General features: G+C 42.0%; 5 protein-coding genes and 1 long non-coding RNA gene across 7 annotated transcripts; 4 read left to right on the top strand and 2 right to left on the bottom strand.

The window, feature by feature from the left end:
• The first annotated feature begins 7,829 nt into the window (after positions 1-7,829).
• On the top strand, positions 7,830-15,294 carry LOC120439017. Its single transcript, XR_005612324.1, has 3 exons — positions 7,830-7,977; positions 8,086-8,156; positions 8,291-15,294. It is a non-coding gene; the product is annotated as an uncharacterized LOC120439017 (long non-coding RNA).
• A 452-nt stretch (positions 15,295-15,746) lies between these two features.
• Positions 15,747-17,635, bottom strand: smim20 (small integral membrane protein 20). Its single transcript, XM_031749336.2, has 3 exons — positions 17,493-17,635; positions 16,595-16,651; positions 15,747-15,939 (listed from the first exon to the last, which is right to left on the bottom strand). The coding sequence occupies exons 1-3, from the start codon at positions 17,599-17,601 to the stop codon at positions 15,896-15,898; spliced, it is 210 nt and encodes a 69-aa protein (XP_031605196.1). The 5' UTR covers positions 17,602-17,635; the 3' UTR covers positions 15,747-15,895.
• Positions 17,619-24,929, top strand: man2b2 (mannosidase, alpha, class 2B, member 2). Of its 2 annotated transcripts, none has more exons than XM_031749335.2 (19): positions 17,619-17,964; positions 18,059-18,205; positions 18,341-18,446; positions 19,120-19,292; positions 19,384-19,499; positions 19,603-19,780; positions 20,328-20,526; positions 20,648-20,838; positions 20,989-21,160; positions 21,316-21,455; positions 22,360-22,613; positions 22,718-22,909; positions 23,048-23,291; positions 23,371-23,481; positions 23,569-23,761; positions 23,981-24,127; positions 24,217-24,329; positions 24,431-24,548; positions 24,640-24,929. In XM_031749335.2, exons 1-19 carry the CDS (start codon positions 17,641-17,643, stop codon positions 24,738-24,740), a joined length of 3,219 nt encoding a protein of 1,072 aa, XP_031605195.1. In that variant the 5' UTR covers positions 17,619-17,640; the 3' UTR covers positions 24,741-24,929. The 2 variants fall into 2 exon arrangements, with proteins under 2 accessions (XP_031605195.1, XP_031605194.1); XM_031749334.2 differs by having other exon boundaries at positions 21,319-21,455.
• A 499-nt stretch (positions 24,930-25,428) lies between these two features.
• On the top strand, positions 25,429-30,928 carry si:dkey-19b23.7. The gene is made up of 8 exons (XM_031749364.2): positions 25,429-25,717; positions 26,038-26,109; positions 26,188-26,259; positions 27,331-27,524; positions 27,780-27,849; positions 27,965-28,130; positions 28,396-28,593; positions 28,772-30,928. Exons 1-8 carry the CDS (start codon positions 25,703-25,705, stop codon positions 28,885-28,887), a joined length of 903 nt encoding a protein of 300 aa, XP_031605224.1. The 5' UTR covers positions 25,429-25,702; the 3' UTR covers positions 28,888-30,928.
• Positions 29,720-34,398, bottom strand: si:dkey-19b23.8. Its single transcript, XM_031749365.2, has 3 exons — positions 34,138-34,398; positions 31,750-32,460; positions 29,720-31,551 (listed from the first exon to the last, which is right to left on the bottom strand). The coding sequence occupies exons 1-3, from the start codon at positions 34,151-34,153 to the stop codon at positions 31,466-31,468; spliced, it is 813 nt and encodes a 270-aa protein (XP_031605225.1). The 5' UTR covers positions 34,154-34,398; the 3' UTR covers positions 29,720-31,465.
• Positions 34,399-52,379: 17,981 nt separating this feature from the next.
• LOC116327723 (thialysine N-epsilon-acetyltransferase-like) lies at positions 52,380-59,021 on the top strand. Its single transcript, XM_031749373.2, has 6 exons — positions 52,380-52,763; positions 53,062-53,113; positions 55,800-55,883; positions 57,061-57,162; positions 57,254-57,294; positions 57,467-59,021. The coding sequence occupies exons 1-6, from the start codon at positions 52,701-52,703 to the stop codon at positions 57,632-57,634; spliced, it is 510 nt and encodes a 169-aa protein (XP_031605233.1). The 5' UTR covers positions 52,380-52,700; the 3' UTR covers positions 57,635-59,021.
• The last annotated feature ends 263 nt before the right edge of the window (positions 59,022-59,284 follow it).

The raw sequence follows: 59,284 nt of genomic DNA on the forward strand, positions 1-59,284 counted from the left end.
TTTCACTGTCAGACATGAATACAAGGCTTGTTGGACATCCATATGCCAGTTTTTTAGCAACTATGCACACCTACTGCTACTATTCTTCAAGTAAAGTTGAATAAAGCATAAGAAGGATGACTGCTTATCCATCACGTGTCCATATGATCTCTACCTTATGCTACGTTGGGAATTATCTCATGTTTTGATTGTACTTTTATTTTTCTTCTTCCCGAAGACTCCATATGGATGTAAGAAAAAGTAAAGAGCAAAAGAAAAAGCTGACACGTGACAAAGGTTTCAACAGCACCAAGTGTCAAATATTTGTTGTCTCTCTGCTGTTGCTCTCACCCTGCTTTCCTGTAGTGCAGAAAATGGCAGAGAAGAGGTTCAGCAAGACAGGCAGGCTGACGGAGAGACAGAAAGAACGCGTGAGACAGAGAGAGAGAGAAAGAAAGAACGTCTGTGTCGGTGCCAGAGTGCAGTATAAGGTTTCCTGAGGCTTGTTTTCCTGACTTAGCCGTTCCGTAAGCCCTCCATCCACCTCCCCTGTTACACATGCATGCACACACACACACACTGCTCGCTTCTCCTCAAATCACGCTACATATCGCAGGAGATAGAGGCTTTTGGAAAAGTGAGCCTAGTTCCCTTGGGCTATTCCCAAACCAGTGCTCGGGTTACACCACCACGTTCCAGAGCGCAGTTCCTCAGTGTTGGGCTGAGTTTACTTAGGCAGACGCCTCTCTCCTCAAAAACGCTGCACAATCACCCCCAGAGCACTTAATCTCTGTTATTGGAACTCTGCTCCTATCAGTCCCCTTCCATCTAAATATTATTGGAGGCAGAGATAATAAAAAGTTGCAATAAATATGTGAAATAACACTGAAAGTGCACAGCAAGTCCACTTCCTTAGCAGTTTACATTTGAAATGAATGTGCTAATACGAGAGGGGTGCATATGTAACCGCTGGCTCAGTGGAGCGGCTTAAAGATGTTCGTGTAAAAGTGAAGTTCCTGGTTCAAAAGCCACAGTTGGCTGTGAGTACCGGTAAAGCTGGCCAACGAAAGTGCGCTTCACAGTAAGGATGTGTTTCATCTCTAGGCCATTAAAAGAGCCATCAAGTTGGCCTTGACGTTAAATTGTCTGTGCTCCATTTACGGTTGATCTGATTGCTCGCTCTGAAAGATGGCTCAGAGTCAAAAGATGCATCATCTTTATGCAGCAATGACGTGGTTTCCCTGCAAAAGCAACTTACAACTGTAGCAACAATAAAGGTGAACAGATAAGTCTACTGCTGGGGAAAAGAGGATAGTCATTTGATTTAATTCACAGAAAAACTAGCCAGCAGGGGATTAACGTGTTTAGCAAAACTTATTTGCAAACAATGTACACGTAACATACATGTAATGTTAACAACATGCACGTAATGTAGACGTATTGCAGGTAACGTTCACAATGTACATATACATGTAAGGTAGACGCCACGTCAACAAAGTACACTTATGATACACATAATGTCAACAACATTCGCATATGTAATGTAGATAAATCCATTTTCAGATCTGTTTCTACATTAAATATATGAATATAGAGCCTAAAAGCTATAAAGATGTTAATAATCCTTGTACCCTAGGCAGTTTATATACTGAGTTTCATCAACACTGATTAATGCGTTTAGGAAGAGTTAGGAAACACACATCCAGAGAATTTCGGCTTACTAAGAAATATTTTGCAATTTTGAATAAAAATATTTAAAATAACTTGAAATTTGGATTTATTTTTCCAGTGGTGGAACTACGCTTCCATATTTATCTGCATTTATAATGGCGGATAAATTAAAACAACAAATAACAGTGCTATATGTATAGATAGTAGACCTTAGTCATGGACCAATATTAGCTATGTGCAAGTCCATTGATATTGTATAAATAAACATAAGGCTTTCAGACAAAAGTCTGAAAGGTACTGGCCTTACATTTTTTAAATGGGTTACAGTCGTATTAACAGTGTGCCCGCGGATTCAGACCAAACAGAAAGAGGCTGATTGAGCTGTTGCATCCATGGATGTTGCAATGCCACTTGAATGAAACACTTTCCTGGGGGATGGGGCATGACTCAAACTGTTTTTGGCCCACAGACTTTACTCTAAAATAATCAAATTCAGAGTTCTTGGCCTGGCAAAAGATGAATTCAAAATTTATAATCGAAAAGTAAAAACTGACTGTGCTCAGAGTTGGAGGTCGCCTAGAGAAAAAAAATGGTTTTGCTATTTTTTTTGTGGTGGATATGCAAGGCAAAGTGTTAGCACTATATCAAGAGTTTTGGTAGAATAGTAAAAAAAAACAAAAACAAAAAAGAATAGAAAAAGAACTTACATCCCTGTTGTTCATGTTTGAATAGATGTTAGCCTAAAAACATTTGTACTTTTTCATTCCAGGGTAATATTAAATGTCCATCAGTGCCTGTCAGGTGAAATTTTGAAGCTATGCCTATTGAGAAGTGGACTGATGCCAGTGCTACAGCTCGAAAATATAATTGACTAGATTTTAGTTCTATTAAGGCCTTAGCTGCACAGGCCTGGTTAGCAACCATCATGCCACCATTGGTCACAAGGGAAAAATGTGTATTCCCCAAGCCGTTGTGAGTGATCACTGGCTGACTCTCGATTAAATTGGTGGCAAAGAGGGTGCTGTACCAAAAACCTCCTTGTGATTGCTTAACTCGCTAGCAGATTGTTGCATGGAAGGCGCCGACTTGTCTTCAAACACTCTGCATTTGATCTCTTTGCAGTAGTCAAACTTGGGGGGAAAAAAAGCAAAACGTGTCATGCAAACCAGAAACGTACAACATTTGAGGTCAAAGTAAAAGTTTTGCTTTACTGCTACAACCAACACATTTCAAAAAGCGGAGCTTTTACTTTGAAGGCGAGGAGTCTTGCTTGCGGTCTGAATCTGCAGTTCTTTAGAAATGGGCCATTAAACCGCTGGAATGGTCTTCCCAAAGCCCCAACCTAAAACCTATTAAAGAAATTGTGGATTACGCTTAAAATCTTGATCTGTGCCAGAAAACCAACCAATTAAAATGAACTCTACCAATTCTGCCAGGAAGAGTGGTCAAACATCCGGCCAGAATTATTCCCGAAGCTTGTCGATGACTACCGAAAGTGGAACAAATATTAGTGGGGGTGTATGTATATACTTGAGCCTGTATGCATAATCTTGAGCCTGTGTGGATTAGAGAAAATCCAGAATATATTCAAATTTGTGCACTCAATTCTTGTTTTGTAAAGTCATTAAAGATGTATGTCGTACAATCATTCCACCCTGGAAAAAGAACAATTCAAAAAATCTTTAAAAGCCCCAACTTACCACCCACGATGGGTGGGTGTAAACTTCTCACCTTAACTGTAACTAACATATGATGGCTAACTAGATAAGAGACGTTCATTTTTGTTAATTAAAAAAGTACTCTACTAAGGTACTTCTCCCAGTAACGCACTAACGCAATAGATTACCTCTAACGTAACAAGTTTCATATAAAGTTAACATTGGCCAACACTGCTAACCATTATACTTGCACAGAAATGCTTTGCATAATTAGTTTCAGTCTTTGCTGTCTGTGGTTTGTGTGATACGTTCCACACGACATGCAGTAGGTAGCAGGAGGCAGACACACATCACTGTGCAGTAGTGCACATTAGGACTCCAGAAGCCACAAGTACAAGTTGGTTTTCCTTCTCTCTTGTCTCCCCCTTTCTCCCCCAGAGCCAAACCACACTTTCTGATACCTCAGCCTCTGTCCAAATGATTCATTCAACCATCCGCCCACTAAAGAAACACTGAAACAAAGAACGAACGCAACATAAAACAGCCTATACTTTTCCAACCACATGCTTTTGCACACACAGAGTAGCAAAAACACACACACAGGCACACAACTTGCACACACTTGCGTGCCCGCAATACAGAAAAAGACACACATTCACTCAGATACAGATCAAATACACACATATCAAATTACACAGTCTTGCCCTCCATATTCCACATCATTCCATCTCCATCCACGCAGACAAATGCGGCATCTTTTCCTGCAATGGAGCCCAAAGACAACACTGATCCTGCCGCCGCAGGTCTCGACCCACTTCCAGCCCCGACCTGAGGTGACATCATTCCTCTGTTCCCCCTCTCTGCACCCATCCTGCTCTAATAAAGGGCTGCGTTCCAACACAAATCATCCAGCCTTGTCCTTAATGACAGGGTAGAACTAAGTGATGCCAGGGGGCAGGAGAACTGGAGGTACTTTGGCCTGGGATGCTGCCCGTTGAGGATTCCTCCCTGAAACATGTGGTTTGCTTCTCTCTCTGAATGGAGCTCAGACGGAGGCATGGATGGATGAAGAGAACAGGGAGCAGGGAAATGGGAGACCACAAAGTAAGCTCATAGCCCAAAGGGAGAGATCATTTGTAGCTCAGGTGGGATATGATTCTGCTTTCATGTCAGGGTGGCTTTCTTCTGTGGATGGCATTAAATAGCAGAAGTATACCCTTTGGACAGAATATGAGGATGAGGTTTACACATGCAATTCAATCGTTTTTGCAAATTTCCTACTGACATCAGGACATATGGGTGCTATTTAATCCTGTGGTTGGGTTTAGGGTTATGCACATGACATGACCATGGTTTATTTTTGACCCTCCGTTGCACGTACAGGCGAACAAATGAAGGAAATAATGAAGTTCTTCGGCAGTTGTGGAAAGTGAAGCCTTTCCAAGGCTTTAAAGTGATTTGAAAGGATCCAATAATAGGATTTCCACAGGCTTGAATTAAAATTTATGAACCTGTCCTTGGTGGCTTGACTATTGGGAAAACATAACATGCAGAGTCTCTCTGAAGGTCTCTTCTAATAGCACATCCTAAGAGAACTCTTTATTAAAAAAAGCCTTCAAGTACTGTCTGGATTCATCTGAGATAATTCCAAGTGAGGTGTCTAGTTTTGTGAAGCCAGTCTTAAGTAGAAGACTGACTTCACAAAACTAAAATCGAAGTCCGAGACAAGCCTCAAGTCATATCTACGTTATGAATCACTTCTTTGCAGTCTCAAATTCGTATGAACCGCATCAAGTCATAGCTGGTTGCGGCCAAGAGCAAGTCTTATTCAATTTAGAAACGATTTGGGACGAGCTGAAGCTAAAGTTACTCATGAAGAGTTTGAGACGAGCGTCAAGCCTAGCAATAATCTTTCTGCTTTTACATCGCGAATCCCCGATGACAAAATCATTCAAGCTGCAGCTCTTGCAATGGCAACACTCAAGTCAAGTTTCAAGGCTTTCAAGTCCCGACAGATGCGTTCACATCAAGTCACCGCAATTAAAGACGGGTCCGAGATGAGTCTCATCTTCCTCTTTTCTAGAAAATCTGTAGCGCTGCCGAACCTGAAAGCTGTTAAATGCCTTTCCACTGAAGACGCCGATGCCAAAACGCCAGCACACGCCGCAAATTTGCTGGAAACTGATGACATCAGTGGCTCCGGGAGGGGCTACGACGGGACAGCCGAAGAGTATTCGCAGATGCAGCCCACAGATTATGATTATGATGCATAATATCTCTTATGATGCATAATATCTCACCAATAACACAGAATCATACTGGGATCAATAGATAACACATGACTCTCTAAACCTGACAAAAAACTAGGCTGGTTCTTAAGGCATAGAGTTCCTGGGAAAGACATATTAATGCAAGACATAGTCTCCAGCCTTTGGGCTTTAAGGACAATAGAAGGACTTTCGCAGCACTCAGCTGAAATGTCCTTAGTTTGTAACTTCAGTTTGACTTCTCAAATGAACTTTCAGGTCTAAAGCCCTACAAGCACAGATGTGAAACTTAAAGTCACACTTTATTTTTAGTTGTGAAGTGAAAGATGCAAAAGGAGGTGCTACAGAAGTTTCCGTGTCATCGCATGGCAGAATGTGCAACAATGACATTTAGAAACTTATTTCATGGCGTGCCAGAATGACAACTGGGCACAAATTAGGACACGCACTCAGTGGATTGACGACTTTAAAACAGCTCTAAGGACCTAACTGCATTCAGCGATCTCCTCTGTGGTTTACAGGTTTGACACCTCAGTATCTATCAATAAAGGTGTTGGTTGACAAGCATAGGACTAGTTTCCAGGTGTTCCCAAGTATAGCTGCATAGGCAGAGACCACTCTCATTAACTAGTGATGCAAACACATTGACTTTGTTCTGACAGCAGGACTGAAATATGACAGAAACCACTCATGTCAGTACAGAGATTCAAGAGTTATTCCTAGTAGGCTTTCAAGAGGTAAAGAGTTAAGTCTGAGGTCCCTCGTGGTTCGATTGTTTTCTAATCATTATTAGACTTTAGTTGTGCTTTTATTTTTATATCTTTTCAAATGTTATTTTTATTATGTTGTCTCTTTATGTGAGTCCCATATTTGTAATTGGGTTCTTGGTGACCTGGATTTACAAATGAGTGTCCCTGTAAACCACTCTGTTAAAATGCACCATATAAATAAAATGTGACTTGACTTGGAAAACTGAAGTAGTTAAAAATCTAAATCATGGTTGTTCCAAAATTTAAGAGACTGAGTGAATCCTTAGAGATGGAAGATTGTCTTTTTAAGAGGCTTGCAGATTTTTGTGACTAAAGGAAGATAAATGCATTAAACAGATACAGTAGATCCTCTACCTGGGCAGAAACACAGATCACCGGCCTTTCTAATCATCATCGGGATGATCGACTTGGTTGCGTCAGCGCGTTCCTGCTCTTTGTTTGATATCAGCCACATGTGGGCCTGCTGCTTGGTGCTGTGCTGTAAACCTGTCATTATTCTGGGTCAGCTCCATAAGGATCTCCTTAAGGGCCACCGTATATGCGCACAAGGACGCAAACGCACACTGCAGAAGGATTCCTCCTCTTTCCTCCATCTCCACGGGGGAATGGGCCAAGACCGGAGTGCCTGTGTTCCGTCAAGGCGTCCAAAATTCCATGACTTTCCCAGAATTCCCGTACGAAGCCAAGTCATATATTCTGTTGTCATCCACAAGGCCCTAATGAAAACCCACGGGGAGCACAGCGGCAGGATCTTGTCTGCTCACCCACACGCCATTTACACTAAAATGAAAATACACTCCAAATATGACTCACCGCACGCCCCTGCGGTTATTTAATATCCATTAAAACGATTTAATTCACTTTAATACAGTGACTCGTATGCATAGAAGTTTGACTCCTTGAATTAATTAACATTGTGTGTAAACCACTAATAATAAGACCCAGTTCCCGTAGCTGAATATTAAGAAAAAATAAGAGGGTAATGTGAATATTTTCAGCACTATGAATCACTCGGTCCCTTTGCACGGCATCTCCAACTAAAACAAGACTCAGTGTGTCATATTAGATCATAATATTACACATTTTTAATCGAGCTTTATTGCATTACATGCTGTTAAGCGGGCTCTGTGAAACGGCATACCTTCTGTATTGTTCACAATATAATTTTTAAATGCCGTCTCGGGGTTAAGCTGTTTATTTTGATATAGTCCCGCAGATGGAGAGGGAGTAAAGTGCCGTGCCAGGAAATATGAATGAAAACTGGCCTGCCCAGTTAAAAAAAAACAAAAGTAGTTTCGAAAGAGCTTTCCATGGGTTTTTTAATGTAAGCGATGGCTTTGATAGGCTGCAGACTTATTTTCACAAATGAGTGTGTCAAATATTGAGGTTCCTTATAAATCACCCTCCCTCTTTTCTCTTTTCCGAACCTTTCCAAGAGGCTTGGAAGAACAGCGTGATTGCTTACAGCTCTGGCCCTCTTTCTCAGTAACCTTGCCTAAGTCAACAGTGGCCCCGCTGCTTTACTGCATAAGAAATTCTGAAGATCATATTTGGGCCTCGAAGACGGAAACCTGCTATATGCCTTGATTGACGGCCGAGCCTCGCACGGGCTCAGACTGCGATGCCGTAATGGTGTGTGTTTAGGATGGGTGACAGTAACATTTCAAGCGGTGTGTGCGTGTGTGCGGTTTTCTGTTAATCAGACAGTTTGACTGATTTAAATGTAATTGTGGTTTTCAGCGTTTTGCTTCCACATCAACAGACGGAACATGGGGGCTACAAAAGAGGAAAAGATGGCCTGCGATGATGAGGTCTGTCCATAACAAAGATTTTCCTCTCCTCTGAAAAAAAAGAGATGTTATAAAAGAAATTTGCTTATTTTTTCCAACCTTAAACTTATAATTAATTGCTTAAACATTTCCTCCACGGATCCATATGTTAACAGGAGCCAAAGCGGCGGGCTTTTGGCACTCTTCGAGCCGCATTTGAGAATTTCCTACTTACCTCATTTCAGAGGTGTTGCTTAATCACATTCACTGCCTGTCTGAAGAGCCATGAAGAAAGAAGACCCAAATGAGTTAAACTATGAGGATTACGAAGTTCAACTGGTGTTTCTTTAACCCCCGGAGACCCACAGTAAGTCAGCAATCTTTGCAGGCTTTTGTGTTTTGTCATTTTTACAGTTTTACACATCCAAGAACAAGCAAAACATCAGCTAATTGTATATTACTGGACTTGCATACACTTGCAACAGGGGATATTAGCCAATAAAACAAAACTGTACATTCACAGTCACTTTATTAAGTACATCTGTTCAACTGCTTGTTTATGCAACTATCTAATCAGCCAATCACATGACAGCAACTCAGGGCAGGCAGGGAGACGTGGTCAAGAAAACCTGCTGAAGTTCAAATTGAACATGAGAATGGGGAAGAAGCATAATTTAAGTGAACTTAAACGTAGCATGGTTGTTACTGTAAGTATTTCAGAAACTGCTGATCTGCAGGGATTTTTCCATATGTACATATTTACACAGAATGGTCTGAAAAAGAGAAAATATCCAGTGCGTGGCAGTTAAAATGCTGATCAAAGGAGAATGGAAAGACTAAGAATAGGAAGGCAGCAGTAACTAAATAACCACTCATTGCAATCAAGACATGCAGAAGAGCATCTCTGAACGCACAGCACATTGAACCTTGAGGCAGATGAGCTACAGCAGCAGAGGACCACACTGGGTGCGAGTCCTGTCAGCTCAGAACAGGAAACTAAGGCTACAGTTCAAACAGGATCATCAACACTGGACAATGGAATATTGGAAAAAACGTTGCCTGGTCTGATGAGTCTCGATTTCTGCTGCAACATTCAGATGGTAGAGTCAGACTTTGGGATAAACAACATGAAAACTTGGATCCATGCTGCCTTGCATCAACAGTTCAGGCTGCTGGTAGTGCGATGGTGTGGGGGATATTTTCTTGGCACACTTTAGACCTCTTAGTGCCAACTGAGCGTATAAACAACACGGCCTCCCTCAGTATCGCTGCTGACCATGTTACATTAAATTACAGCAGTAAAGCAGCCTTTATTACCACCATATTACCATCTTCATGAGCTTGTTTAATGTAACATGTGGTATAAAAGTGCCATGAATATAATTCACAGTAATGTCAGATTATGTTTGCAAATTCTTTGTGAGCCCTAAATCTCATAAGCAGTTAAGAAAATAAATGGATGGATGGATCACAGGTTTATGCAGATTCATACTCTGGGGAGCACTAATGTTTACACTAAATTGGACTTGACTAAAGTTTTGTTGGGTAATTTTACAAAAAGTCAGAAAAAAAAGAAAGAAAAAAACTTCCTCCTGGGCCTTAGGAAATTACATTTATACAAAAGAAATCACATCCACACTGGCCTGGTATCAAAAGATAACATAGGCAATGAGACGTTTCATATGCTATCACTTGTTTAGAGTCAGCTATCCCCACATGGTGAAACGTACCCTCGAAGCTTTGCTCCAAAATGCTTATTGAAGTTTTCACTGGTAAATTATTGGATAAGAGATCATCCCAGATATTGAATTAGTGCAGTTTTGCCATTGAAACTGTTATTCATCCAATGATACTGATGCTCAAAGCTGGTCCATCCATCCATGGAGCCAGTTTCTTCCACTTATACAATGGGCCGAGAAGCGGGGGTACACCCTGGAGAGGTCACCAGTCTGTTGCAGGACTAACACATAACACATTCACACCTATTGGCAATTTAGAATCACAAATTAACCTAACCCTACTCACTGTACTGTGAGAGGAAGCTGTGACTGTGACAGTTAAAGTGGATGTAAAATTGATTTGGTTGCAGTTTGTAGCAGAGCTGAGAAACTGTGAGCTCTGAAAATGTCATGCCTCAACACTCATGTACTTTACGAGGCCTCAAAAACTGCTGGAAACAATAAGACGAATCAAAAGCACCAGATTTCCACCAACCCTTGTGTGCTTTTCAGGCCTGTCACTGGTACAAAGATTAAATTGTGCATGGCTTCATTAAATATGTTAAAGTTAAAAATGGTGTCTTTCTAAGGAGGGGTCAGGTTGGAGGCGCACACTGTTTTTAAACATGGCTAAAACTCGTCATTACACTTAAAAAAAAAAGCTCAGGATGACTGAAGTGCCGTTTAAGTTAAAAACATGAATTGTGCTAATGACTACTCTGAATAATGTGAAAATTACCATGCCACAAAATGTAACTGTTACTAATTACTACATGAATGTTTGTAATGAGTTCGACTAATAACAGACTGCAAGTGGCAAAAACCGCAGAACATGTTTTCACACGTGCACTGCTGGGTGGCCAAACGGCCATGCAGTCTGTTTATAACCAGTTCCTGTAAGATTGCATCAGGAAACAAGAAGCACACATGATGCAAAGACAATGCATCTTTGCATCATCTCTATTTTACCATTGGCTCTCCGTGCACAACCCCACCATCCCCTTTTAACTAAGAACTGACACACCGCAGCAATGAACTGCAATGCCTTCACGACTGGGCAAAGGGGATGCAACCTAAAACAAACCATAATTATCTATTTGTGGTTCTGCTTGGGGCAAAAAAGAACATAATACAAAAGCACACACACGATGTTTGGAGTTCCAGTAAGTTCCACAACCACAGTTTAGTCTCAGGGGGATTCTGGGTTCCTCTTAGCTGAACTTCTTCGCTTTCTTTCTTGAACGATGCATGCACACACATATACACTCCTGCATGCAATAAACATAACACTAGCTCACAGGTCTTGGTGTCCACGGGACAGTTTGCTCTGCCGACCTGCTGTGAGCCGGGCCTGTGTCTTTTCTCCTAGACATTGCTTCAGACTTACTATCTGTTTCCACAGCCGTGCGCCTGCTGACCCGAGAATGCGGACGGCACTCGGGTACATTGTTTTACGAGGCTGAGCGGCGTATGTGAGATGTAAAATGTAGATGCTGCTTATTTTTCTGGATAAAGCTAACTGTGGGCGGATTTTTGCACCAGTGTGTGTTACATTTATTCTTAAGTGATAATCTGACAAGGAGATTCTTGTCGTTTCACATTTGGTGTCATCTTTGGTGAAATTTAGTAACTGCTCAAGTGATTTGGGTGCAGTGTACCCCACCATTACTTACATATGGAAAGTGCCACATTTCTGTCCTCGAGGGATTTGGGCAATTAAGGAAAACTTCATGGATTTTAAATCTGTTTGTTTACAGGTCTTATGGAGCCTACACTGCATAAACGATGGACATAGCCCTAAATGTGATGTCACACTTGTTCCTGAACTATCATTTTGATGCCTTGAATTTAACGTTATAATTATAACTACCTTATTGTGGAGGAGGGGTTTGTGTGTGGATGCGTGCCAGCGGCTATGCTGTTGGGGAGCTTCTTGGCCCCAGGTAATTGGTCCTGGGTGATGGACCAGTTTGCCATGGGAGATAGCAGTCACGTAAGAATTAGCAGACTGGGGTGGTGGTTCCCGTCTTCAAGAAGAGGGACCGGAGGGTGTGCTCCAACTATAGGGAGATCAGACTCTTAAGCCTCTCTGGGAAAGTCTATGCCAGGGTGCTGGAAAAGAGAGTCTGTTCGTTAGTCAAACCCCATAGACATGAGTATCTAAGGTTACAGAACACTGAACCAGCTCTTTACCCTCTGAAGGATATTTGAGGGTGCATGGGAGTTTTCCCAACCAGTCTATATGTGTTTTGTAGACTTAGAGAAGGCACTGCCTTGGAGTGTTCTGTAGGAGGTGTTTCGGGAGTATGAGGTGTCTGGCCTGTTGCTATGACCCATTTGATCCTTATACAACTGTTTCAAGAGCTTGGTCCGCATAGCTGGCAATAGATCGGACTCATTCCCTGTGGGTGTTGGATGAAAAGATGGAGCACTGTGGCTAACGCTAGCTTGCTAAAACTTAGCAAACAAAGTAATTTTTTTATTTTTTGGACTCAAACAAAAATAGCTAGCGAGTCAAAACCAATATTTCCACCAGGCTGTGAATACGCTTGTTTCTAATAGAAATTTGGGGCATTTAACATGGACGTCCATAGAGAACCCTTTACTTTCAGAGGCAGCCTCAAGCCATTATTATATCTTGCCTGAAGTTCTAGTCTGGGTGTACAACTGTATGCGTTAGTTTGTTAGCTGCTCATTAAATGCTTTGTGTAATGCAGCTGCAGCTGAAGGCATTTTTTTGTAAATTTATCAGACCTCTGTAGCCTGCTAATCATCCCTGCTTGAGTTTTTGAAGCTACATTAGCACCACCAAAAGTCACCAAATTCTCAACACCCTGGTGAAGATCACTCATCTGTTTATTCAATATGGCTGGTTTTCGTTTTTGTTCACAATAAATTGTGAATGCAACAAAAGGAGTGCAATGCTAACTTGGTGTGACTGTAACTGAATGGGTCTTAAATGAAAGAAATAACTTGCCATAAGTTTAGTTACTGTGTTAATACGGAAAACAGTTGATATATTCCAGCCTGAGCTGTATAGCAGCACTTCAACTCAGAATTTGCTCACAATAATTAATAAGAACATAGTTTGCAAAAGCTATCAAAGGGTACTCAAAGGAAATCCATGGTACAGTTTCACAGAAGGTGTAAGTAGGCAAATCAGGGAGTGGACACCTTGGTACGACCAAAATTACTGCGACCATGTGCAATGAACTTGAGAGTTGCCAATGAAATAGTTGCTTTGAAGATGCCAACCAGGTCTGCGACCACTCGCAGTCAGCTGCCATCTTCAAAGTGACCCGTGTCAAAATGGTGATACAGATGGAGTCAGTCTGCCTTCAGTGTGAGACTGAATCAAGTTGGCAATTACATGCGATCTGTTTGTGATAATAAAACAATTAACTGAGGAAAATAGGTGAAAACCACAAATCTGTTGTTGTCTACTTACATTCAGATTCCAACCAGAACCTCATAGAACTGAAACAGTCGTTAAGCAGTTCCTCCTCAGATAGTGATGTTGTTGCTCCAAACATGCTTTCATATAGGAATATAATCAGAATATAACCAGTTGCTAACTAATCGAGTCAAGTCCCCTGTTGTAGAGAGACTTGTTGCAGACAAACTCAGGCTGATCGCAATGTGTTGGCAATCTGTATTTATGAATTAAAAAGCAATTACTGGCAAACATTTACCAGTCTGTCTGAGAGTGATAGCGGTCAGTCCAACTTGAACTCCAACTGTTTGGAGACAGGTTGCCTCCCACCAGTTGACCTCTTCCAAAAATGGTCATGCAGAGGTTGAGGCTGTTGCATGCTCAACCTTTGGGCAGTCAGTTGGGTGCTGCAGCTACTTGCAATTTGCTGAATCCGAACAAATTCAAGCAATCACTGTGCAACCATCGATTTTTCCTAGTTGCAAGGAGGTTTGACTGAGTTGTAAGCGTCTTTGTTCACGCGTGTATTGCATAAACTGAGAAACATTTAACAGGAGTGGTCTTCCCAAAATGTCACACTTCCTGAAAGAGAAACAAATACCACAGTTGTGTCGTCATATGTGCCATCGCAAGGCTCTGAGAGCTTTCTGATGTTCTCGCTCCGGTTTTCCACACTCGATATAGTACGAGGTGTTCGCTGCTCGTATTTTACATACTTCTCCACCCTTTCCCGAACACTGCTGCTGCTGCTGCAACCCCTTGACCTGTCTGTCGACCCTTGTTCCCATGACAATTAGTTTGAAACCTTGGCCAATTATCGGCCGCTCTCAAACTCGGGCTTAACAAAGTGCTCAGAGCGGCCGACGGCGTGCCACCACTTTCCTAAACCCCCTCAATAGCCGAGAGAGATTTGTGTGCTGGGTTAATAGCGGGATAGTAAAAGCACTGCAGAGGCGACATTGTTGAGTTCATGTTGGTTTATAGTGCGCTGTGACCCTGCTGAACGTTTTATAGAGAAGGGTGTCTATCATGGGATAAGGGCAGCATAAAGAGGACTCCACAACAAGCAGCCATAAAAGCCTGGTACAGACTTTGAGGGCCTCTACAGAAAAAAAGGAGACCTCAGGAGCAACTGAAATGAAATCTGATTCATGGAAAGGCAAGACTGAAAGAGCTGAGGGCCATGCTGCACAACCTGTTACACACTGCCAGGCGAGAAACAGAGATCGAGTGTCTTTCTATTCTGCGTGTAGGTGACGCGTCCCCTCAAGAATGTGGTTCTCTTCCTCTCGCCGTTTGCTTCAGTTTCCCCCTCTGCCTGCTTACTTCACTCGCACAGCCGAGGAGCTGTCGCTTGAGGAATCTGGAAAACACCAGCGGGGAATGAGAGGAATTTCTGCTTTTCGTTTTTCCTTAACCACCCCCTCACTCCTTTTGCTCTCTTTACTTTGGACGCCTCTGCACAGCCGGGCTCTTGAGTTTTCTCTTGTTTCTGAATGCAGCCCAACAATAACAACCTCTCATAAACAATGGGGCTTGTTGATTTGGGGGTTGTGAAGGAGAGTGGCCGTTGCTGGCCTGCGCTGTCAGTTTTGCTGGCAGCGGGCCTCGCGAATGGCCCTAAAAGCTCGAAAGTACAGGCTACATCGAGGACTGTGAAAGATTTAAGGGCAACTTTAAATATGCCCCATCTCTGAAGGACCATAAACACATGCTTTAGTTCTTTCTTAATCTATCTTTCTTCCAGAAGGACTTTGATGGACCAAACTCTGAAAGGGGGATGCTGGTCAATGTCAGGAAACCACAAAAGTACAGGGGGGAAAAAATGGTAGTTTTGGAATTCTCTGCTTTTACAGCACCCGTGGACTCGTAAAGAGAGTCTGGATCACATCGAGTAGGATTTGAACAAGACGATCGTGGAGCCGTGCCCCATCCTTTCAGCCTATGGGCAAAACATAGCCGGTCACATGTCATTTAAACAGCAACAGTTAAACCCTGCCTGCGTGACAGGGAAATGATAATACAGAGTGATGTGTCCTGGAATAACTCTGTCTCTACTGTTTCCATTTTGGAAGATGATACCGCACATTGCTGGACATTGTCCCTCATCTGCTGAACCGATTTAATGACTCTCGCATCAACTAAATCAAAATAAAATGTCAAAAGGGATTCCTGTGAATGAGATGGGTAAACAAACCACTGCATTTTATTATAATTTCCTACAGGCTGCATACCAGAGCAAAGCTTTTTTGGAAATACAATGGTTTTTCCAAAATATCTCAGATGCACAAACAAGACATTACACAGTCCACTGCCTTTAGCGGGAACACACAGGAGTGGTGCGCCCTCATGTGGGCAACAGGAGACCAGCAGGTGGCTTTAGGTTGAATTTAGGGTAAAAACAAAACAGTCATTGTTTTGTATCTGTGCTTCTGTGTAGCTAGCCGTCCTCCATCCAAACACAAGAAAAAGATATCCACGTTTGGGTTCTTAAGTAGTTGATTATAGTTTATTTAACAGGTAACTTATCACTCAACAGTCATTCACTCACGCACACCAAGCACATATCAAAAAGACACTCTGTACTCAGAGTCTGCAGCAGCGTCTCAGTGAAGGGGTCACTGTGGTCATCATTTGCTTGCAGGCTTGAATGGATCAGACCATATCTTCATACCTTCAGACAAAAAAAAAAAGAGACACAGAGACAGAGAGCTCTCATTAATAATAATCACACACATATATAGACTGTATCAGTCTATCGGTCATGGATTGGCCTCTCCAGATGCTGGACCTCAACATTGCTGAAGCAGTGTGAGATCGTCTTAACAGAGAACAGAACAAAAGGCAGAAACATCCAAAGAGGGGGTTTAAATGTCCTTCAAGAAGCCTGAAGAACTATTCCTGAAGACTACTTAAAGAAATGACAAGAAAGCTAACTTGAGGCAACTGCTGTTGTGATTTAGTGCTATATAAATAAAATTGAATTGCGTAAGAGTGTTCAGGCTGTGATGAAGAATAAAGGTGGTCATACTAAATACTGACTTTCAAACTCATTAGGATTGTACAAACTCTGTTTTTGCCTTTATATACTGTAATTCCATGTATGTTTGCACAATAACTTACTGAAGCCGTTTCCCATTTTCGTTGCAAAATATAAAGAAATGAGGAGTGTTTTAAGACCTTTGCACAGTACTGTACTTGAGAGAAAATATAACAATAGCGATCCCCTTTACTCTTAAGATATATGTTGTAATTCATGAATTTTTATGTACAGTATGCAAGCTGTACAAACAAGCTGATAACAGATCAAATCTACTAAGCACACTTACCCGCCGGCTGCACATCTGCCTGGTTGATCCCTGCCCGGTTCACCTTTTGGACTTCTCCTAGCAAGGACAGAACAACATAGCAATTTAGGTAAATGTATGGAGAGAAAAAAACAACAACTTGCAGCTAAAGTCACTGATATAAACAATTTCCTTTCCTACAGCTGATTATTACCAGTTTCTACTGTCTTCATGTCCCATGTATGTCAGGACGACAGCTCTCCATGTACCTGATAATGACTATATTTGTCTTAGCTCAGCGGTCCCCAACCTTTTTTGCGCCACGGACCGGTTCATGCCCGACAATATTTTCACGGACCGGCAATGAGGTGTCGCGGATGAATACAACAAAATAAAACTAGTGCCGGTACCGAAAAAAAGAAGATTTATTCATAACACACGGGAAAAGACCCAGGAAAACCGAGTTAACGATAAAAACGATAACAAAATAACGTTGAAAACCGATAAAAACCCTGAAAACCATACATTTCACACCTGAGCCTCAACTCTCGCGGCCCGGTACCAAACGACTCACGGACCGGTACCGGTCCGAGGCCCGGGGGTTGGGGACCGCTGTCTTAGCTGACATAACTCCCTTTAAAACAGGGAAGAAATGTAGTAGTAATAAACGTATTAGCTGGATTTATTCAAGTCAAATAATGTTCATGATCACCTTTGACTCCAACAGGCGCTCTAACTGAATGTATGGGTTTGTTAAATGAGTTACCTCAATGGCACTCTTTAAGCTAGCTAAGCTAAACAAGCCTACACGGACTGCTTATCATTTGTGTAGTAAAGTGACATTTAGCTCAGCCGTAACTAAGGAGAATTATAAACGACATTAGGCCAGGCTTTATAAACTAATTGTGTAACTAAATGAAAGCAAAGAAAGCGTACTCACTGTACTCGTCTTTGTGTGTGAGGGGGTAAAAAAATATGGGGTAAAACGCGGCAGCAACGGCCGTCACAAACCCTCCAAACACCAACATTATTCTCGTGTTTTTAGACATTTTCTCTGCTGGGTAGAAAAATATCGCTCTCACCTCCAAATGTGCGCACTGTTTACATTGACTGCTTCCGGTGAAAAGGTCACCGTAGCCTTTAAAAAAAGGCGACACGACAAGTCGGCGGTTTGGTGTGTCTGGGCTTCCGTCGTCAGAGTCACATGCCGCAGCACAACAATAATAAGGAAGTCGGCGAAGTTATCTAAGCCGTCTTCTCTCGTATGGGATTCAAAGATGGGATTTGTAGCGGCTGTCGTGTTTGCTGTTTGCTGCTGGTTCTCGCATGGAGTGGCAGGGCAAGAAGAGCCGATTCAGACATTTGTGATCCCCCACAGTCACATGGATGTTGGCTGGGTGTACACTATCCAGGTAGGTGTCTTTAACCCGGCTTTAAACTTGAGATGCATTTAACGCGCAGGTTGGGCTTTAATCTGGGTAAATGTGTTTATAAATGTGAGTGCAGGAGAGTATGCACGCCTATGCAGCTAATGTGTACAGCAGTGTGACTGAGGAGCTGTCAAAGGTTAAAGAGCGCAGGTTCATCGCTGTGGAGCAGGAGTTTTTCCGTCTCTGGTGGGACACCGTGGCCTCGGACACACAAAAGAAACAGGTGAGGACATGTATTCACGGCTACCTGACTGTGGAGGGCACACGATAATGCCCCCAAAATGAAACATCCAAGCTGTTTTCTCTCAGATTAACCCTGCCGTGTTTTTTGTGCACATGCCTCTCTCTTTCTCTCCAGGTACGACAGCTTATCAAAGAAGGTCGTCTTGAGTTCATCATCGGAGGTCAAGTGATGCACGATGAGGCTGTAACTGACCTGGACGATGACATCTTGCAGATGATGGGTAACGCCACACACGTCCTGCTCCTTCAGTCCACAGCTGCAGCAATAACTTACAGTGGTTCTAAAAATGTGAACAATTCCTGTTAAAATGTCAGGTTTTTGTTGTTAAAACAAAAATAAGACCACAATAAACCATCACAAAACCCCGAGATTTTAACAGGAGTGTGTACAGTTTAGTTTTATTTATATAGCACCACAGTCACAACAACAGTCCCCTCAAGGTGCCTTATATTGTAAGGTAAAGACCCTAGAGCAGGGGTCCCCAATCCCAGTCCACGAGGGCCGGTGTCCCTGCAGGTTTTAGATGCGTTCTTGATCCATCACAGCTGATTTAAATGGATAAATTACCTTCTCAACATGTCTTGAAGTTCTCCAGAGGCCTGGTAATGAACTAATCATGTGATTCAGGTGTGTTGACCCAGGGTGAGATCTAAAACCTGCAGGGACACCAGCCCCTGTGGACTGGGATTGGGGACCCCTGCTCTAGAGTAATAGTGAGAAAACCCCAATGATCAAGTGACAGCATATAAGTAAGCGCCTGGTGACAGCGGGAAGGAAAAACTCCCCTTTGGCAGGAAGAAACCTCCAGCAGAACCAGGCTCAGGGAGGAACACGCACTGTGCATTTGTTATATCCACAGTATATAGTAACCAAGAACCTCCCTGCTGTTTCAGAGGGTCATGGCTTCCTGTATGAGACGTTTGGGGTGCGTCCTCAGTTCTCATGGCATGTGGATCCTTTCGGAGCCTCTGCCACCACCCCTGTACTGTTTGCCCTGGCTGGATTCAATGCACATCTCATCTCTCGCATTGATTATGACCTTAAGGATATCATGCAGAAAAACAAGGTAACTCAACATAAAAATAAAAGTCGCATGGTTGTCTCAATCTGTGGTCCAAATATTTATAGCTAATCTAGTTTTATGTTTCCTAACACAGAAACTTCAGTTTGTATGGCGAGGCTCTCCCTCGTTGAAATCACAGCAAGAGATCTTCACTCACACCATGGACCAGTTCAGCTATTGCACTCCATCCTACCTGCCGTTCTCCAACCGGTGCTTCATTTTTAGCTTCTCTGCTGCTTTATGTTACATTTGTGGTCGTCATTAATAAGATATATCTTTAATAACCCTTCTTGTTCTTCCTCATATGTCTCAGTTCCGGGTTCTATTGGAATGGAGTTGCCTTGTTTCCGGACCCACCTAAAGATGGAGTTTACCCCAACATGAGCCTACCCGTGACCAAGGAAACAGTCCATGCTTACGCCAAGACCATGGTGGAGAACATCAAGCAGAGAGCAGCGTGGTTTAGAACTAATCATGTACTTTGGCCATGGGTAAGTCAAAAGGAACTGTAAAACCATCCAGCCACCTTGTATCAAATCCAAGTAACAGCCTCAAGGTATTAAAAATGCAGTTCCCGAAAAGGCCCTAAAAAAGGCGAGCTCCAAAAAGTGAGTAAATCCTCACAAACCCCTGTGTAGAAGTGTCAAACTTCAGGTTAAAAGCATGTTTAAAGCTTGTAAAGCAAAACAAAAGAACTTTTGTTGTTTTTGAACTACTTTTAAAGATGTTATCTGACAAATAATATTGCTTGGTGTGGGTAACGGCACCAATAAACCATAAAAGAAGCTATCTTTTATTTGACCCTAATCAAGCTAGATTGTAAGCTGATGACTTACCACTTCGCTCTCTTTTCCAATTAATGATCTGTTACAAAGAAAAAATGGGAAACTTCAAAATGAAGTTTCAAAGTAGGACTCTACTGTGGAAGTGTCCATCTTTTATATACAGTCTATGGTAAACGTATCTAAGGTTTGGGACAAAATGTGGGAGTTATTTTTGTGAAACAGCCCACTCACATGTGCGATCGTCATGTTGTAGGGCTGTGACAAACAGTTCTACAACTCATCAGTACAGTTCAACAACATGGACCCTCTGATGAAGTACATCAACCAGAACAGCAAAGAGTTTGGGGTAACAGTCCAGTACGCCACTCTGAGTGAATACTTCCAGACCATCTACCAATCAAATCTAACCTGGGAGGTACGTGGGAGTGAAGACTTCCTGCCATATTCAACCGGTAAGAAATCGATATCAAAACAGTGAGGAGTGCTCTTTATATAGAGTACTGTGTATTTGAAAACCGGAAACGCTGTCTCGTACAAACTTCATGTAAATTGGAAATGTGTCGCACTTTTTAGAGCCCTACCAGGCATGGACGGGGTTTTACGCCTCCAGAAACGTCCTGAAAGGCGTGGCGCGACAGGCCAGCTCCAGGCTGTACGCAGCAGAGACCCTCTTCACCCGCTACCGAATCAGCTTCCCAGATGGACCTGTGGCCAAGGACTGGGCCCTGGACAAACTCAGAGTGCTGCGCTGGGCGGTTTCTGAGGTATTCCTGAAACATAGTGAGATAACAAATACTGCAAAACATTGAAGGTGCAATAAATATATATGGATTAGAAGGCAACGCAATCATCATGCTAAATACTTCTCTGTAATTAAGTTCAAACATTCAGTTGGTAGTGGTTTGGTATTCCAGGTGCAGCATCATGATGGCATCACTGGCACGGAGTCTCCCAAAGTGGCTGACATGTACCTGCAGCATCTCCTGCAGGCCATGATGGGAGCAGAGGAGCTCCTAGCTGCTCTCTTTCTGCTGCCCCACAACCTCCAGAGTCCCAGCATCCTTGGCGAGCGCTACCCTACAAAAGGTTTCAATAATCTGATATTTCTGCAGTGCTTCCACTTTAAAAAAAAAACTGTTTTTATAATAATTAACTGAGCTAAACAGAGCATGTTAGCCAGTGCATGTCTTTGCATGTAAAAGTAAAAAAGGAAGTAAACTGGTCATCGATTTGCTCTGTAGCAGATGTTGATCAGACTTTGGAGCAGCATGTCATCGTTTATAACCCTTTGGCGTGGAACATCACCACGATCGTCAACGTAACCGTGACGCAGCCAAGCGCAGCCGTGTTTGATGATGATGGACAGCCTGTCCCTGCTCAGGTACTGTTGTTTTGATGCTGGTAACCATTGTGTAATGCTTTTTTTTGTTTTTGTTTTTTTTTTAATATGTTGATAGGTGAATGGGAAATATGTGCAGAGATTTACAGAAATGTGCAAACATGCATGAAAATGCAGTATTGGATGGGGGGTATCATCACTTTTATAATAGATGGAGTACCTGCTGGTCCTGATGCATCTCTCAGGTGCTCTAAAAGGTCTTTACTGGGGTTTTTGCATATTTCTTAAGGTTATGATTTTCAGATACTCTTCATCTGCTGAAAGCTTTTAAGGCCTTTGTCCTGCATTTATTCAGTTTCCTTAAATTCTTTAAGGATGTACTGAGATATCATGTTGAGATATGCCACGTTTTCAGCTAATATCTCTTTGGGGATCATCTTGTTGGTGCAAAAAACTATTTTATGTGTTATCTTTGACATTTATCATGGATTCAACTAAATAAATGGGAAAAAATTATGTGTTTTTTCTGATAGGCTGCTGGTTCTGTGCTAAATTGTCTGTTATGTGCAGACAAAACACTGTTTCATTCTCTGAGTTAGATGTCTTTTATGCTCAAATGATTTATAGGTCAGTGTCTTAATAAACAAGCATTGATCTGAAAATGGTCAGATACTATTTTATTTATTTATTTATTTTTTTTTAAAGAGGAGTGACTCAACACTTTTGCACAGTACCGTATATTGACAGTAAACAATGCTAAAGCGCAGTGTATCAGCAAGTATAGAAGCATCTACATAGATAAAGTTGGTAGCATTAGCCATCAAGTCTTTTTTAATTATATTAGAACAACTAAGAGTCAAAGAGTCAAGTGATTCATTTTTCCTGAATGAGCAATTTTATCTGCATTTGTATGTATTAATCTCAACTCTTCCCCTGTCTGTTTCAGATCCAGGGGTCAGCACACTCCAATGCGACCTACGACCTTTTCATCGTGGTGGAACTTGGAGGCCTTCAGTACAGGAAATACTTAATTAAGTTCCCCGAGAATTCCAAGGCTTATGAAGCTAAGGCCGTTTCGTTCGAGAGACGCAGCGTGAAGGACCGGGCGAAAGCAGGGAGGCGACTACTTCCTGTTCTCAGCGAATGTTACGAACTCTTGTTCGACCAGGACACCAATCTACTGCACAGCATCACCTATCTGTAAGAGTTTAAGCCTCCATCAGGCCATTCCTCTTGTTCAGGTGTCATACTTTAATGAATGGAAGTGGTTTTCATGCATGTCTGCAACTTTTCATCCACGGCAGTGAGGAGAAAAGGAGAGTAATGATCACACAGGATTTCTGGGAATATGATGCCAATGGAGACGTAAAAGCGGGGCCCATTTCTGATAACTACATCTTCAGCGCTAATGGTTCAGCTGTGCGGGCCTACAAGGCTGTGGAAATGGAGATAATCCCAGGGAAGATTGTCACTGAGATCAGGCAGTACTTCTACAGGTGAGCAACAGTGACAAGTAGTCACATCTATTTGGGTTATATTTTTTGTTATGGGAGTCATCTTGCTCTTCCCTTACTGCTAAAGCTACCACTAGTTTTTATGATCACGCTCACATTTTGAAATCTTCCATGTTCTAGAGAGGAGAGCGATAAAGACTACGCCTACTCCATTACCACTCGTGTCCCAGAATGCTTTGGGACCAAGCTGCCGTGTCACAGGCTGGAGCAGACCTACTCTCTGGGCCCACTCAGCCTCAACACAGAGGTCGTACTCAGGACCAGCACCTCAGTGAAGAACAACAGGACCCTGTACTCGGACGACAATGGCTATCAGATGATGAAGAGGACATACAGGAAATTCACAAACAACACTTTAGCACGAGTAGGTGTTTTCAGGAATGCCTTTCTTGAGACATTTTAGTGCAACATGTCGAATAATCTATATATGACACGTTTTGCAGAACTACTTCCCTATGGTGCGCACGGCTTACATTGAGGATGACCTCAGCAGGCTGGTGCTCGTCAGCGACAGAGCTCACGGTGTGTCGAGCCAAACTGATGGACAACTGGAGGTATAGAAAACAAAAAGACGTGCAAACAAGCTGGCTGGGCAGCCCCTTCACCCAGAAGGCTACCTAACATCTCGTCTCCTGCTCCAGGTCATGCTCCATCGCCGGCTTTGGAACAACTTGCAGTGGAACCTCGGGTACAACCTGACTCTAAATGACAGCTCTGTTGTGAGGCCCACGCTGTGGATGATGCTGGGCTCTGTGAGCGCAACCTCGAAGCTGTACCAAAGGGAGGCGGTGCAGCTGCAGCACAGACCTGTCGTCATGCCCATAGACCAGCCTCGTAAGTGCTTACCACATACAGTGGTGGGCCTGATGTCATGCTAATCCGCAAATTACCATGACATTCATGCCCATGAGTGGATATAAACTTGTGACCACTACTACAACCCTGCGAGTCATCATCCTCATCTGTGGTTTTCATTGTCACCTCAGTAAAATGTCCATACAAGCAGCTTAATTTCAACCTTTCACATCACTTCTCAAACTCTTGTACACTCAGAGAAGCCCTGGCAGGTGAAGGAGCCCAAGCGTGGTTCTCCTTTGCGTTCGGTTGTTCTGCCGCCCAACCTCCACCTGCTCAGCCTCAGCATCCCCGGGTGGAACTACTGCTCCAATCACAGCGTTCACCTCAGCCACATACAGTCAGGTCAGCTGTGAGAAACAGTGGGCTAGTTTTTATTTACTATTTTGCAGATTTCCACTGTTTGAGTTAATTTCCATGTGGCATACATCCAGGTAAAGATTTGCACTCGCAGCCAGACTATGATCGGATCCTGTTGAGAATTATGCATCTCTTCGAAGAGGGAGAGGACCCCGAGCTTTCGAAGCCAGTCACCATAAACTTAAAGGTGCAGATAAAAGGAAAACTTGATACTGATAAATGAAAAAAGTTGGGATTTTCATTTTTTTGACTTGTTTATTTTGTTGTTTTTTTTACAACGGTGAACAGGAAGCTCTGCAAGGCATGGGCGAAGTGAAGGGCGTGGAGGAGCGTTCTCTGACAGGGACCTGGGATATCGCCAGTCTGCAGAGGTGGAAATGGAAAACTGCAGATAACTTGGAAAAAGGTGAGAGAAACAGATCTGAACTGATTCAGTTTTTATGAAAAACAAAACAAAAATCATCCCTTTACCCATTTTTACTTTCTCTCTCCTTTAGACAACAAACAGCAGCGGAGACAGGACGACGATTTCACTGTGACCATCTCCCCTAAAGAGATCAGGACCTTCTTTGTTCACTTTGTCTCCAGGAACTTTTAGGCTGAGCCTTCCTTTGTCTTCTGTGAAGATCACTCTGCTTTACATTAAACACAGCAGCACATTATAAAGCCTCTTTATCCTTTGCTGCACTGTTCACTAATGCTCTTTTTGCACATGTGTTGATTTGTTGATCAGATGTGAATTTGCTGTGCCTGTTGAATCAGAATAAAATGATTGTTTTTCTTCAAATGTCTGACTTCACTCTTACATAAAGTCACCTGATGGTGTACTTCGGTCAGCTGCTAATCACCAATTCAGCTTCTTCGTCTCCCAGTCCCATTATATACTCTAATTCATTCATTCATTCATTGTAGGCACACACATTAAGTCCTGTAGCCCATGATGTGTAGTGCTGTTGTGCATTTTCCTCTGACTTCTGGCATCAACAAAACATTTCCTCCCAGAGAAAATGTCCAGCTCTGCTCACTGGACATTTTCTGTTTTTCAGACCTCTGAAGATCATCAGTTCTGACCAACAACCGTGGCATGTTTAGAGTCCCTTAAATCCCCTTTAGATTTTCAGTTTGAACTTCAGCAGCTCACCATGACCATAACTGCATGTCTAAATGTATTCTATTGCTGCCATGTGATTGGCTAATTAGATACTTATATATTAACAAGAGGTCGAAAGGGTGTACCTAATGAACTGACCAGTGAGTTAAGTTAAAAACATTTTCTTCATTTCAAATGGTCCTCCAAGCATCAGTTCTATAGCTTACTTGCAGTACGCCGATGCGGCCGCTAGGGGCTTCCGTTGCCCCCAACTTGATGCTACTGACAGACCACAAAAGGCAACACCCGCTGAAAGCCGAGGCTCGTTGTGCAAATCTGTAAGCGTTCATCCAGAAACGAAGTGGCGTTAAGCGGCAGAATACACGGCTCAATGCTGACATGCAGCAGCTTATAGAAGCACAGCATGCCCGCCTGTGAGGGAGACGACGACGTCCGCAGTTTGGCCTAAGATGAGCAGCTCCGGTGTGAGTACCGTTTACCTCATGATGAGCTGTGAGGGGTTTGTGAATCAGTGCGATTTTAGAGCAGCCCGATCCGTTTTTATATCAGTATTTCCCTCTTTGTTCCCAGAATGTGTCCGTGCTTTGACTCATTTCACAAACGGAGGGTTTATTGTCACTGTTATTGATGGGGATGCGGGGTGCTCCTGCGGGATGAGGAGGAGGCGTTGCAAGTGTTGCTATGATACTAGGCAGGGAGAGGGTGCTGATGCCCGCTGGAGTGGTGCCGTCATTTTTAGCGTTATGTCCAGATCGCTGTGCTGTCTGTGTGCATGTGTGAGCAGAAACGAGAGAGGGAGCAGAAGAGGAAACTGCAGCACTTCCTCGGTGACCTTGCTTTGCTCGGATCCTTGCAGGTTTGGCCACACCAACATGTGCGTGCACGCTCTGCTCATCTCTCCCAAAATCACAAAATCACGTTGCTTCCTTTGCAGGGTTTTAAATACTTCCAGCCATGGCTCAGGGGGAAAGAGGAGTTGCTGCTGACAGTTGTTAATGAGGATCTGGTGAGTTTGTGTAGAGAAACTGGGTGATTATATACACTATACTGCCAAAAGATATTTGCTCATCTGTCTTCACACGCATATGAGCTTGAGTGACATCCCATGTCGAACCACCCTTTGCAGCTATAACACCTTCAACTCTTCTGGTAAGGCTTTCCATAAGGTTCAGGAGTGTTTATGGGAATTTCTGACTGTTCTTCCACATGCACATTTGTTAGGTCAGACACTGATGTTGGAGGAAAAGGCCTGGCTCACAGTCTCCGCTCTGATTAACCCCAACGGTATTCTGTCGGGTTAAGGTCAGGACTCTGTGCAGGCCAGTCAAGTTCTTCCACATCAAACTCTCTCATCCATGTCTTTATGGTCCTTGCACCATGCACTGGTGTGCAGTCATGTTGGGACAGGAAGGGACCATCCCCAAACTGTTCCCACAAAGTTGGAAGCATGAAATTGTCCAAAATATCTTGGTATGCTGAAGCATTAAGAGTTCCTTTCACTGGAGCTAAGAGGCCGAGCACAACTCCTGAAAATCAGCCCCACTCCATAATCCCCTCCACCAAACTTTACATTTGGCACAGTGGAGTCAGACACCATCGAGTATCATCTCCTGGCAATTGCCAAACCCAGACTCTTCCATCAGATTGCCAGATGGAGAAGTGTGATTCGCTACTCCACAGAACACGTCTTAACTCTGCAGAAAGTTGTTGACTATGTGCGGAGGTCATTCGTTGAACCCGCTCTTCCACTTCCACTTTGTTATATTACCACTAAAACTTGACTGTGGAATATTTAGCAGTGTGGAAATATCACAACTGGCCTGGTGACATCCTATCACAGTACCAAGCTGGAATTCACTGATCTGAGAGTGACCCATTCTTTCACAGATGTTTGCAGAAGCAGTCTGCATGTCTAGGTGCTCGATTTTTACACAATTCAATGGTTTGGATGGTTGAGTGAATACTTTTGGCAGTACAGTCCAAATGAAACATGCACACTGTCTCACTGTCTTATCTAGGGCACATCTATGACTACTACAGAAGCTTTCTCTTCCCTTCATTTTATTTTTGTTTGCAGGGTTGGCGTTCCCCAGGCTTTATGGTGTCCAGAGCCTCCTCCTACTCCTCCACCAGCAGCTGTAACAGCAGTGATGTCTCTCCCAGCAGCAGCTCTCCCAGTCTGGCCAGCCGTAGTAGCTCCCCCCTGCCCGGGGAGCCTCCGGGCCCACGAGACTCCCAGTCACATACCAAGACACAGCCACAGACTGCCAGGTGATTGACTGCAAGTTTGTGTGTGCGTGTGGATAGTAACACGTATGTGCTTGGCTTCAGAGGTCAGCTTGGGTTGTTTGAGGCATTTTAAGAATTGCAGTATTTTTTATTGTGCATCGTGGAAAGTAATCTCCTCCTTACTGGGTAAAAAATGATACATATAAGAGTATTTTTATGTGGAAGTATGTGTAGAAACTTCCTACTGGCTCTCCAAGTTTGCATGAAACCGATAAATCATTCGAGCTCTTTCTGCAGTCACAGGGAGGCCTGCATCGAGGAGCATCTTCTCCCAGCGTCTCCCAGTGAAAGGGAGATAGCAGTACCCGTAAGTACCTGCAAGGAGGCGATGGGCAGAAGCCAGTATAAGCGTTCTTGTCTTGCCTCTGTTATTTAAATTGCTCACTCAGCCTTGCAGCCCACACTTTGTCCCCCTCTAACAGGAGGTGAACTGTACTCTGTTTCTATTGGCCGGCTACGTCAAATACGGACGCCCCTACGCGTGGATACGCTCCAATCACGAGCGCCTAGTCAACATCGGCGGCACAGATTCGATGGTCAAAGACACGCCCATGAAACTCAAGTCCATTGCAGACTGGCAGACGCGAGGTATGGAAACAATGTGTGGAATCCTAACAGGAGAAAGTTATTGTTTCAGTGCACTGATTCAATAATTACACCATTTTCCATGAGCTAAATCAGATGCAGATGTGTCTGTGCTGCAGCTCGAGCCTCGCGGAGATTAGTATTTACGGTGGATTAGGGCCGTGGAAAAAGGCTCCTAGTGCTTTGGTTAATGCATATATGTTTATGTGCAGTGCATGACAGCTCACAATAAAAACATAAAACTTTTCTTTCTTTTGTCCTTTGTCAGCAATTCGTGTGTGGGACGTTGTCAGTGAGCTGGTGTGCCTCTGCACCGTTCCCTCTCCGTCCAACCCGTTCGCCCTGGACATGCGTTACATCAAAAGTCTTCCTCTCGCCGAACGCTTTCTCGTCACGGGAGCTCTCCTTAACTTCCTGGAGATGTACGTGGTTTACGGCAACCGGGACGAGTTGCACTATGATAAAGGTGCGAACCTTTGTCGCGCTTGGTTTACTAATCCAGCAGGTGGTGCTGTTTAGCTATATTTTAAAGGCATGAAACCTGAAGCCTTTCTCCCAACATACTTAGCTTGGATACATAATCATTTAAGAGCATTGCTGAATGTCCGTGATGATGTTTTGTTTTCTTTTTTTCTTCCTTTCAGTGGTGGAAGAGGTGAAGCCTCTCAGGCATCTTCATGTACACTCCCTGCTCGAATTACAGCAACTTAGAGAGAGCTCCAGCAGAGCCACGGTGCAGGGCTCTTCTGCAGAAGAGTGATTCTGATTGTTTGTATACACTGTGAGCTACATCAAGATAAAATCCCCCTAGCTGGCCTTTTATTAATGTAGGGACAGAAATACAGCAGATAGGTCTAAAGGGAGTCTTTGATGCTTATGTTTACACAGACACTGTTACACTGGTGGATGCTCATGCTAAACATCCTTCAGATGATGAGACCACCTTATGGACTAGTAATCCTTGCGAGCCAAAAGCTCAGAAATCAGAGTGCTCTATGTGCTTGGTGCTTCTGTTTGCAAGGGGCAGCCAATCAAGAGAAAGATGGCTTAAAGGGGGAGGGGCTAAAGTATCTTGTTGGTGCAGAGGATGAACTGAGGGGCTGCACGAAGCCTAGTATGAGAGAAATGAGGATCATTTTGAACTGTAAATCATGCCATGGTAAAAAATAGGAAGGAAGCAGAAGCAGGCTATTGGTGAGCTCTGTATCATTAGGAAAATTAAGTCCAAAATATATGGACTTCACTTTTTCCCCCCAAAGTGAGGCATGAAATTCTCACACGCTGCAGTAACCCATGCAGATGGAGATGAATCACCTTTGGTTGCGGGTGTCAGACTTTAACAACGTGCAAGAACTAGAGAAATAACCCTGGGAAATGAGTCACATGACTAAAATTCTAAATAGATCCCAGGACCTCGGAAAGTGCTGTCCCGTAACCCCTAAAACCTTCAATCTCTTCCTCTCCACCCACCCCCACATACTTAAATCAGTTTTCTTCAGACCAAATATAGCATTTTAAAACTGGAAGCCTGGAAACAGAATGATTAATGGAGGGCCAGAGTAGTACGAGTACAAAAAGCACAGACAAACAAATGCTTTATAAAAACTTTTAATATTCCATAAAACGCATATTTAAATATGTACGACAACATAAAAACAGAACACTTGTTAAATACATCTTAAAAGCGGGCACATCGACGCCTTTTCTGAGATGAGGCTTGTGCCGTTTGTAATTAAAAAGTCAGGTACATCATGTTAAAATTAACCGATAACAACCTGGTGGCACATCAGTCAGGAAAAAAAATAAAATAAAATAATACCTTCCCTATTTAAAAAGAAAAGACATCTGTAGCTTAGTTTTGGTCAGAAAACACAAAATGGAGTTAACTGTAACCTCTGGCTTCACCAACAATCCTCCCATCTCTCATGTTTGTAAACCTAGAGATAGAAATTACCACCATGGCACAACTTATGCAACACGGCACACGTGTGTGACCAGAACGGTCACTCTAAATGGACTCCGGCACCTTTTATGGCTTTTATTGATGTGAAGGAGCAATTTAAAAAAAGCACGCCGTAAACGCCGTGCTGTTTACCGACAAGGCTGCTCAATATGCAAAGTCACGGATGGACAAGAAGAATTTGGGGTTTTTCTAGGAAAGAAAGACGCCGCCACCCTTCATCTCAAGTTTCCCCCCCATTTGGAATGCAGGTGCATGGCCCGGCATTCCTCACGCAGGCTTCACACAGGAACACAGTGTTCCCAGTGTGGGACACAAACAAACCCGCAAGTCACTGCTGAGGCTTCCCCGCCCCTCACATAAATGCAAAATATTTATTGCTAAAGACAATTAGGACCTTTTTTTTGTTTTGCAGGTTAAGCAGAGATTTTTTTTTATCATTATTATTATTATTATTATTACTAAGACCTCTATTCTGATAATGTCCATTTTCCCTCCGGCATGCATTACACTGAAAACTGACCTCATATCAATAAAACTTCAATTTCCTGAGTGAGATCATCTTGAAAAGGACTAGAATGTGCTCAGACTAATTATGCATATCACAGACTTGATGGGGAAAGGGAAAAAATAGAAATAGAAAGCAAATTTACTTTGGTATGACATGCCCGCATTGTCTTTGTCGTCTTAAATTTGTTCATCCAACTACAAAAGTAGAAAAAAAACAACAACAACAGAAGCTCATTAATGGAACAGGTTGAAAAAGAAAATAACACTACTTCATGACCCTGTCACATGTGTCACTTAAATATAAATAAATCTTGAAAAAGGAAAAAAAAAAGAAAAAAAAAAAGACTTCCAGATTCTCGTGGTGTTTTTCCAGTTTTGCCTGTGGACTGTTTGGCCAAGAGCAGGTACTTGGTTGGTTTAACTGTCTCTTTCCAGCAGATCAAAGTCTTTGGTGGCTTCAGCATCAAACAGAGAACTTCAAACAAGCCCAAAAACAAAAATAAAAAACCCAGTACAGACAGTTTGGGTATGTCCCAGTCTAGTCCTCAAACAGCCTTGCGGCCAGTCACAGTTCAGTATCTTGTGCCGTGTTGGACTCTGTGCTCGCAAAAGTCCAAAGGCAACTCTGGCGAGTCAAAAAGAAAAAAATCTTCTAACTCCAAGTCCTCACTGATTACGCCAGCATCCACCCATGACCAGTCCTTATATCCAAAAATGGACCTTTCTCATGTCTCATTAACATCCACTGTGGTCTTTATTGTATTTTGCAATCAGCTTCTTCCCTTCAACGAAGTTGTCATCGGGTTAATAAAGTGGTCCCACATCTGACAGACTTGAAACAAAAAAAATTTTAACAAAAGAACAGGATTCAGTTCAAGCTGTCGGAGGACGATCCTCTCCTGGTGATGGCTCTCATGGGGCTGCGGGATACGGAGCTTCTCTTCTTCCAGCGAACTGTGAAGGAAAAGGAAAAGGAGAGAGTTAGGGATGTAGGCTTGGCTACTGCAGCTGAATTATTAACAGTGAAAGCCAACCTCTAGACAGGCCTAGGTTGTCATTATCTGAGAGTAGCACATTGTGTGATTGTTTGGGTAAGTTGGCACCAAATAAGGCTACCTTGAGAACTTTTATGTGGCAGTGCTGAATTCTCACCTTTTCCTAGACCGGCCGGCAGCGTGGAGCTCTTTGCTTTGACTGCAGAATTGGACGAGTCCTCTGCAAGTTTTCCTTTCACCTCTCCCGACGGCATTGTGGCCACGCCGGTCTGCTGCCAGTCGCTCATTGCCCGCTGGAAGGAAAGTCCCAGACAGGTGGTCATGTCCCGTGCCCGCTCCGCACGGCTGCACCAGAACACCCGACACTGCAGCTGCTGCCCACGGTGCTTGCAGATGTACAAGAAAACATTGGGCCGGTTGGTGTCGGCGGCGCAGTACGCAATGTCCTGCAGGTAGGTCTTTGTGAGCTGCCGACCCGTGCTCAGCTCCTTGACCTCGACGTATCTGGGCCGCACGACAAGGGCGTGATCCTTCCTGAGCTTCTTCCCGTTCGCGATACCCTCCAGCAAGTGAGAAATGGCCTCCTCTGCTTGCTCCCGGTCCAGAGAAAAGATCTTCTCCGTCCCCAGGTAGTGCACTTTGAACAGAGGGTCGCCGTGGGACAAGGACTCCGTACGGTCGCGGCGGAATCTGCGCCGCAGCTCGGCGGGGGAGTTCTTCAGGGTCTGCATGAGGTGGAAGGTGCCGAGGGACATGATGCGTTTCAGGCTGGGCTTGGAACTTTTAGTCGTAATCTGGTTCTCGTCAGCGCGTCTCCCAATCTTCCACCCTCCTTTAAATGGAGCGTGGCTGCATCCACTGCTTTTATCTGAAATGAGGCAGGCGAAGACGGTGACGTTAGCAGATTCAGAGACGACCGATAAGCCGAGTAGGTGGTGAATAAGGCAAAATGAGAGGCTATGTACTTTCTAAGAAATTAAGTAACAAAAACGAAGATACACTTATAATGCAAAGGAAGACAAGTCATCACAACTCGCAAATAGGAAAAAGACAAAGTCACCAAACAGGTTTGGTTACAGAAGTTGCACAGTCAGTAAAGTATTCAGTCCCTACAGACAGACAACACCCATTAAATATTTACAGACAGGTTTGCCTTGGGTTTTGCTGTCACTGTACTCTTAAGAAACAAACAAACACAATGAGGAAACTGGAAACGTGCCAGAACAAATGGAAGATTACTGTAAAAAAGCTAAAGTGACATAGGTAAACACTAGGGCCATCTTCAAAATGAACTCTGTGCATTGCAAACTTAATATCACCACTTCTGGAGGACTTAAAGGCTTTTGTGACCTTGCAGAAAAACAAAAAAGTCAAAGTCTTATGCAATCACATCTGGCCACCCATTGTCTCTCCTATCCTACAAACCGTCAGAGCTGCCTGCTCTCCATTGTGTTGCTCCTTATATTTTTTCCTCTCCCTTTTCTTGACCATTCTTTCAACATCCTAGCTCCCTCCTCAGAAGTGACTCGCACAGAGAACCGCCGACTGTTCTAAGGTGGTGGCCATTGTTGCTCAAACCCCTGCGCAGGAAACAGCTTTGCATCCCCCCCACCTAAGCATTTTTCCCGCAACACAATGACATGCTTATGAAAGTGTGTCATCTCATGAAAGAGCTGCAGGTTCAGCCTACAGTACAGCCAGGGTAGAGCCCAAACCTGCAGGTTTTGGTACAGTTACATATGACCAGAGCACACATGGACAGGTACAGTTACTTGTGTGGGTCAACACACACACACACACACACACACACACACACACACACACACACACACACACACACACACACACACACACACAAATATGAGACACTTACAGGCAGGACGGGCAGTTTTGCATTTAACCGAAGTCTCTGACGCACAATCAGAGAAATGTAATCCAAAGTTTCCATCCAGGTAACACTTCACGTGCATCAGAATACACTGTCGTTTTCTCGCGCAGGCAAATATAAAAATAGCTCATGCAAATATCTACAGTCTCTGGAAGTGGACAGAACATTTTGTTTACATTTACCCTGAGCATGTGAGCCTGTTTATTTCACGCAGAACACGTTCATAGATGCCCAGAATAACCCTCCATTCAAAATAAGGGGCACGTAGGCGTTGTGATGCTTGCTTTGTAGAAAATAAGAAAAAAAGACTGCCAGTAACCAATTGCTTCAGTTCTTCGCTCAATACATCTAAGCCGAATTAACAACCAAAATCTAAAAGATGATTGAAAATAACTCAAAGTTAGCCAGCGAAGTGAATATTATTAGAAAAAACGAGATAACTCTAAAAGCGCTGATTTTGCAGCGGGGTTCGGCTAGACCCGACGTGTCTCCAAACTTGGGCTTAAAACTTGCTAAACGCTTTGAGAAAACTCTCCCATATTTGTTCAGCAGATATTCCCAGCAGGGTTTCAACACTTATCAAATTGTTGTTATTTTCTATACATCGTTTAGAGCGCTATTAGACAACCAAATTACTTGTTAGGAGGTGAAACTTACCTGGCTTCAGTTTCATGCAAACGACGTTTTGGTGCTGCTCAGGTGAAGCGTAGCGTCCCGTGATCTCGGGCAGGTGGAAATCCGCAATCCTGCACAGAACTGTGCGGCTGTCTGTAACCGCAAAGCAACTCCGAAGCTCCTCTCTGTGTGAAATCTGTGCGGTTAGAGAACTGTCTGGCTGGCTGACTGACTCACACCTCTCTTCTCTGCTCTCTGAAACGTTGGATGAGGCGAGCGCCCGTGGGACGGCCGTTTTTAAACAGCGTAGGCGCGAGCACGTCACACGCGGACGAGCGTTTGCGTCCGAGCATTAGAGCGGGGGTGCTGTGGTGGGGGCCACAGGGCAGTAGCGATGATTTATAAGAGAGAGGGATTTACAGGCAAGACGGGGCGGGCAACAATAGACCCGGTTTCACTTACTGGAACTGTTGTCTTAATTTATGACTTATTTACATTTCACTGTAGTATCAGCGCGTTCAAGTACCCTGGATTTTCTTTTATATTTTTCTCACAACGGGAAGTATTGTCATTTTTACACACACTTCCCTAGAAATAATAATATTTTCACAGTATTTAGAATATGGGTGAAAACAATAATAAAAAAAAAGCTCTACAGTTCACAGACTAATCAAAACCAGCGTTATTTAACCAGGCAACCTGATCTACTGACCCAGTTGGTTATCATGCAAATATAATCCTGCACATTTAGTAACGAGATGTGGAAATTAATGATCTGATTATCTAAATTTCCCTTTTTGGTCCAGGTTCCCACTTTTAGAGAGCTCATTTTTTCCAAGTAAAGGTCAAACATCCAAAGATAATCAGATTGAAATAGCCAGTTCACACACCTTGTTCTTCAGTTTTTATTTTTATTTTATTTTTGTCAGTCTTGCTTTTTTCATTTGCTGAAATCTAGAAGAAGTGAATGATGATCCAAGGAGAAGAAGATTAAGACTTGCTATATTTCTTGTCATTTCCTCACTCCAAAAGTAGGGACTTGTGAAACTAAAAAAAGAAAAAGTTGTGATATTTCATGTCACCGTGCTTCTCCAGCAGTTTCACATTTCTTTGTTTAACCACATGTGCAATACCACACTGAGCAAACATCTGAAACCCACTACCTTTCATTACCATCGCATTGCGTCACAGCCTCTCTCTAATGAGGATCGTTGGCCTCGCTGGTTCAGATCTGCTCCGGGTGTTTATTCTGGGGGCATTTCGAACAGTGGCAGAGGAAAACTTTAAACGGTTCCATGTGTCTGTACATTTGTGTGTGTGTGTGCGGCTGGGTGTGCCTGACGCTGTGAAACAGTGGGGCCTCTGTTTCTGCTGGGTTTGGCCCAACAACAGCTAAGTTCTGGACGTCACACTTGCCTCAGTACCTTAGCGGGACACACTGAAACTATTCTTGGGGCTCTGGTGACATAATGGATCATCTCAGACATGCACCCACCCACCTACGTATGTTACACCGGGAGGCAACAACAGACTCAGCATCCATCCAAGACGTCCCGTAGGAAGGGGTGCAGCTGCAGTCCTTGAGCATGTAAAGGCATGTTGCACCATGTTGCATTGGAGATACTGCCTCTTTGGTCCTCCGCTTGAGAGGATGGGACACCACACAAAACATGACAATCCCCAGCAATCAAAGACAAATTATTCTTTAGATTTTACAATTAGCCACATGATTACCAGCGGCTCTGGCGGATACAGGCACACCCAGTTATTCAGAAACCAGTTGGCGCCTCTTATTTCAAATCCCCCGACTCCTGCTTGTGACTGAAACCAATTAGTGAGTCTTTGAAGGGGTAATTATAAGTCATTGTTGGCAAACAAAGGCATCCTCAGGAGAACGGGCAGTCCAAGATACTGCAACACTTCATTAACAAAGCAGCTGCTCGAATGGTCAAAGTCAGCACTCTTCACAGCTGAGCCAAGACAGGATTCAGGAGAAACTATAGATATGGATAATGAGTGACCCAGACCTGAAGGTCATTCCAGTTCCAGTGAACTTGAAACTCGAAATCAGGCTTTGTTCCAAAGAACAGGTTCCTGTGCTCACTGGGAACAAATTGTTATGAGAGTTGCCCTCTTATTTACAGGATTGTTTGTAACCTCTGTCCTCGTTGTCATGCAGCCTCATAAAGACAAGAGATGGACCATCTCTGTAGTTGGAAACTCTGTAAACAAAAACTTTTAAGGAAGTAAAATTACACTGTAAACCTGAATCCATTCACGGTAGAGCTGTGTTATGGCCAGTTCTCCTTTTTCCAAGTGCTCTAAATCAAATGCCATTTATTGATGCCTATCTGCAGCGGTCAACAATGAAGGCTGCATTCCAGTTTGCTATCTGTGAGTCCCATTGAAGCGATAGTGGTTCCTTCAGCCTCTATCGCAGCAAGAACTATAAAAAGAACGCTAAAAAGAATGCTGTGAACTTTTACCTTAAAACGATCCTTGTCAGATGCCGAGCATCACACTGGCCTGAAGTAACCTACCTGTTAGTCTGACGCCAAGGCTGAAACCCTCCAGGTACAAGATATACTGAAACAAAATAACGTGCTGAAATGACCCAGAGATATGAAAAATGATGCTCAGTGACTCAGTGTTCCAAGTTTTGATACTCTAACTCTCTTTAAGAATTCCATAAAGCTGCTGAATAGATTTCTATGAAATTTACTGAAGACAGCTTTTTATTTAGTACCTTCAAGTTCACGTGGACGATATGTACAAAAATCACTGGGGCACCTTTAAATTACAAATACAAGAACTGCTCAGGCATGAAAACCCACAACAAGAAGCTCCCGGTGCACAGCTTTAATGCTGATGTTAATCCCAGAGCGGGTTTGGAGTGCTGACTCAGCAGAGCATTGGCAACTTTTATGCATTATGCATCTCAGCATGCGGTGAACCCGCTCTGCAACTTGACATAAATGACACTTTGTGGTTGAGTTGTTGTGGTTCGTAAACACTTCCAGTTTGCAGTAATACCACTTTGAGTTCTTGGAGGGAAGAATTTCAATTCAGTAATTGCAAAATGAATGTGTTCAGTATGACTTCTAAAATATATTCTGTAAATGCAAAATATTAGTGGTATTGTCACTGGAGGGATGTTAACATGCTAACATTCGCATTTAATACTCCTATGAAGGCCCACAGAGCTATTATTATGGGGGTAGACTCTTAGTCTTCTTAAAAATACTTCACTAAAGCGATCAATAGACTCGGAACATGAAAACAAGCGTAGAGCACAAAAGGCACCACTAACATCTTTTTACTGGGGGAGTAATTCAAAATATGGTTGCAGAGAATTTTAATTAGCCTACCAGTTTGTTTGTTTATTTATTTATTTGGTTGTTTCAAAAGTCTTTATAAGAGAACATTTCAATGGTATTAATACATTTAACGTAGAGCTTCTGCATTTACATTATACTTACATTTAAGGAAACATATTGTATTTTGTATCTGTTACTTTGTATCACATTTGTCGTTTGCAACTAGTTGCTAATTGCTCGACCAGGAATCACATCATGCTTCCACAAAACCTCCAAAATCCATTTTATCCAAATGCGAGCATCATGTCAGTGTGACAGCAGCGCCTTTTTCAGCCCGCTTTCTTCACTCGAGCGCATTGGTAAACTGTGTTCAGTGATAAACAAGTTCACCTGCAAGGGGAAGTTGGTTGAGGCGTGGAGTTATGAAAACAGGAATGGTAACTATAGATTTATGGGTCGGTCTGTTGTGTTGCGAAACATCTGCTACAATAGACAACATGATAGGAGTAGATTTTTTGTCCATGTATGGTATGACAAGTGTCCTGTTTGACGAGTGTGATCAAGTAAGACATGTTTTGTAATTGCATCAGAGACGCCTTACATAACTTTGTCATTCTTGAGTTGTCTTGAGAATAGTCAGGATGACTGGGCTGGGTCATGGCACAGAGAAAAACAATAACTTGTATTCTTTGATGTTAGAATAGCTGCTCTATGTTAGACTAGCTGCTCTAAATGATTTGCCTGTGAAGTGGAGGGTTATAGCGAGTATGCTTGTACATTATGGACTCCATAAGGAATCAACACATTCAAATCTTTTAAGGCTGCCAACTGTCTTTGACAGTTGACAGCATCTCTGCTGGGGACAGGAAGAGACTGAACAGGCTGATCCGAAGGGCCAGCTCTGTTCTGGGAGGCCCTCTGGACCCAGTGGAGGTGGTGAGTGACAGGAGAATGGTGGCTAAGCTGTCATCCCTGATGGACAACATCTCCCACCCCATGCATGAGACTGTGAAGGCACTGAGCAGCTCCTTCAGTGGGAGACTGCGGCACCCACGGTGTGGGACGGAGAGATTTCGCAGGTCTTTCCTCCCCACTGCTGTCAGACTCTACAATAAAGACTTTTGCAGCTGATCAAACACACAAACCCACACATGTGCAATAAGACTGCTATATGTGCAATTTTTCTTCTGACGAAGTTGTGTTTTTGTATTTTCCTACTCAGTTGTATATAGTATTTGTATTTCTATTTTATTCTATTGTATATATTATTCTATTCTATTTTATTTTATTCTATTGTACATAGTATTTTATTTTATTTTATTGCATTCCAGTGTTTTCTAATTTCTGCTACATAACTTTGCACTTTTGCTGTAACAAAACAAATTTCCCACCTGTGGGACTAATAATAAAGGCCATCTTTACTGCAACCATTTGCATCACTGTCATTCCTGCTGCTGCCGCTGCGCATGTCTGTTACTGCACTTGCACCACTGCCACTATTGTGCATAGGTTTGATTTTTACATATTCCCTTAAGTGTCATTTATCTTTTCTTAAGTCTTGTTTTTATACTAAGGTAAGAGAGAAAGTGTATTTCAATTATCTCCTACTTTCTGTACATGGAGCCAACGACAATAAAACAAAAGCAAACAATAACAAAACTAAAGCGAGGTATGAAAAGGTGAGGCGTTGGTTCTAACCTTTGCTCATTTGGTGAGAACTGATTACAACAAGCATGACTAGACAATAATACTGGCACGTTAAGACATGATCAGCAATTTGTGGACACTGATAAGACGACATCTGTAAATAACCGTGATTATTTCAGATTTCTTCATGCACAAAATCACACAGTGTTCTTTGAAAAGGAAAATAATCATCTAATGCGAGTTTGAATGAGTTTTATAGCTTTTACATTGTTATATGAAAGACTTTGAGGAATGGAAATAGAAGTGGTAATTGATATATTCAGTGTAAATGTACTCTTAGCTGGGACGAATGCTTTCATTTTGCTATTGAAAACAAAAGTACGAAAACAGCCTGAGTCAGAAGCCCTGGTTGTACAAGTATCTCGTTCTCTGTGAAGTTTCAGGAAGTGAAATTTGATGAAATCTGGGAAAACTAATGTTCATTTATTCATTTAATTACCTTTAATGGATAACTTTAATCAGCTTGTTTTCCATTTTTTGGTGCTGATAAGACAAAGGTATAACATTAAACCACAAAAGATTAATATAACATAAAAGATGGGTCACAACATCCTAATGCAACAACAACAAAAACAAAACTATAAATTAAATACAAATATTAAATACATTTTTTTTTTTTTTTTACAAAACTGCAGTGATCACATATTTGGACTGGTAATTAGTATCAGTATTATGGCCTCACTTTACTCATTAAGAATATAACACAGAATTTCTGTGGCGCAATAAAAGTGAAGCAATTAGTCCAACAGTTATTTACATACATTCATGGGTTTGACACAATGAAGTGACGACAGGTGCTCTTTCACTCAGAGTGACTTAATCAAGAGGTACAAATCCTTTATCTGCTTCAGGTCACACCTTCCTGGACAAGTGAAACAGGCTTCTGGTTTCACAGAGGGAAATGGCTCTGTTCAAAAGAAGTTACTGGTGGGGCTTTGTTTTACAGTCTGGCTTCAGAGTCAGGTTTTACTGTTATTTAACCAAAATTATAGGAAATGGTTTAAGAAGACGGAAGAGAAGAAATGAGGTGTTTCAGCATATGAGAATGACTGAAACATCACAAATGTATAGTCTGTGGAGGCTAAAAACGGCATATTTGTTGTATAGCCACTTGAAAATCTATCTAATCTCACACAAATCCCTTTTCTTTGTTTAGTTCTTTCTTTTTTTGTGGCCTGAAGCTAACACCCATACTCTAGGTTTTAAGGGAGAGGTAATTTCCTCAGGATGTTACTTAGCTTATGTAATTCAGTGTGTTTGTAGTTAAGATATGCCTCATGCACAGGCTGCAGGCTTTAATGGAAATGCAGGATGTTTATGGAGCTGATGTTTACTGTTTGTAGCCTGTGAAAATAGCAGGGTATTTGCTAGGTTAACACCACAATACAATCAAATATAGTTTTTATCTAGCATAACATCAGAGAAATTTCTAAAGACTCACATGGCACTATAACACCCAGGAGGAAAAGTTTTCGTAAAATCTTATTTTGGGACAGCGCTAGCAAAGTATGGGTCAGATTTGACTAGTCAGTCTCTACAACTTGTTCTATGTCCTACTAACCAATGAAATTTAAATAAGAATTAAAAACAGTTGCCCAAATAACATAAAGACATTACCAAGACGGCTACCAATGTGGCAAAACTTGTTTCTAAAAGGACTTTTATAACATCTAAGTACTGAATAACCTGCAGACATTCCAAGGAAGCTTTGTTAAGACAGGTGAACAATAAATTACAATATGAAGAATGGCAAAATAAAGGCACGAATAACAGTTTTTCCATTTCAGAGAAGTAAAGCAATAGTGGTTATCCCAAATTCCTTAAAGAAGATTTAGCAAACGTAGCAAGGAGATCAAGATTAAGGCATAATTCATTTGGGATCACAAACAAGGACTTCTGTTTTCTCTTCATTAAGCAGGAGATAGTTATCAGTTATAGTTAAAAGCACTCCAAATATGCTGAAGAAGGAGCAGATGTAACAGAGAGAGTAGAGGCCCCAAAACAGAAGCTTGTGGCACAACGTAGATGAGAGAAGTGGAAGAGGACTTAGGAGTAGCTACAGGAGAAAAATGTGTGACAGATATGATTAGAACACTCCAAAGCTGACCCTGATACACCCAGTATGTCAGCCAGTCAAGCATAGTGTAATGATCAACAGTATCAAATGCTGGGGTCCAGTCTAATATTAGCAGAGCTGATTGGAGACTATAAGAAGAGCTGTTTCAATGGAGTGAGTTCTATAAAAGCCAGATTGAAATTTATTATCTTGCTGGGACTTGTTTATCCAAAAAAAGTCATATATCTCACACAGTCGTTCATAATAAAGATGTACAGATGCTTCAAAACCATTAAATCTAGTTGTTTCGTTATTAAATCCAAGCTCCAAAATCATCTTATTCCACTACATGCTAATCTGTGATGTAGCACTTGTGCTATTTAGCAAATGTTAGCATGCTAACAAAGATAACTAAGATAGTAAAAACAGTAAACATTATTGCTAAATATCAGTATGTTAACTCTTTCATAGTGAGAACTGTGGCTATATGTAGGGCTACACCCTCACCTAAAACACAGTAGTGCTTTGAGAGAAATGCTAACATGACATGCTAATTTTAAATGTTAGACCTGGGAGTGCTGTGTAAACGTCTTTAAAAAAGCATCAAGCCTTTTTAAAAGAGAGGTAGGGGGCTTACACAACTTTAGGCAAGTGGTTTAAATGTTATCGTGTGTTATATTTGTATTCATGGGCATTTTTTAGTACACTGTAAAAGCAGCATAAATTAGCAACAACAAACAACTTCAGAGAGTTTGTTGTTTCAAAGTCTTATCAGGTTTACCTTTGTGTGCAAACATGAGAGACTGCTTAACATTTTGACAGCAGGGCCGGTAGGAATAGTCTCAATATTTAATCAAGGCATGTTTGCATTAGCAACACGTTTATACATATGCTGCTGTTGACTGTAAACTCTGTTGACCTCAGTTTTGACCTTTAATTTAGGCTGAAAGGGTGACAAGAAATGTACCTCATGACAGACCTGGAATCAGAAAGGGAAGCTGGTAGGTTTAAAGAAGCGTTATCACTGGACTAGACATATGAGACTCAGGTCTATAAATAACACTTAGTTGTTTGTGTTGGGACTGAAAGCTGTAATTTATCCCAGACTAACAGCACAGATTTAGGGTTTGCCAGCAGCTTACCATGTGAAACCCGGAGCTATAATTGCATCTTACTGTACCTGGACACCGGCATGGAGGCACGCCAGAGTAATAAATCCCTTTCTTTCTCTGATTTACAGGAAAGCTAGTTGTCTATTTATCATTTCCCGAAAATGAACCTGCAGGGCTATTGTTTAATCTTCTACTGAGCATCCCACTAGGCGAGAGTCCCATGGCGAGGAAGTAGCCAAGTGACCTGACCTTCACAGGAATCACATGACTCAGGGCTGTGTGAGGGATGTTATGAAAGGTAGGCTGACCGAAAAAAAACAAGTGACAACAAAAACCAACATCTGCCAGCCGACCGCTCCGACACAGATGTCCTAATAAGGCATTTTAATGGGCCCGTGTGGAGCAGAAGAAATGACACCATGTCTGCTTTTTACTCATCTAGTAATCTTTTACATGAGGGTTACATCAGTCTGCTGATGATGTCATTTCCTTTTTCTTCCCTGCTCAGTCTGAAAAAACTCGTGCAGATTAAGCTTAACTCCCTTAGCTCAGACAGGAAGATGGGTTTGTCTGGGGGAATTCCTTATATCATGAGGTGTATGTTCAAGACTTTCTTGTGCATTTTGGTCCACCATGAAACTTTATACCAAAAAGAGAGATTAGCCAATTATGTAACATCCCGGAAAAAATAAAACTTGAGTCTTTTTAGACACTTCTCATTGACCTATTCTTGATAAGCACCACAAAAGACACTGAGCCACTTGAATAGGTTTTATCACAGTACTTTCCCTGAACTGGGCTTTGCTTTCCTTCTCATGAGCTTATTATTGAGGGCACTTATTTTGAAAACACACACACAAAAAGTCCAAAAATGGAGTTTATGGAAGCTGAAGGAGGCAGGTTCAATCTCTGGTTCCTCTTTTGTTTTGTCTTTATTTCAGCATATGCTTATTTTTCTCTTTTTTAGAACTTGATGAATATGGTGTTGACTGCTTTGTTATGGAAATGCTCTTAAGCTCAGGGACCAATCAGAATTTAGACTAAACAGGAAGAGGAGGTGGCTTCCTGTACTGGCTACCGTTATTTGTGAGTGGACTATAACTGAATTCCAGTGTACTTCCAGTGTAACTTGATTTCATCAAGCTATTGTTTGTCTTACTGTTTGAAACAATGGCTAAATTAAATGAAAAGTAATCCAGGTCACATGGTTAAGACCCACGTTTGAACTGTTAAAGTAAACATTTTTTGAACGAGCTTCACTTCCTTCCTTAGAGCTGGATTAAAAGATCAGTTCCAGATCTGAAGTCCCAGACATAAAGATGGGGGAGGACGGGGGAAACAGCTACTGACAGGCAATCATGATGTTTAGTTCATAAGGCCTGTGTGTGTGTGTGTGTGTGTGTGTGTGTGTGTGTGTGTCTGTGTGTGTGATTGGGCCTGATCAAAAATTTCTCTTGTGCAGAAAGAACTCTTTGCCCTTTTCTCAAGATCCACCCATCCAAACCACATGAGTGAGCAATGAAGTCATCGGTCACCAGAAACAGGAAACAAAATGTGAACACATTTATAGAAAAACACGTCCAGCTATCTTTGTGATAACCATTTTGAATTCTAGACCATGAGACCGATGATGTTTTTGCGAAAGTTACCGTGTTTATCACAACTCGTTGAGGCTTAAAGCCTTATCCGTATACAGTCATGGAAAAAAGAAAGTACAACCTCCTTCAGTTATAAGGTTTTATTTTTTAAAAATCGTCTGATCCTGAAATGAGGTCAATAAGTCAGAGGAACAAAACGTGACAGAATTTAACCAAAGCTAAACCAAAATGCAGAAGCAGTGCGTTAAAATAATTGCACCTCATGAGTCACAGTCTGATTTCTCAAAATGTCAGTAAGACAGGGATGAATCTGGTGAGAATGAAGATGGGATTATTACACACTGCCTTAACATACTTTTGCCCTTAAAGCCACATCTACACAGCGAATGATTCATTTATTGCATTTAGCTTTAAAGCTGATGGTTGGACACTAGCAGATATGCAAGTTCCAGTTGCCTAGGTAACCCTAGAAAAGTACTACCACATCATATGTCAATAACCCTCCTGTATCCTGCACCCTCATTGCTTCAGTCGCTTATCTCAAAGCCAAGAATAGTTTCTGTCAAAACCCACCTGCTTCTAGATTTGTAGCTATAGCCTGTCCTGGCTACTATCACTGAAAAGTGTTGTTACACCCTGAACAGGATACTGTCTGAGTACATGACATCTTTAAACAACTTACAACATATTTAATGTCCCATTAGAAACCATTTTTAATGCTTCCCGTCCTCTTAAAACGGCCGTGCAGCACACCCGGTTGTGTAATGACGCTAACAGAGCTTGACTGTAAAGCTTTTTCCATATTGACCTTCTGAAGTTGGCATAAAAATGCCATCAATTCTCTTTTTATTCAGGGGTGTGAATAATGTCAGTGTTATGTAAGACGTCTTCTATTCATTAGTTCTAAACAGAAGACCTTGGCTTCTTTTCGTGCTCGCGACTGCTGGATGAGAGCGAGTGACAGTTGCATCATGTCCCTATTAAAAATGGTACAATTTTACCAGTTAAAGAGAATGACCATTTTTAACTTTCTCAAAAGTTGTATTTGCCATAAAAGGTGGTACTTTTTCACAGTAATCACCTTGGAGACGTACATACAGCGCATCAGGAAAGTATAGTATAGTATTCACTTGTTACAGACTTATTCAACAATGAATTAAATATATTTTTCACCTCAGAATTTTACACACAATACCCCATAATGTGATAAAAGTTGGCATAATATTCTTGTAAATATATTAAAAATATAAAACAAGATATAACATGTACATAAGTATCCACAGCCTTTGCCATGGCACTCAGAAGTGAGCTCAGGGGCTTCCTGTTTCCCCTCATCATCTGTCAGAAGTTTCTACATCTTGATTAGAATCCACCTGTAATAAATTCTGTTTGGAAATGATTTAAAAAGGCAAACATCTGTCTATACAAGGTCTCATAGCTGACAGTGAATGTTAGAGCACAAACCGAGCCATGAAGTCCAAGGGATTGTCTGTGGATCTCCAAGACGGGACTGTATCGAGGCACAGATCTGTGGAAAGGTAGAGAAATGTTTCTGCAGCACTGAAGGTGGCCAATTAGCACCGTGGCCTCAGTGGAAGACGTTTGGAACCACCACTGAGCCGATCTGAGCATCGAGGTAGAAGGGGCTGAGTCAGAGAGGTGACTAAGAACCCAATGGTCACTCTGACAGAGCTCCAGCGTTACTCTGCGGAGAGAGGAGAACCTTCCAGAAGGTCAACCATGTCTGCAGCACTCCAGCAATCAAGCCTGTATGGTAGAGTGGCCAGAAGGATGTCGGATGCACTATAACTGCTGTTAAATACTTACCTTCCCTTGTTTCTTTTCTGTAGACAGACAAGAAAAATAGCTTCAACAAGACTTCTAGATTAGTTCTATGAGGTCAGTCATCATTGATGATGACATCAACTCTACCCTGTGCAATCAGAGTTTGTAATACTAGTTTTTACAGTATTCCTCCACGTCCTGCCAATCTGGTATCAAAGAAAATAATGATTCTTACAGACATCAAAGCCTATTTACATTTTTTTTCTTAAACAACATATATAAAGTTAGGGTCAGTTTAGGATTATCATGAGTGAATGCATAAACCTCAGAGGGTTTAACCCCCAACACATGAAGACGTTAAAGAATAGCTATAATGTGTAAATGAATAAAGTGGAAAACAAATGGATACATTTTATTCCAATTTTAGCATAAACCAATATAATAAATACATTGTTCCCATGTGAAATTGTGCTTCAGCATCACTGGTTTAAAATGAGGTCATAAGAGATCAAAACCCTTATTGTAGCTTGGCGCCAGCTATTATGACGGAGATGTTCTGGATATCGCCCAAATTAAACAACTTCCCGGAAATGTGTCTTTGACACTTTATCTAAAAATATCTGCAAAATCAATGCAACCATCTCTATTTATTTCATTGTTTCTAAAGGACTGTTTGGCATAATATAGTACAATGTAACACAATATGGCAGTAATATGTCAGTAGAAGGATTTTGTTGAAGAGGAAGGAGCTTTCAGTGAGTGCTCATTGTGTTTTGGTGCATTACATTCCTTTGATGATCCATCAGCAGATCAGTTATGAAATTCTGTGCAGTTTTTTTGTTTTGTTTTTTTTACTGGTCATTCACTGGTCATAACCAAAAATGTTCCTCTTTTTGTTCCTTTTTTTATTGAACTTTGTTAGTTATTTATAATGACATCATATTTAGATTTGCTTGACTTTATTTGAGCTTGGAGGAGGTGATGTAAAATGGGAAAATGTTTCAAATGTCTGTATTGACAGCTACAAATTAAAAGAATAGCCTGACTCCTGCAGCGAGGCTATCTTGTGACTGTGTTGTGTTGTGCTGTGGGGTGGGGTGGTACTTTTAGCAGATTGTTTTCACTTACCTCCTTACAGGGAAGCACGTTACCACATACAGTTGGTCTGAGTGATCATCCTTGTCTTATGATGACAAACGTCATTTCGATGTGAGCAGCATCTTCAAGGACGACAAAGAGTTAAATGGTTTAATGAGCAGGACAAGCTGTGAGTCACTGTTATGTAAACCTAATGAGGGGATTTGTTTTGGAAAAGTGGTGCTCATGCCACCAGTGGAGTTTAAGAAATGTCACTCAGGCCTAGAGACCAGACAGCAACCATCTAGCATCCTCCTTGCAGTTAGCAAGCATTTGTGTGATATTCATTGCTAAAGCCTCAGTCAACAGGCCTACAGGTGGTCAGGGAGCCCCGACTAAACGCTGGTCACTAGGAAAAAGTGTATATTTCACAACTGTTTTCTGCTGCCTCCATGAAATTAGTTGCAAGGAGGTGCTGCTGCAATCTGCTTTGGTCGCTAGTAGGTTGCTAGCGACATGAACCGTAAATAAAGACTTTTTCAAGTTTCACTACAACTCAGTGAGCAAATGGAGAGTCTTTTGCAGGCTAGTCATGTCAACTGTGGCAATCTGCTAGCAACCAAAACATTTACAAGAAGGTTTTTGCTGGTATGCTCTTTCTGATTGATTTCACCTGGTGACAGCCAGAAAACTGTAGCGACTAATCACAGAATACATGTGTTTCTCTTATAACCAGTAGACGTTAACCGGTCTCTAGGCCTGTGGGCTTGTGTGTTCAAGGCCTTATGAAGATACTTAAAAAATTAACTCATGTTCAACTATAATATTTTCAACGATATCGTTTGACATTTTGGGAAAAAGTGTAGTTTTTTTGCTTTTTTCTATGAACTATTTGAGAAGAAGATCGTGTTTCTCTCTCTAGCCAGTTAGCTTAGCTTAGCATAACAAATGAAGATAGCTTGACCAGAGATGGTATAAAGGCACGTTATGAGACGTGACACTCAAAGAAACCTGATAAGGAAGAAATCTCCAACGCTAAAGATGGCAGTTGTACTGCTTCTGTGCCCAAAGAGCCAATCCAAGAGCAAAAAAGGAACCAGTTAAAAAATCATGTTCAAATCATGCCTTGATGAGTTGACTGAAACTTCCATGCATTTGTGTCCCAGTGACCTCTGAAATTAAACATTATAGTTTCACATGACTGCCTAAATTTAATCCAAATTGGCTACCAAGTTTCAAGACTTGCCCATAAAAGGATATTGGCCTGACTAGCAAGCAAACATGTAATTTAAATGAACTTTAGATGTTGTAATAGATAAATATTGTTGCCTTTAGGCAGAGGCTGAAAGTATACAAATCTCTCCTAAGATAAGCTGCTCCTGGCCAAATAAGCTGCAGGGCCCAAGCTAAAAATGCTGTGAAGTAAAGACATTGCAGACTGCTTTTGTATTATTACTTTCTCTACACCAGTAGTAATCTATAGCTAAATAAGTATGACATGAGAGTTGAGTTCTTGCGCACCACCAATCCTTTTTTCAGGGTTTTTGTAGCATTTGTCAGCGGCGTAGAGCCCAATCAGTGGCCTCTTTCCCACTCACACTGCACTGACTAATGCAGTGTTTTTGCTTCTGACTGCCTGTGAGTCCTCAAGTGCGTCTGTAAAAACGGTCAGTGGCGTCTGAAGCACGTCATCAGCAGCTCCAGAGAGGCCGCTGATGAAAACGCTGGCAGCGCTCCGCTTTTCTGCCTGCGTCGTATGAAAGGAGCCGTTAGTCAGCCTTAAAGAGCCACACAGTCTTGCTGCAGCTATTAATAGACACATAGGCTGCCTTTTTTTTTTCTTCGGGAGAACAAATTTGAAGCCAGCCCAGCAAAATCCCCCTTTCTCTCCTCATTTCCTCCCCACCCTCTACTCCGCATAGAGCCGTGTACTGTGACAAATCGCTAACAAAATTTATTTTTAGCCCTCAAGCACACCACAGTCTCTTATTTATACTGTAATGCATGCAAAGAGTTAACATATAGGCTCAGGCTAGAAAGCCTTACTGTGAGACTATACAGCAGCTGAGATGACCGCTGAATCATTCATTAATTATTAGCTCAAACCAGATTTCACACATGACTAAGCCAGCTGTAGTTTTTGTGTAGTCTGTGTGAAACACAGGGAAGATAAGCTTAAAAGGAATTTTTTAGCTGTTGTTTTGTCACTCATTACAGAGGCATTCACAAATGATGCTTGACAATTAATTAGGTAACTGTTATCAAGGATAAGTGTGACACTACTGTCAGAGGTGGTTTTAGCCCGCTGTATCAGGATGGGCCTGCAGAACTAACTGGTGACTGTCTGGGTCCAGAAGGTCAAAGGTTAGGGAGGCAGATCAATGATATGAAGGTTGTTGGTTTGAGGTCTCATACTGGCATCTCCTCCTCTCCCTTGCTTTTATATATAGCAACCATAATTTTATTAGAGCAGATAATGGGTGGGATTTTCACAAGCAACAAGCAAGCGTGTGGACTCTCAGGAGGGGAGGGGTTTGGTTGCTTCAGAGCTTTGGGTGTTTCAAAATGAGGAAGTGGGCGACTTTACAGACCTGCAGGAGGCTGCCCACCCAGTATGAAGTTAAAACGGTACTGGCAGTTTTTTCCCTGTGTCACAACCGGCTGAGAAAAAAGCCACCGCCCACCCGTGTTTGTGTTTTATTTCGGTAAATGTCAGATGCAAAGCAAAAGAGCCGTTAATACACTCTTCCGCCATTACATCCGTTTTGGCTGCTGGTTTAAGTGACACATTATGAATGAACATGAAAAAAAAAAAGGCTTTGCTGATCTGTAAACAGGAGAAACTTGACGTGACCACAGCCTTCAAAATAAGAGCCTCACGGCATGTTGTGGAGTGTAAATCAAACAGAATAATTAGGTGTTGTTTGCTTGTGGGTGAGTTAAAAGCCTCTCCTGACATCGACCATCATTACACAATCATATGTTTTCCACGGGAACACAACAAGCTCCCGTGGAAAACATATGATTAATGTAAGATAGACTCTGATCCTTATAAGAATAGCAGTAACAGTACGCACAAATACTTGTTGCCAATATGTAAAAGTAACCATTATGTAATATTTTACTGTGTCAAAGTGTCTAAATCCACTACTAAACTAAAGCTGCGAAATATAAAAATTAATCTTCCTTTGAGCTCCCATAGAGCAGTAGAAAACAGCAATTCAGTGCTCAATACTCAACTGTCAAGTACCCGAAAACTGCAATTAATTACAGCTCTGAAGTGTAATAAATGCACATACTTAGTGTTTGTATCACTGTGAATAATAAGGCTGTTAAATCCCAGTAAAATATCACTCAGAGGGGCTTCAGCAGACTTTGCCCACTGGCTGTGGGTCTGCATTTGCTGACATGGCTGTTGAAACTCATCGTTTAGCAGCTGGTGTCAGAGAGTGATCTAACCCATGTGGTATTTTCCCTGAACCACTTCTGTTTTTATGAGCGAATGCCATTGTGAGTTTGACGAAGGGGGATGCTTGAATCGGGGGGAAATGCGTTTCACAGCTTTCCACAGGGAACGCTGACTCAATTCTGTCAGTATTTAACAAAAAACATTCACTTCGTGTAGTGAAATAAAAGCAGTACAATAGCAGAGAAAGAACATAAGAATGAAAAGGTCCCCTGTGAGAATGCACTTGGTGAAAGTGGGAAGGAAGAACATTTAACAGGAAGAAACCTCCAGCAGAGCCGGGCTCATGGAGGGGAGCAGCCATCTGATTAGTGATTGAAGGGAAAGGGAAGAGGGGGGGAAAGTAGCATAGAGAGACCATGAAGGACACACAGGAGAGAGTAGACAAACGTTAATAACATGCAGCAGAGGCATACAAAGCCCTAACTGTTATCAAAATAAAAGTTTTAAGCCAAATCTTAAACAGAAGGTGTCTGTAAGCTCAATTCAACCTGAGAGCCGGTAACACAGGAGAGGAGCCTGACAGCTGAAGACTCGCCTCTCTTTGCACTTTTTACTTCTCAGGGAGCAACTCTTAAACCGATTATTGTCTTAATTGCAGCATGACGATCCTTAATCTACTCCAGACTTTCATAACACTTCCACTGAGATGAGGAAAGCGTTTTCAGTTCCTCTAACTCTGCTCTCTCTCTTTTTTGTAGGGAACTTTATGCTGTTTCTCACCCTTCATCTTGTGAGAAACAGCATAAAGTCATGAGATCATCATTATTTCTGGAGCTGTAGTTCACAGTTTGATTACATGTCCACACTCTGCATCATCACATCTGAGCCTAATTTAACCCCGTCTGCCTGCTTCTGTGAATTTTTTAAGTTGATTTTTTTTAATGAAAATCTCATAAGTTTTGTAGACTATGATTTAAAAAAATAAAACGAACCCTCCATCCACACGCTGTCACCCACGCAGAGGCCGCTGTTATGTATCAGCAGTGGGTGTTGAACCACGCAGACTCGCTGCCTGCTGCTTTAATGCGTCTGTGGACACGATGAATTTAGTGCACTCTAGTTTGATTCTGTGAAACTAGAGGAGTCGTTGTGACTGCACTGAGAAGAGCAGCACCCACAGAGATGGAGCTACAAGCCAAACTCCAAAGCCTCGTTTTGCCCCCTAGAGGCCAAACAGCAAAAAATTAACATGCTGATATTTCCGTTGTTCGAGATGGAGCTAAAATTATCCTGTTGGTCCTAATGACCCTGAACATGTAAACTTTGATAAATTGAAAGTTTTTGCCTTGATTCGTTGTAGAGGCAAGGCTGGGTTAGCAGCCAAGGAAAACAGGTAATTGTCCTGGAGCCCAAAACTCTCTGGGCTCCCCCAGGGTCAATGTTTACTTTGCAGCAATTACCTTTTTTTAAATCTATATTTTCAGCTTTGATTTGTGGTGAACTTGTGCGAAAACATGGACCTTTAAACTGCTGTACAGTTTGCAAGTCTTTGATGGATCAAGCTTCCTCCTACGTTAACTGAAATTAATAGTGAATCCTGCAGGGGCAGCAGGTTTAATCCAGCATAGAGGGAGGAAAATGCAAGTGATTGAGTGAGGCTGCTGTGCATTTGGAGAGCTAATAAATGTGATATCTGATGTTTCTGTGTGTTTTTGATGTGTAAAATCTTTGCTTATATTAGTAAATAGATTCTAGTGAACAGGGTTTAGATAATAGGATATATATAAAATAATGACCTGTTTTGCAAGTATCTTTATGGCTCTGCGTTATAGTAAATGAGACATTGAGTCTCAAAGGAACTACCTGTACAAATTAAAGTTCAATAAAAAATAAAAATAAAATATTGTTCCTACGTTATAATCAACCCAGTGCTTTTTGGCCACTTAAAACATCTGTACTTACCTGCCTTCTTGGAAGATCTCTTTATAAAAAGACACTTTTAATATCGATGAGACTTTTTAGCTGAATAAATAAACATGATTGGAGCTTCTGTGTTGTTTGTGGCTCAAAATGATTTGATATGATTGCCACATGTTTCACAGATTATAGGCCCGAAAGTCATTTACAACAGTTCAATACGGGAAAACACTTCAAGGGGAACCGGTGTATGCTTTTTACGCTGGGGCCCCCTAGAGGATCACTCTGGCCCCTGCAGGAGGCAGAGGAACACCAATAAAACAAAAAGGATGCTGCTCTTGAAAGCATCCGGAAGCGTTCTCTTAAACGACTGCAGCTAAAGCCGTTTAATGGACGTCCTCTAATCCTCGGGTGCACTTTCCAGTCCGCAAGAGGAGCTGACTCACCCCCCTGTCACCTCCTACCTGGAGGAGGGCGCTCTTTATTCAGTTTCCATCCTCCGTGGAGAGGCTGCGGCGTGCTGGTCCAGGCTAGACGAAGAGCTGGGTACTTCTCCAAGTGCTCATCATCCGTCCTCCGACAGGCCGCAGCAGCACTGTGAGCATCACCGCATCACATCCACTCGACATGGACTTCACCATCCGCGCGGCCAACCTGGACGACTGCAAGGACATCGCGCGGATGATCGTGGTGAGCGGACACGTGCACGTGCGCGCGTGCGGTCCAGCTGTGTGTATGACTCGGAAGACATTATTAAGTAGCTTGTAGTGGCTTACGTCAGCAGGGCTTTTCATAAACACGGTGTTGCTGTTATTATTAGATTAGTGAGATATTATCGGATGAACTGTGCTCGTCCTGCTCGTTAGTTTCAGTGCAAACAGCCTATAAACTGCCTGTAAATAACATGTTTACTGCCAGCTGAGCAACACTGATGTCTGGGATGTCCTAATAAATGATGGCAGCTGATGCTATTTTTGTTTTTGTCCAGGAACTGGCAGAGTATGAGAAACTGGCAGAGCATGTGAAAGTGACCCAGAAAGGTAATGTATGTAGTGATGTCTCAAGTTTCTGCCTTGATCTTATCCGTTACTATTATTATAAACACTTTATAATAACCACACACTATTAAGCCCTATTAAGCATTACCCCTCCTTAGTATGTCATTTATAAACTTGGATATAAATGTTTAGTCTTGCTTTATAGGCACATATATAACATCTTTAATCACAAAAAAATTATTACATAAACTAAAACCATGTTATTTGTTTTGGTATCATTTAGAAAGTCTGAATAAATAATTAATTAAAGTTTTTAAAAGCAGCTTTATACACATACAGATTATGACATGTGCCAGTTGTTTGTGAGTGTGTTAATGGAGCTTTTATAACTACTTATGCCAGATTTTAATTCATGTTTAATTGAGGCAGTTAGTTGTTATTAGTTCAGTATTTTGTGTCACCACATCTATTGTGAGGACCATCTATACTTTACAAAGGATTTATAAATGCCTGAAAAGGGGAACTTCAAGACTCAGTCTTTGGGAGCTTTACAACACAAAAAGTCAAAAGAACTTTTTTTTTTTCAAAAACGGGTGACTGTAGGTCACCTACTAATCATAAGGTTGGTGGTTCAATCCCCATCTGCTCCAGTCTGCATGCCAATCAGTTGCTCTCTGATGCATCCAGAGTATAATTGGTGTGAATGTTTCAGGAAGCATTTACATAGAAAAGGATAGAAAAGCAGTGCTTGTATGAATGGGTGAATGAGGCAGGTTGTATAAAAGCGCTTTGAGTGTTCAGTTAGAGTAGAAGTAAGAACCAGTCCATTTACCAACATTGCTCATTTAATATTTGCAGAACACCAAAATATAAGTTGGACCACAGTCTGAGATTGTAGATGGGTTTAAGAGAGAAAGAGACCTACTGAGCAGCTAGAGCCACAGGGTATTTTAAACTAAATATATCGAAGCTTCTTTTCATTTAAAACCAACATCAATAAGGTTATCACAAAGCAATTGTGAATATATCACAGAGCATCACAAACGAGTTTAAACACCATAAACAAAGCATCCATCATATTAATGTGCCAGAGTCCCCGGGCCATGGGCTCAGGGCTTTGTGTTCCTCTAAGGATTTTTGTGTCTGTATTTAGTCTGGCTCCTTTTGTATATTACTATGATTAGTAGTCTTCCTTGAGTATTTTATTATATCCTTTGTAGTTTGTTTATATTTTAGTTGTCTTCTGGGCTTTGCATTATTGAGTTATCATCGTTTGTGGTCCCTGTATGTTCTCTAGTCATGTCTCCGTGTCTGTCTACACCAGTGGTTCCCAAACTTTTTTTGCCAGGCCCCCCTTTTTTACAAGAAAAATGTTCGAATAACATTCTCCTCAGCTTCACCAGACTATTTCACATCTGTCACATGTACTCAGGGTGAACCTGCTCTCATCTGTGAAAAGCACAAGGTGCGAGTGGTGGACCTGCCAATACTGGTATTCTATGGCAAATGCCAAATAGAGGCCGTCGAACCCTCAAGCCTCCCTTATGAAGTCTGTTTCTGATTGTTTGGTCAGAAACATTCACATCAGTGACCTGCTAAAGGTAATTTTGCTGCTCTGGCATCCTGTTCCACTCTGCACAAAGGAGCAGTTCCCGGTCCTACTGATGGGTTAAGGGCCTTCTATGGCCCTCTTTAGCTCTGCTAGAGTAACTGCCTGTCTCTTGGAGTCCATGCTCTTGAGACTGTGTTGGGAGACACAGCAAATCTTCTGGCAATTGCATATATTGATGTGCCATCCTGGAGGAGTTGGGACTACTTGTGCCACCTTTGTAGGGACCAGGTAACGCCTCATGCTACCTGTAGTGACACTGACCCTAGCCAAATGAAAAACTACTGAAAAAATAGTCAGAAAACATGTAGAGGGAAAAATATCAGTGGTCTCCAGCTGTCAAACCATTCCTGCTTTTTTGGTTAATTGATTGGTTAATCAAATCTCTCAACTCTCTCCGATTGGTTACAAACTTTGACTCTCATTTCTCGCTCTCTTCAAATAGAGGTTCAAAGTTTACTCTTGATCTTATAAAAGTTAGTTGGATATATCGCACAGCGTAACAGTTTGATAAAATCAATGTTATTATTTATTAAAAAATAGTAAATCTTCTTCTGCAGCTGTAAAGTAAACAGTGTAACAAAAAAGCCAATAAAAAAGACATTTTGATTAATGCATATTTCAGCTGCTTCAGGGGAACTCAGTTGTGGATGTGAAAACTACTAAAGGAAGTACAATGAGAATAAATACACAGAGTTTGTAATGTGGATTTTATCCACAGCTGGAGTTTCTGTCAGGAGCTGAAGGGAGTGCACGTCCAGATGAAAAATTCTTCTAACCAAAAAATAAAGTTTCTGTATCAAATATAGTTTGGTGTTCAGTTATATTTATGTAAGCTAAGTAGATTTTATCACGCTATAATAAAGTATTTGTCTGTGAGCCATTTGTTTCTACCACCAGGTAACAGTTTTTCCCAGGAAGCTTCGTTCTAAAATTAGGAATTTATGGACCTTTGAGAAAAACCATTGCACTGTATTTTCCAACAAAAGGTCAAGAACTGGTTTTAAAGCTCTCTCTTTGCTAAGATTACATTTTGATAAAAAGCCTCAAACTGTTAAATGTAAACTGAATTTCCCCTTGTGAAAACACTGTGTAACAGTATCTATAATTTCTTTTCAGACTTGGAGCAGGATGGCTTTTCCAAGAACCCGTTCTTTCATGGGATCATCGCTGAGGTGCCAGAACAGCACAAAACCAAAGAAGGTGAGGGAGATCATGTTACGCCCAGTTTTCACACACACTGTTGCGATCTACTGTCTAACAGCTGTAACCCGGTTACTGACACGAACTTAAAACTGATGGGTGATAAACCTCTAACAGTAATAGAAACTTACCAATGGAGTGAGCGAGCAGGAGAAACAAAAAGGAAAACTCAGGACAAAACTGTAGAGGTATATCAAGTAAAGCCAAAAGGTCAAAAGATAAGCTAACTGTAGACTCAATAGCGAGACTTCAGCACTATAAGATACAAAAAGCTAAACAAATTTAACATTTTATATATTTTTGTATAATTACTTGTGTCGCACTAACTGGAAAACGGTAGCTACACTTAACACAAACATTAATTGCCATATAGCCTCCATTTACATCATCCTACACATTTATTACTCATGTTACCTAATGTAACAGCACACAGCACATGTAGCCTCCCTCCTTAAACACTTCTTACATAACAAAGTTGAAGTGCCTTTCCTAAGAATGCAGTAATTAGACCATTAATATACGCTCTGCTGCCCAGCTGTGCTTTTTCCTTCCATGACACGGGTCTTTTTCCACACAGTCACTGCTGTCCACTATCTGAAGGCTTCAACTATCAGAGGCTATACTGAGAAGTAGCTACTTATGTCTTGGGCCTCATTAAAGTTGTGCTCCGCTCTCATCAGTGCTGCTTTGAGCTGCTGAAAAAACTCAATAAATCCATGAACTGTCCAGAACCAATCAGCAGAGAAGTTAGCAGCCAAATAGTTTTGGACTCAGAATCATCAGATTCATCAAGTCACTAGCAACATGACTCCAGATGTTCTGCTACCTCCAGGGAACCAAAAACAAAAAAGAGAAGTAATAGTGGTTAAAATGACCTAACCAGCCTCACCACTGGGAAATGTGAGGTTTCATTTATAAAGATTGTTGCACGTAACTGTGAGCAGCACCACAACTGATATCACTTTTTTCACTGATGTGAGGGAAGTGATACATATTTATGTGTTTACAGTGTAAAGTAAAGCATTATGCTGTTAATAATCATTGTGCTAAATGTTCAGAGTCATTAACCCAGTGGGAAGGAACACCAAAACGAATACACAAATTTCATGAATACTGAATTTAGCTTCTTCTAAATATCGGTTATTTTTACACACTCAAACTTTTTTTCTTCTTTCAGGCCACACAAAGATCGGCTATGCACTTTACTTCTATTCCTACAGCTCCTGGTCAGGCAGAGCCATTTATATGGAGGACTTGTACGTGATGCCTGAGTTCAGAGGTACAGTACAGCCTCTGAGAAGATGTCTCATCATCACTGTGTCCTTATATTTGCAGGAAATCTGAAGTAATGCACATGATCTGTCTTTCAGGAAAAGGCGTTGGTAAAGCACTAATGAGCAAGGTGGCACAGGTGAGTGAAACATGTGAACACTGAGGAAGATAAACCTTGAGGCTTTTGTTATGTTCAGTATTTGCAGGAAAACATGCTGAACAGTAACTCAGAGGCAGCACACAGAAACAGCTTCCATGCTACATCTACAGCAGTCATTCCTGTCTTCCTTCTTGGTTTTGCTCTCCTGTAGCTGGCTCTGGCTGCTGGTTGCCACCAGCTCAACTTCACCGTCCTGGACTGGAACAAACCATCGATGGACTTTTACCTCAGCCAGGGCTGCTTCGATATCACTGCTACCATGGGCTACCACTGCATGCGCTGCGAGGGGGAGGCGCTGGAGCACCTGGCTCAACCTTAACTCAACCCTCGTGACCTTTCGTGACCTTTGCAGCCATGAGGTCAGCCCACACACTGCAGGGATGGAGCACCACTCAGTGGCCTCTTTCCAAAACTTGACAAGCTGATTTTTATTGACTGTTTGCTAATCCCTGCCTCCCTTAACTACAACATTCTAACTTTAAAGCCATTTAGCAATGTGTTGCATATTTACTATAACATTTTTCACCATTTTTATGCAGCAAATGTCACCTACATGTTGGTAACTAACCTTACGGATCACTTAAAGTGGGTAGAAACACACCCCTACCACAGTATAATATTTAAGAGATATAACTTTTAAAATACCTGTCATTTTAATGGAGAGAGACAGAATACATATGACGTAAAAGTTCTAAACTGAGTTGCATATTTTCATTGACTGAAATAAGTATTTGATCCCCTACAACCCAGGCAGAATTCTGTCTCCCACAGATTGGCTGTGTGACTATGTGGCACACGGATTACAGTCAACCAATGAATCAGTGATTCCACATTTCAGTCTCTTCACCACCATGGACAAAAACAAAGATCTGTCAAAGGATGTCAGGAACAAGATTGTAGAGCTGCACAGGAATGGGATGGGCTACAAAACTATCAGAAATAGAAGACATACAGTATAAAAGAACCATCAGTCAGCCTCAGCCTGGATCTCCATGCAAGGTCTTGCCTCATGAGGTGAGGGTAACCATGAGACAGGTGGTAGACCAGTGTACTATTAAAGATCTGAAGGCAGTTGGGACCAGAGTCACCAAAAACACCATTGCTAACACACTACTCTCTAATGGATTGAAATCTTGCAACACTTGCAAGGTCCTTCTGCTCAAGAAGGCCTGACTTAAGTTTGTCAGCTGAATGTTTCAGTGAAAGCTTGGGAGAAAGTGCTGTGGTCCAACGAAACAAAAAAATTGTATCTTTGGCATCAACTCGACCTGCCATGTTTGGAGGAAGAGAAATGCTGAGCATGACTCAAACGCCACCATCCCCGCAGTAAAGCACAGAGGTGGAAACATTATGCTACAGCTAAAGGTACAGGACGACTTCACTATACTGAGGGGCCAATGGACCGTGAAATCTTGGGCAAGAACTTTGTTCCCTGAGTCAGAACACTGAAATGAGTCATGGATGGGTCTTCCAGCAAAAAACACACAAAAACCCACCAAGATAAAAAGGAGTGACCTAGACCAGTGTTTCCCAACTTTTTGGAGCGATAGCACATATTTCACATTAGAAAAAGCACACGGAACACCACCAAACAAAAATGTCACAAAGAGCATATTGATCATTTTCCCCCGCGCACTAGGTACAGTGGAATTGGCTCGGTTTGTCCCCAGTATACCTTTTTTTTCTTTTGACCACTGCTAGGGCCTTCATCTGGGTCGGAAATTTCTCCAGGACCCAGGTCAGGTTGACTACTTTTTCTTTTCAGATATTTTCTATTGCCTGCATTGTCTCACAGCATGACTATTATGTAATTTCCTCTTTGTCTTCTTCTGTTTTACTGGCAGTTGGCAACAGATTTAATTAGAGCAGGTAGTTGTACTGCCCTCTAGTGGAAGAGGATGTAATTGTTCTGCCTGTTACTGACGCTGATTGCTTAGAGTACTAATCAGGTGGAACCAGATAACAGTGG

Source organism: Oreochromis aureus, linkage group 3 (genome assembly GCF_013358895.1).
Source record: "Oreochromis aureus strain Israel breed Guangdong linkage group 3, ZZ_aureus, whole genome shotgun sequence".
NCBI lineage: Eukaryota > Metazoa > Chordata > Actinopteri > Cichliformes > Cichlidae > Oreochromis > Oreochromis aureus.

Excerpts from the sequence above, each read along its gene's own strand:
- smim20 (XM_031749336.2), bottom strand. The coding sequence starts at position 17,601 with ATGTCTAAAAACACGAGAATAATGTTGGTGTTTGGAGGGTTTGTGACG. Across the intron at positions 16,652-17,492 it reads CACACACAAAGACGAGTACA|GAGAAGTCCAAAAGGTGAAC; the intron begins GTGAGTACGCTT and ends TGTCCTTGCTAG. Across the intron at positions 15,940-16,594 it reads GGCAGATGTGCAGCCGGCGG|GTATGAAGATATGGTCTGAT; the intron begins GTAAGTGTGCTT and ends TTTTGTCTGAAG.
- man2b2 (XM_031749335.2), top strand. The coding sequence starts at position 17,641 with ATGTGCGCACTGTTTACATTGACTGCTTCCGGTGAAAAGGTCACCGTA. Across the intron at positions 18,447-19,119 it reads TGACATCTTGCAGATGATGG|AGGGTCATGGCTTCCTGTAT; the intron begins GTAACGCCACAC and ends CTGCTGTTTCAG. Across the intron at positions 22,614-22,717 it reads CTGCACAGCATCACCTATCT|TGAGGAGAAAAGGAGAGTAA; the intron begins GTAAGAGTTTAA and ends CATCCACGGCAG.
- si:dkey-19b23.7 (XM_031749364.2), top strand. Across the intron at positions 26,110-26,187 it reads CTTTGCTCGGATCCTTGCAG|GGTTTTAAATACTTCCAGCC; the intron begins GTTTGGCCACAC and ends CTTCCTTTGCAG. Across the intron at positions 27,850-27,964 it reads AAAGGGAGATAGCAGTACCC|GAGGTGAACTGTACTCTGTT; the intron begins GTAAGTACCTGC and ends CCCCTCTAACAG.
- si:dkey-19b23.8 (XM_031749365.2), bottom strand. Across the intron at positions 31,552-31,749 it reads GCCGGCCGGTCTAGGAAAAG|TTCGCTGGAAGAAGAGAAGC; the intron begins GTGAGAATTCAG and ends TTTCCTTCACAG.
- LOC116327723 (XM_031749373.2), top strand. The coding sequence starts at position 52,701 with ATGGACTTCACCATCCGCGCGGCCAACCTGGACGACTGCAAGGACATC. Across the intron at positions 53,114-55,799 it reads TGTGAAAGTGACCCAGAAAG|ACTTGGAGCAGGATGGCTTT; the intron begins GTAATGTATGTA and ends ATTTCTTTTCAG. Across the intron at positions 55,884-57,060 it reads ACAGCACAAAACCAAAGAAG|GCCACACAAAGATCGGCTAT; the intron begins GTGAGGGAGATC and ends TTCTTCTTTCAG.